This window comes from Schistocerca serialis, chromosome 6 (assembly GCF_023864345.2).
Source record: "Schistocerca serialis cubense isolate TAMUIC-IGC-003099 chromosome 6, iqSchSeri2.2, whole genome shotgun sequence".
Lineage (NCBI taxonomy): Eukaryota > Metazoa > Arthropoda > Insecta > Orthoptera > Acrididae > Schistocerca > Schistocerca serialis.
In genome coordinates, this window is record NC_064643.1 from 641660646 (window position 1) to 641732734 (window position 72089).

A 72089-nucleotide genomic window follows, 5' to 3' on the forward strand; every position below is an offset into this window, starting at 1 on the left:
ACTGTATCTAGATTGAACCTTAGCATTTCTCTTGTTAGATTTTGTAGCTTCCCAATCATGTTCAGACTCGTAGAGCATGATACTTTAGTTGGTTACCCAGTCTGTTTTGTCATGGTCACCTTCTCCTTCGCAGTCTCCTCCAGGAGCTCCGAATAGGAGACAATTTGGGAATCTTTCGCTAATGGAGAGATCATCATGACATTTTTTCTGTTACAGCACACGTTAATGTGTTCTTAATGTAGTGGTTTCCATAGCCTTCTGAATCCTCATGCCGTCGATCATTGACGATTCTTCCTCCTTTTAGGGATAGTTACCCACCACAAGGGCAACAGGCTGCCCTGAACCTCTGTCCGCTTCTCCGCCCTCTATAAGAAGGTCGTTGGCAGAGTGAGGGTGAATTCTTAAGCCGAAAGTCTTCGGCCGCCATTGTCATGAAGTCTTCGTTTGCTACCACAGGTCCCGTGGTGGGGAGTATGTCAGGAAAGTATACAAGCGGAGCAGAGACGAATGACGAAGCTTTTTAGAGACGAAACGGCTGCAAAATTGGTAAATCCACTAATATAAGTGACACTGACAGAGGGCAGAAAGTTACGGACCAGAGCCTGGGAATTAGCGCTTCGGAAACTATGATGTCGGTCAGCTGTTTGAGTTGCTACTGTCCGTGAGCGTCTCCAGAAAGTGCAAGTGTTTCGAAGCACACCGTTCGGCAAACATGGTGGAAAATGGCGCTCCACAGCAGACGATCCCTACGAGTTCTTATGTTGACGCACTAACATCGTCAATTGCGACTGCAACGGGCACAGCATCACCAGGACCGGACCGAGGATCAATGAAAACTTGTTGCCTGATCGAATGAATGAACAGGTGGATCCAACAGCAGGAGGATGGTCGTGTGCGGATACGCCGATACCCCGCTACAAGAAACATGCGCCACACAGTGGGGCCTGTGGTAGCAAACGAGGGATCCATGACAGTCGTGCACAGAGAGCACAATATCACAGACAACCTGCATCCTATCATTCTTATAGTCTTACCTGAAGACGATATTATCTTCCAGTGGGATTATTGTCCGTTTTATAAGGCCAGAACAGTGCTACAATGACTTGAGGGTCATGACAACTAACTCTCGTTGGTGTCTGGGTCACCAAATTGGCCTGATCTGAACCCGTTGGAAAAATCTCTGGGCTGCTGTCAACCCCTGCTCCGCGCCAACAAATCCCGGCCCGTAATCCACGGAACTTGCGTGACTTGTGCGTAGATATCTGGTACTACATACCTCCGACAACTTAACAACAGTTTGTCGAATCGGGGCTAAGCAGACTTGCTGCTCTTCTGAGTTCCAGATTTGGACTACCTTGCTATTAAACAAGTTTTGTGTTATAGGTATGCGTTTACACCGAAATAAATATTAGATTTATGAGGCCTTAGCTAATTTTTCACGACTGCGTCGTCGCATTGCGCGGGCGTCTGTTTTTGCGAGGAGGAGGGGGAAACAATGCCTCGAGCTATGCACATTCCTACGTATTGTGGAGGTTGTAGCAGCTGGCTCGTGACCTGCGAATCGGAAGACGCGTTGTGGAAACTATGGAAATACTTGTCGTTATCGATTGAGGATCGAGTGAGACATAACATGTGGAATGTATGGTTGATAACAGCAGTTCTTGATATTCACTGGAATAAGGGATACAGCTAGTAAAAGAATGAAAGTGTAGGAAAATTCTGGCAATGAATGTAGGTCGAAATTCCTAACAGACGGAAAGAAAACTTTTTAAACTTTGGACAACACCTTTTGAAACCTGTCTCGTGTAGTTTTCCATAAATCACATAGTTTCAAAACAGATTCCAGTTATATTGAGCATTACAAAAGGAAGGAATGAAACGAAGTGCTTTAGAGTAACATTGGTCCCATCACATGTCAATAATTTAACTTATACTCTTAGTTAAATTTCATTGACACGAAGAGGACACGATTACCTGTGAGTAAGATGGGCTATTATTCACTTTGACTCGCAGAAAAATGTCAGCGTGGTGCAATGTCTTCCAGTGTATCCTTAATATAGCCAAAGTTCTGTTGCCTTTTACAATAAATAAAGCGCAGTAATTTTTTATACACGACTATCGAATCACATCTGGAGACAGTCATGCTACGGAATTGAGAGAAACAATATGTCAAGATCTGAAATGGAAGGATCTCGACAGTTCAGCTGTGCCTAAGGCAAATTAATTGATAGGTTATTGTGGATTGCGGTAAAGACATGTTAGCACCTGCATTAGAATAGTGTTAATGTGTGTGTATTCATATTACGTCGGAATCATTACGGGTATGGGCCATACTGAAACACAGGCTCCACTACCGTAAAAATATATCGCACAATTCAAACACACAGACCTCCAAGAAAGACATTAAATGCCTTTCAGTGTCGTACTTATACATCCGTATATACTTACAAATTTCCAAGACGTGGCAAAATATATACTCATCTCCCACTTTGACTGTGATTACTGACTGACTTATATCTTAATTTAATTTTAAAATTGACACTATAGAACTCTCTTACTATTCACTTAAAGAGTTCCAATCGCTTTGAAGGGTTTTAAGTAATTCATGTTCAGTACTTGTGTTGTTGTTGTTGGTGGTGGTGGTGGTGTTGGTAATGGTGCTGGCGGTGTTATCATTGTGGTCTTCAGCCTGACGACTGATCTGATGGAGTTCTCCACGCTGTATTCTGTGCAAGTCTTCTCATCTCCGAATAACTGCGTCAACCTGCATGCATTTGCCACTATGCTGATGAGTCATTGATGTTTCAAAATGTGTTCTACCAACCGATCCTTTCATTTGGTCAAGTTATGCCACAAATTTCTTTTCTCCCTAATTCTGTTCAGTACTTCCTCATTAATTACGCGATCCACTCATCTAATTGTCAGCATTCGTCTGTAGCACCACATTACAACGGCTTGTGTTCCCTACTTGTCTGAACCGTTTGTTGCTCAAGTTTTAGTTCCGCACAAGGCTACTCTCCAAACAAATGCCTTCAGAAAAGCTTTAGTAACACTTAAATTTATATTCGCTGTAAGCAAATTACTCTTCTTCAGAAGACCTTTTCTTGCTATTACCGTCCCGGCGGAGGTTCGAGCCCTCCCTCGGGCATGGGTGTGTGTGTTTGTCCTTAGTGTACTTTAGGTTAAGCAGTGTGTAAGATTAGGGACTGATGACCTTAGCAGTTAAGTCCTGTAAGATTTCACACACATTTGAACATTTTTCTTGCGATTTCCAGTCTACATTTTGTATCCTCTCTACTTCGGCCAACATCAGCTTTTTTACTACCCAAATAGCAAAATTCATCTACTACTTCTAGTGCGAAATTTACTCATCTATTCCCTCAGCATATTTAATTCGACTACATTTCGTTACAATTGCTTTTCTTTCGTTGATGTTCATGGTATAACATCTTCTCAACACGCTGTCCGTTTCGTTCAAGTCCTCTTGCAGTTGCTAATTTTGATTTAAGCCATTTTCAAGAGTGCAATAAAAAGTATTTCAAGCATCATAACCATAGCATTTTTTCGGAGCTGTCTGTGTACAACTTGGAACAACCACGTATAAATGGAGCCGACCGCTGTGGCCGAGCGGTTCTAGCCGCTTCAGTCTGGAACCGCGCTGCTGTTATGGTCACAGATTCGAATCCTGCCTCGGGCGTGGATGTGTGTGGTGTCCTTAGATTAGTTAGGTTTTAGTAGTTCTAAGTCTAGGGGACTGATGACCTCAGACGTTAAGTCCCATAGTGCTTAGAGCCATTTGCATATTTTTTTTTTTTTTTTTTTTGTATAAATGGAACAAAACATCACATCATCAAGATGAGACTGTAATGTCGTATAAGCGACAACAATAAAAATGAATAATAGTGAAAGACGGTTATTACCCGTAAAATATCTAATCTCACGAAATTCCCCACAGTACTAGTTCTCAGTCCAGCGTTCAAACATCGCGCCTAGGAACTAGTACTACTGGGCATTTCGTGGGAGTAAATTTATTGATTAGTGGCCAAACGTAATGGGGAGGTACTTGGTGTGATATGGGTCGTCGACTGGTGAAGCCTATGCGGTGTATTTGTCTCCGCACATTCCTAGTAGGGAAGAGTTCCTGCCCGCGCGGATTCAAATCCTCTGCGAACAGACTCCATTAGATAATTCATCACCTCATATGAGTCTGTAGAGGCAACATAGCGTCCGTTCGTGAAACACTTGTAGTCATTCAGGGTGGCAGCTTCAGCGTACGGAAACACGATCTCTGTGATACGGATATACAGGACGTTTCAAAATATTTATATAAAACGTCTAGAGGTGGTAGATTACGTCATGTAGAAGAACTTTTGTTAGAGACGAAATTGTAGCTGACGATTCCCTGCGACGTAAGGCTTCTTTGTAGCCGGTTATGCCCCTGGGAGACAGCAGGATGTAGGCACTCCGCAGCATGCGTATGTCATGTGTTTTGCCCATAATCCAGTCATCTGCTCCATGTGAAAGGCGATAGACTGAGCAAAATGTAAGTTCCTGATTCGCTTCTAGAGTGTCTTTCTCCGCTTACAGGCACTCATTCACGAGGCTTTCTCGGTGAAAATCATTCTCTCAAATTACTGGAGTAAGTAGTATGCGGACGCTTCATATATGATGAGTAGACCTTGATGATTCGGCGGTATCTCGCCGTCCCAAGGCAGTAAATTCGATAAAAATATCCCTAGTGTCACCGGAAAGCGATCTATCACCACTAGACGTATGTTAATAAAACGTTGAAATACCTTCTGCCGGCCGGTGTGGCCGAGCGGTTCTAGGCGCTTCAGTCTAGAATCGCGCGACCGCTATGGTCGCAGCTTCGAATCCTGCCTCGGGCATGGATGTATCTGATGTCCTCAAGTTAGTTAGGTTTAAGTAGTTCTAAGTTCTAGGGGACTGATGACCTCAGATGTTAAGACCCGTAGTGCTCAGAGCCATTTGAGCCATTTTTTGAAACACTTTCTAGTTTTGGACCTTGGAAAGCCAATTGTTGTGTAACCTCAAACATTCTATCCCCACATGTCTTGCGTCAATTATAGTAGCACGTTCAAGGTCGATTAATTCGCGGCGTGCTGCAGTTTTGCAAGATACCTGTGTGTAACAGACTACGCAGATATCGTATCGACAATCCAGTCATATTGCGCATCTAGCTATAAAGTTCTGGCGACATACGCGGAACATCTTGAAATGGGACAACCATACTCGTGACTTACGACAACTCATTTTATTTATTTTAGTTACTAATGATCGCCATACGTCGTTCCATTTCAGATGATTCCATGTTTACTATCTACGTTGTATGTTCACTAGGACGATGTGTCACAAAAAATACCGTCACTAAGCTGTTTACTATACGTTTTTCTGTCCACTTGAAAATTATTTAAAACAGAAATCGGTTGATCGTGTATAAATAAATCTGCGTTTGTAAATAAATCCAGCGCTGGTTCAAAATGGGTCAAATGGCTCTGAGCACTATGCGACTTAATTTCTGAGGTCATCAGTCGCCTAGAACTTAGAACCAATTAAACCTAACTAACCTAAGGACATCATACACATCCATGGCCGAGGCAGGATTTGAACCTGCGACCGTAGTGGTTGCTCGGTTCCAGACTGCAGCGCCTAGAACCGCACGGCCACTCCGGCCGGCCTCCAGCGCTGGTGGGAGATGAATATGATGTTACAAAAATTGCTATGGAGCCCAGTATACAGAAACTTGTTTCAGTCCGTGGCTTACAGTCCAGAAAATAAGGCTACTCTTTAGCACTATGCATGTAACACCCCTGATACAGTTAAGATAGTACGAGACAAATAACAGTTTATACAGTTCCGCATATGCAGATACATACTCATTCTTGGTACATTCCAGTTAGAGGACACCTTAGTAAATGAAACAGTAAGAAGTTGCTTATGCCGTTCACTTTACAGTGATGTGAAGAATATGCACAGTGCAATCGTCGTGAATCACGGATATTTAAAAAGAAAGAAGAAAGATATTTAGAACGTTTTGAAATGTGACTATGGAGAAGAATGCGTACTGTGAAGTGGATTGTCAGACTTAAGAATGAAGAAGTAGTGAGGAAAATAGAGGAAGCAAGAAAATTATTAGAAGTGATCAGAAAGAGAAAACTTGCCCGGATAGCTGTGCGTGTTAAAGCGCCGCCTGCGGGAAGGTGAGGTGCGCTGGCGCTGGATCGATTCCGCCCTGCGGGTTAACAATGAGGGCCGGTGTGCCGGCCAGCCTGGATGTGGCTTTTAGGCTGTTTCCCACATCCTACAAGGTGAATACCGGACTCATATCTAAGTCCCGCCTCAGTTACACGATTGACAAACAATAAGAAAACTTTCGCTCGCTTTCATATGAGTAACACTACACGCATACAGTTGGGAATACACATATTACTTACTCCCTGTGGAGGTAATGGAGTTGTGACAGGAAGAAGATCCAGTGACCCCTTCAACTAATCCCTAGATAACGATGTCGGCTCTTCAACGATGTGGGTAAAGGTACAAGAAAAACAAAAAGAAGAGCAGAAACAGAAGAAAAAATTTTGACTGAGACAGACACTGTGTAGGAACTGTCTGCAACAAAGAACTATACTCGTAGTTTGATAAGCAGGATGAATAAGAGGCAGAGGTAGGAAGAGAATTGGAACGGCGAACGACGTTACAAACGAATGAATGTACAAACGGATGAAGGAATATGCTCAGAACAGAACACGATGGAAAACCCGTCATATGAGGGGCATTCAAAAAGAAACGAGCTGGAGGCATAATGAAAGAAACCAGTATATGTATGTTAGAAGTATTGACCCTGGGTGTTGGGACACTTGCCAACTGTGACACAAGGCGGTGAATGGATGTTTCATAAGATTCTGCTATGTTAACCAATTCAGCACGTACAGCTAGACGTCGTCGTCCGAGGTGAATCGTTTGATGTTCTTCTTTGACCGAGATGGCCCCCTTCTGATTCACTTCCTGCAACACGGGACAACAGTGAAAGCCCAGCGTTACTCGCAACCTTGACCGCCCTTGGCCAAGCGATCAATTCATATCGACCAGGCAATCTCACTCGTGGGGTCATTCAGCTCCACGACAACGCAAAGCCTCACACGGCCAACACAGTCGCGGCACTTCTCCAGAAATTCAAATGTGAGGTTCTCGGCCACCTTCCATACAGTCCGGACCTCTCTCCCTGTGATAACGCCGATTTTGGTCTCCTTAAAAACGCTCTGAGAGGGAAACGATTCACCTCGGACGACGACGTCTAGCTGTACGTGCGGAACTGGTTAACATCGCAGCCCCGGGGATTTTACGAGACAGCCATTCACCGCCTAAGCGGTTAAAGGCGCTACAGTCTGGAACCGCAGGTTCGAATCCTGCCTCTGGCTTGGATGTGTGTGATGTCCTTAGGTTAGTTAGGTTTAAGTAGTTCTAAGTTCTAGGGGACTGATGACCTTAGAAGTTAAGTGCCATAGTGCTCAGAGCCATTTGAACCATTCACCGCCTTGTGTCACCGTAGGACAAGTGTCTCAACAGCCTGGGTCAGTACTTCTAACATACAGGCACTGGTTTCTGCAAATATGCCTGCAGCTCGTTTCTGTTTTGAACGCCCCTTATAACACAGGTAATCTGAAGAAGAAGGAGAATTCTCTTTAATACGTGTATTTATAAATAGGTGTGGGGCACTAAGCATTGGCGAGTATGTGTCTGGCACCGAGAACAGAACGTGAAGTTTGCAGAGAGCCAGAGGCGAACAGTATCATGCAGTCAGTATGCGGTTAGCATCACAATGTAAACTTCCCTGAGCCGGTTCGTCTTCAGCAGTTAAAATATGAAAATGGATTGTGAGCTCGCTACAGTCATTTTGTCATCTGTTACTTATTGCATAGTAGGTAAAGTCTAAAATTAATACGTTGCCATTCTTTAAAAAAACTTTCGTTGAACCACACTTCAATTAGATAAAGTGCTTATCTGCGATTTATTAATTGTCTGAACTCATGAATACAAGTTTAATCATCGAAACGTTACGAAGCGACGATACATATTACAATAAATACAGTGTTACGTAGTTATTTAACAACTGTTCACCAAATCCAACAAACGGAGGAGGATGATCACAGACTTCGGAGGTGTAATTACAGATCAGTAACGCTTCGAAAATCAAACCCTGCGAGGCCGCTCGCTGGTGACACTATCGAATATAGCAAAGACGTAGCGCCAGAGGCCTGAAACGAAATGGAACAAAGTCTGATCAGCACTGACGCTTCCTGCAACAGCTGGGCGTTGACACTCAACATAAATAAATGCAACGTATTGAGTACAGTAAGCGGAAATATTTATTTCATTATACAGTTGTCGATCAATCAGTGGAAACGTTAATAAATGGGTTCAAGTAAACTTCTTGACAAATCTATTGTTACACGACGACATAAAATTAACTACAGGAAAGCGGATAAAAAGCAGATATTCAATGGTGAAGCCGTAAGGAAACGTAATTCATTAACTAAAGAGGTAATTTACGAAATTCCCGTTCCACCGATTCAGCATTTCAGTTTGCGATTTGTATCAGGCATTGAGCATCACAAAATCGTCATAACAGGAAATATCAGAAACTTGCGAGCTCATCTGGTGCCTACCAAGGGTCACACTTGCTGCGCACCATTTGCGAATGGCTGAAGAAAGCAGGGAAATGCTTTCGACTAATTTCGTAAAGAAAGTGTCAGACTATCAAAGTTCTATATCCGATCTCTAGTGGCTTGTGTGATTCTTCATTCACTTGGTTATTTGTTTCCATTCTTCCATGACTTTGTAATGCAAAAGATGTCCAATTGAAGCGTGGTTCTGAGTCCACATTAAGCTGTATATCTCTGTTTTATTGGCTGGACAAGTGATTTCAAAGGTTGCAATGGCATACCGCCACCAATAGGTGTGTTATGTCCCGTGTAGCGAGATGACAGTGCCCACGAAAATCCCTCTGAATGAGCGTGGAGAACCTCGACACAGTGCGCTCGAGACAGCCGAGAGTGTCAACCTTACTGGCGAGCAGAGAGTTCAAAGGCACGATCAGTGGCAAACACGGAAACTGTAAGAGGTCGACGGCACGCGAAATTTAACGTTTATGTACAGCGAGCGTAGGCTGAGAACTGGTACACAAAATCCAGGTTCGTGCTAGCACGTGACTAACTTCGGAGTCCGTGTAACACAACCAGTGTATGTGACAACCACTGCGCTTACGGTGGAGTCTCGGATCATTCTGACTCTCGACTGCGAACAACTCCTCGTGTGATATACATGAGCCTGGTGGGGATATCAGAAGGACAATGCTCTTCAGAGCACCGTAGAGTTCATACCAACTTTCGGGTTGATAACTGCTAAACCGCTAAGTATATTTGACAACAATCCGTGAAGTGGCTTGAGGACAAAAGATATGAGAGTTCTTGTCGAAGACTGTGAGTGATGCTTAGCATGCAAAAACACATTCCTCCCCAGAACTAACGTTGAAAGGAGTCTAGTCCACTTTCCACTCCATTATGTCAGACGTTGTTACAGTACGCTCGATGGATTTCCACGTCACTGAGCTATATGGCAAATATATCATTGGACGCCGCGCGGTGTACTCACATCTTTGACTTAAAAATTTGACTGTGGTTCAGAGATCTTTGGCAGCGTGTTTCTGGCCACGTACGGATAGGAAAGACGGGGCACTTTACATCTTGGTCTAGTCGAAAATGGTTGGTGGGGTATCTCCTGTAATGCAGAGCCGCAGGGCACAAGACAGTTTCAAATATCACCTACGTAACAATTTTACTTTGTTTATTTAACAATTTTACAGCAAGGAATTTAATCTGACGCGTCGTTTCGTTACAACATTAAGGTAACTCTACTGTATGAACTCCAAAGAGGCAGCCCGTAACCGACTTCTTCGACCAAACTCATTCGAGAGGAATATCTCGCACAACTCTCTGGGCTAGGAGGCAGCTGGGCGGGAGACAGATACTAAACTGTATGAAATAAACTGAGCTGACGAAAGTCATACGATAGTGATATGTACATACACAGGGTGTTCAAAAAGTCTCTCCGCAGTTCCCTGTGATTGTTAGACGCGCGTGCCGTATGATTGTTCGCCTGCCTGGGTTACTTCCCTTCAAGTGGACTCTCCCAACATTCCACTGTTTCGTTTATCTCAGCCAGTGAAAGTAGTATCGTTGGTGCGTGTCGTTATGTGTTGACGTGAACGTTTAAGTTTAGTTTCTTTGTTCGTTTGTTTCGTTTTTGTCACTGTTAAAATGCTAACCATTGAAGAACGTGTGCTTTTAGTCGAACAAGTGTTCAAAGCTGGCGGTAAACACACAGTTTCAGTTGGTCAAACATTTAATTCAGTTTTCCCGGAGACAACATTCTCACATCGCGATACCGTGCGAGATTTTACTAACAAGTTTCGAAGTACGGGTTCCGTGACAGATGCTCCGAGAACTGGCCCGTCCTACCGTTTTGTCTGAAGATAAACTACTCGATATTTACGATAAAATGTCCATGAGTCCGAACAAGACAGTAATAAAACTCGTCCAGGCAATCGATGTTATTCTCTGCCTCGTGATGACTGGTTGTTGTGTGATGTCCTTAGGTTAGTTAGGTTTAAGTAGTTCTAAGTTCTAGGGGACTGATGACCATAGATGTTAAGTCCCATAGTGCTCAGAGCCATTTTTTAAAATCGATGTTAGTGTCGGAACGGCCCACACAGCTGTAAGGAAAAAATTAAAACTTTTCCGATACAAAGTGACAGTCGTGCAAGAACTGAAAAATACTTATCATGGTAAGAGACTGCATTATTGTCAATGGTTCAAAAGTTTCGTTCAACAAAATGGGAGGGATATTCTTAATGAAACGTGGTTTCATTTGTTGGGGTACATGAACTCGCAATATTTTCGTATGTGGAGTACTGCAAATCCATTGTGTATTCATGAGGAACCATTTCATTCTGTGAAAATAGGAGTTTGGATTGCAATTTCTAGACGTCGGATTTTGGGTCCCATATTTTTCAACGAAACAATAAACGCACAACGGTACTGCAGCGACATTCTGTACCCATTCATAGGAGAGCTTGTGTTAAGTGAAATACAGAACGGTTATTTTCAAGAAGATGGTGCAACCGCCCATATAGCTCGCGTGTCAGTGTCACTGCTTGCTGATATTTTTGGTGATCGCATAATTTCGCAGGGACTTTGGCCTGCACGATCGCCTGACCTAACACCACCTGATCTTTTCTTCTGCGGTGCAGCGAAAGCAACTGTTTATAAAAACCGTCCAAAATCCATCGATGAATTGAAAACTGCAATATCCACTTTCAGTGCTTCTGTTAAAGAAGAAATGTTACAGCTTGTGTTTGGAAACATGATTAGACGAATTTAATTGTGTATTGAACAACAGGGGGAACACTTTAAGCATTTGATGTGAAAATCTGTAAATAAAAATGAATATTCACTAAATTAATAACTTGTATTTCACTGAGTTTCATTTCGGTATTCTCACTGCGGCATACGGCAAGCGCGGCTAACAATCATACGACACTGAAGAGAGACTTTTTGAACACCCCGTACAATGACGTTGGTATCGTGTACACAGGGTCTAAAGCGGCAGTGCATTGACGGAGCTGTCATTTTTACTCAGGTGATTTGTTTGAAAATGTTTCCGAAGTGGTCATGGCCTTTCGTCGGGAATTGACAGACTTCGAACGCGGAATGGTAGTAGGAGTGGACTCATGGGACATCCCATTTCTGAAACCGTTAGGGAACACTGAATACCGATGTGGCACCATGTCTTCTCTAGAGATGTCCTGGTACTGCGTACAGCACCGTGATGGGCATATCACTGCATGGAGACTCTGAGAACGAACGTTGCCGGATTGCATTCGTCATCGGCGTATGGCGCCGGGACGGAACGTGATGGTATAGTTGACACCAGACTTGATGAGGCCAATGACAGTGCCCTAAATTCGAGGTCTCTGTGTTCATATCATTCGGCATGTAGCGTTTTCTTACGGACAGTAAGGGGACCACACTCTAACCACGGAATACACCTGCACAGCTTGACACTACTCCCTCAGAACTTAACTGCTGGCTTTACCAATGACGGCGGGTAACGTTATCCATGTATTGACCAAGTCCAAACCCGTCCATTGGGTTGCCACAAGGTTTAGCGTGAGTCATCATTCCAAATCACTCGTTCCCAATCACCCACTGCTCAGTGACGTCGCCATTTACACCACCTCAAGCATCGCTTAGCGCTGCCTACAGAAAAATGAGGCTTGCGAGGAGCTGATCGAGCACTGTACCCCCTTCTCCGTAACTCCGCACGCACAGGTGGACTTGTGACAGCACTTAGGAAGTCACGGGTGATTACTTTCGCTGGCTTCAAGTGATTTTATGTAACCACCATCCGCAGTGGTCGGCGGTTCATGTACGTCAGTACTTCAGGTCTGCCGGGACTTGCCTTAACTGTGGTTATTCCTTTGAGTTTGCACTTCACATTCACATCACCAATAGTAGACTTGGGAAGCTTAAAACAAGTCGAAATGTCCCTGATGGCTTTGTTACTCAGGTGACAATGAGCTGTCCTGACCGACGCGTACTGCTATTACTACTTGTCTACTGACAGTCCTTGGTTAGCGATATGCACCTACACAATGGCGGTAGTGTTGCGCACAAAAGGCGTTAAAGGGCTGTCCATTGACGGAGCTGTCCTTTGTACTCACGTGATTCGCGCGAAAAAGTTTCCGACGTGATTACTCTAGGACGCATGAAGGGGATTGACGGGCTTTGAACGCGGAATTGTAGTTCGAGCTAGACACATGGGACATACCAGATCGAAAATCGTTAGGCACATCAATAGGCCGAGATGGAGAGCGTCAAGACAGTTCCAAGAATACCATATTTCAGGCAATTCCTCTCACCACAGATGACAACGCAGTGGCCGACGACATTCAGTTAACGACCGAGAGCACAGGTGTTTGCGCAGAGTTGTCAGTGTTAACAGACAAACAGCACTGCATGAAATAACCACAGAAATCAATGTGGAGCGTACGGCTAACGTCTCCGTTAGGACAGTATTAAGAAATTTGGCTTCAATGAGCTGTGGCAGCAAACGACAGACTCAAGTAGCTTTGCTAACAGCAGGACATCGCCTGTAGCGCCTCTCCTTGGCTCGTGGCCACATCCGTTGGACGCTAGACGACACTGGGAAACCGTGGCTTGGTCAGATGAATCCCGACTGCAGTTGGTAAGAGATGATTGTACAGTTCGAGTATGGCGTGGACACCACGAATTCATGGAGCCTAGTTCTCAACAAATGGAGCGGATCGAGTGGTCCAACTGAACCGATCATTGACAGGGGAGCCGGCCGGGGGGCCGAGCGGTTCTAGGCGCTACAATCTGGAACCGTGCGACCGCTACGGTCGCAGGTTCGAATCCTGCCTCGGTCATGGACGTGTGTGATGTACTTAGGTTAGTTAGGTTTAAGTAGTTCTAAGTTCTAGGGGACTGATGACCTCAGTAGTTAAGTTCAAATCGTTCAAATTGCTCTGAGCACTATGGGACTTTACTTCTGAGGTCATCAGTTCCCTAGAACTTAGAACTACTTAAACCTAACAAACCTAAGGACATTACAAACATCCATGGCCGAGGTAGGATTCAAACCTGCGACCGTAGAGGTTGGGCGGTTCCAGACTGCAGCGCCTAGAACCGCTCGGCCACCCCTGCCAGCAGAAGTTAAGTCCCATACTGCTCAGAGCCATTTGAACCATTTTGAGGCCACTGGGAGACCACTTGCAGTCATTCATGGGCATCAAGTTCCCAAAAAAAAAAACGAATTTCTGTGGATGACAATGCGCCATGTCATTAGGATACAATTGTTTTTGATTGGTTTGAAGAAGGTTCTGGACGGTTCGAGAGTCCGACATGAATGCTATCGAAGATTTATGTTCGTGCCCAAAATCGTGCATCAGCAAGGCTTTTGCAGTTATGGAAGGTTATAGAGGCAGCGCCCGCATCTCGTGGTCGTGCGGTAGCGTTCTCGCTTCCCACGCCCGGGTTCCCGGGTTCGATTCCCGGCGGGGTCAGGGATTTTATCTGCCTCGTGATGGCTGGGTGTTGTGTGCTGTCCTTAGGTTAGTTAGGTTTAAGTAGTTCTAAGTTCTAGGGGACTGATGACCATAGATGTTAAGTCCCATAGTGCTCAGAGCCATTTGAACCATTTTATAGAGGCAGCATGGGTCACTATTTCTGCAAGAGACGTCCGACGACTTGTTGCGTCCGTGCCACGTCGAGTTACTGCACCACGCCTAGGGAAAGGACATCCACTGCGACATTGGAGGGTACCACATGACTTCTGTCATCTCAGAGGTCAACCTCTAGTGACATCTAGTGGTCATTTCCACATCCCACCGTGGTGTCCGCTTATTTTTGATCAAATAGAGTAGGTAAATAACCTCAAATGTGGTCTTACGTCGTGAAAACGAGAAAAGATTTTTAGGAGAAGGAATCTGACGGCTGCAAAAAGTGATGAGGTGGGAGCGGAGGCGTGCGATTGCGCGTCTTAAATTCGTCGTCGTGCCGACTGGTAGCACGGGCCGCCCTACCACGCGTGGAGTCGTGCAGGCGTAACTGGCCATTGAACGACGCAGAAAGGGCCTCGTTGCAACAGCAAAGCTTCGCGCACGAGTGCAGCGGCCAGTGCTGTGACCGGTGGCCGGCACACACACACACACACACACACACACACACACACACGGCTCACTGGGTCAATCTCAACTAATGGCGGGTAATTGCCGGTACACAGCTGTACCCGTACCGCCTGGGCGCTACCAGCGGTTCGCCGCTCCTTATTTAGGTTAATTGGAATTTCATTAATCCGCTTTCTTGCCGCTGCTCTCCGCGAGTCCTCACAGACCTATAAATTACGCCGCGACGTGGATTGATTAAAAGTGCGGCGAGCTGGCGAGGCGCCTCTTTTTCCGCGCCGGACATTCCTGCGGTATGAAATGTGGAGACCCGCGCGCAGCTGAGCCGCGCCGTGCCCTTCCCTTCGCCGCGCGCACAATGACGACCGGGGGCGCAGCATCCGGGTCCGCGGCTCGGCGCTGCTTTCGCAATGCCCCACACTGCCGCCGCGACCACTGGCGGTGCTGCGCCGCTGTGCCCGCATCGCTTCCGATCCGAGGTCGCCGGCCGGGGCGAGCGGGAACAGCGGCAAGTGTCGACTATACGTGTTGTTGTTGTTGTTGTTGTGGTCTTCAGTCCTGAGACTGGTTTGATGCAGCTCTCCATGCTACTCTATCCTGTGCAAGCTTCTTCATCTCCCAGTACCTACTGCAACCTACATCCTTCTGAATCTGCTTAGTGTATAGATCTCTTGGTCTCCCCCTACGATTTTTACCCTCCACGCTGCCCTCCAATGCTAAATTTGTGATCCCTTGATGCCTCAAAACATGTCCTACCAACCGATCCCTTCTTCTAGTCAAGTTGTGCCACAAACTCCTCTTCTCCCCAATCCTATTCAATACCTCCTCATTAGTTACGTGATCTACCCACCTTATCTTCAGCATTCTTCTGTAGCACCACATTTCGAAAGCTTCTATTCTCCAGTAAAGCTGCATGTCCTCGGGAGAAATTACGGCTGTAGTTTCCCCTTGCTTTCAGCCGTTCGCAGTACCAGCACAGCAAGGTCGTTTTGGTTAATGTTACAAGGCCAGATCAGTCAATCATCCAGACTGTTGCCCCTGCAACTACTGAAAAGGCTGCTGCCCCTCTTCAGGAACCACATGTTTGTCTGGCCTCTCAACAGATACCCCTCCGTTGTGGTTGCACCTACTGTAAGTCCATCAATATCGCTGAGGCACGCAAGCCTCCCCACCAACGGCAAGGTCCATGGTTCATGGGTGGGGGGGGGGGGGGGGGACTATACGTGAGCGACTGAAAAGTGTACTGGGCTGAAGAAGCGAAGTTCGAAAATGGAATGGACGAACTGTCCCCAAATTTGCCTCCAGAGACTTTGGGAAACCGTGGGAACCTCAAATCGGCATGAACAAGCGAAGATTTAAACCTTCGCCATGCCTACAATCGTGTGCATATAAGATGGAGGCTGCGTGATGCTTTCTGCGCGGAGGGACGGAGAATACTTTGCAGGAACACAGTAATATCAGAAATTCAGTCCGCCTTCATACAAAATACCTTGTTATTAGTTTATTTCTTTATTATTCAAAAATGGTTCAAATGGCTCTGAGCACTATGGGACTTAACTGCTGAGGTCATCAGTCCCCTAGAACTTAGAACTACTTAAACCTAGCTAACCTAAGGACATCACACATATCCATGCCCGAGGCAGGTTCAAATAGTTCAAATGGCTCTGAGCACTATGCGACTTAACTTCTGAGGTCATCAGTCGCCTAGATCTTAAAACTAATTAAACCTAACTAACCTAAGGACATCACACACATCCATGCGCGAGCCAGGATTCGAAGCTGCGACCGTAGCGGTCGCTCAGTTCCAGACTGTAGCGCCTAGAACCGCATGGCCACTCCGGCTGGCACCCGAGGGAGGATTCGAACCTGCTACCGTAGAGGTCGCGCGGCTCCAGTCTGTAGCGCCTAGAACCGCTCGGTCACTCCGGCCGGCCCCTTATTATTCCAAACTATTTTCGGCGACGAGTATCACCATCATGAGTGGGGCTTTTTAATCTGAAAACATGCAGAAAATAGCACGGCTATACAAACACAGTAAAACACTATTACATTTTTACAATCCGTCTTTTGAAATATAGTTTTCTATTGATACTTTCACACTACCTTATGTTAGCTGACATACGAAGTTCACCTTTTGGTATTTGTTTACTAACAGCCGCTCACATGGTTGCAGATGGCAACAGAAAAAAAGAGCACAGAAAATATGTCACAAACAGCGCCAATAATTGCTTAAAACATGCTGTAACATACAATAAATAAGGTAGTATGAAAGTATCAACAGAAAACTATATTTCAAAAGACGAATTGTAAAAATGTAATAATGTTTTACTGTGTTTGTATAACCATGCAATTTTCTGCATGTTTTAGATTAAAAAACCCCACTCATGATGGTGATACTTGTCAACGAAAACAGCTTGGAATAATAAAGAAATAAACGAATATCAAGATGTTTTGCATCAAGGCGGACTCAGTTTCTGATATTACTGTTTTTCTATGCGAATACGGACCAATGGGAGAGTTCCAAGGTAATATTATTATTAATACTTTGCAGCATCGGCAGTATGTACCCTGTCTTTGTTCAACGCTTCACACCGCAGCTATTGCGTGCGCAGGACCCGTTGCTCCCGAAACCAGGTAGGTCAGCAGGTTAATACAACCCACTGTATTCGAACTAGCCCAATCGCCAGCAGGTAATATCCCCGAGAACTCCCAGCAGTTTGAGGGCTCTTGTGTCAGTCTATGGCAGATCATTTTGCAGAGCACATGTCCACCGACACGCTTGCAGTTTCGGTAAGAAGAATCAGACGAAAAAATATTGCTTCTGGGAGGTAACACCTTTTGGTTTCGAAAATTGTTGAAAAGTGGAGTAGTGCGATTGACTTACAACATTACAGAATGCAGAAGATTTATTTAAACAGTTTCTACTGAGGAGCTGGATGTTGTGGAGATTCAAGAAGACCAAAATCACGTGGAACTACCTTGTACGAAAATTCAAGGGCAAAAATTAAATCGGAATCTGAAGAGAAAAGCCGCAGAAGATATTTGCGAAGTACCATCAAATATGATTTAAAATTTGTTAAAAGGACAAGATACGCCAGAAATATCAATCAGAGTGTCGCTGGTTTTTGTACATTTATTTACAAAGGTAGGCGGAAAATTCTGCCAAAATTGTCAACAAGTGTTGAAGAGCTTCATGGCTGGTTCAAATGGCTCTGAGCACTATGGGACTTAACGTCTGAGGTCATCAGTCCCCTAGAACTACTTAAACCTAACTAACCTAAGGACATCACACACATCCATGCCCGAGGCAGGATTCGAACCTGCGACCGGAGCAGTCGCCCGGTTCCGGACTGTAGTGCCTAGAGGTTCATGACGTTATCAACACGCTAAATGTGGACTGCAGATGGGACAAATTTATTGCTAGAAATTAATTTTATGAAACAAGCTGTAACTTTATTTTGAATCTGAAAACTTTAAAATACCTACTTAGTGTGACACAATATACGTTAATGGAACATTCGGGTGTTGCATACAGTTTTTTGTCAGCTGTTTACTGTACTCGGGCTTGGACATAATATTCCAATGGCGTTTTCTTTATTGAACGACAAGGAAACTTCGTTGTATCAAGGTCTCTTTCGAACGGTTGCCGATCAGTGTAATGTTATAGGTCTAAAATATTCACCGTCAACAAAATAATCAGACTTTGGAGATAGCATAATTAAAGCTGCGAGTGAAGTCTGGCTGATATAAGAATGCAAGGATGCAAATTTCATTTAACCTAGAGCTGTTCTGTATTACGAACACTGGGACCTGCACGTGACTGGTACACAAGAAATAAAATTGGAAGGTTTCTGTCTGTTATATTTGACAAAAAGTTTTGGATGGCGCTGAGTCACAGTCTGTATAGTCTTCCAATGACAGATTCATGTAGTGACCTCAAGAGTAAAAGTAGATAAATTGAAGTCCATACAGGGAATAAATTGGACAAACACTCCAAGAATTCTTTAAATATTTGTATAGTTCAATAATCAATAAGATACACAAACTACGACTATTGTTAATAATGACATTCTCGTCATACCGCCCTGTGAATGGTACGCTTAAGGAACTGAATGTGTAAAGAAGGGACACTTTGTAGACGTAGTTTGGCTATTCCTATATATCTCAGTTTATTGATGAGGTAGATAATTGTTTTCCTAGTATAAATAGTGCATTTGACTTCCAATCAAAAAGCTTGATATCATCAAAGAAAACAATGGGGTTGGGATGTAGTTGTGTTTTACCGGAAATGGTTAACGCTGGAATCCAAGCGATGCATAAGAAGGTTTAAAAATTATGTTCAAAGTGTTTTCAGATTAAGAAAAATGGCCTGACTTTGAACAAAGCTATAAATTTTCTACTACAACAGGAAAACTCACTGCAGTGTACCAGATATTAACTAAAATTATCCAGAAACTTTGTAAAAAATCTGATTTTATTCAGGAAAAGGAAAAATTTGATCTTTGAAGTGGATACTGCGCAACTGATGATCTGCATAGAGTGAACTAAATTATCAAAGAGAGCAACGAGTACCAGTTAAGACTATGTCTGGGATTAAAATATTTTGCGAAAAGTTTTGAGTAAGAAGCAAGTAAACCAGCGAGTGTAGAGAGAGTTTCGATTAAACGCGTGCTTGTATGATGAATAAAGTGTTCATATAAGTACTATAGCTTCTTTCAAATTTTGGGATGTCGAGAATTGAGAAAGGAGTCAGGCAAGGCGATTACGTATCAATGGTTGTTTTAGACCCTTAAAGAAAAACGGATTAACAGAACTTACCTGGACCGCATCTGCTTTCCTGGTTTCATTCCACTATTTGTTTCTAATGTAGATCTACATCAACAAGGAAAAAAAGTAAGTAACTGAGTAATTTTGAATGGAGGGGTCAAAATCAATTATTATACGACAGAAATCGAAAATAAAAGAGTAGATTTTTGTTCAGCTTTTGTGTTTACGGCAGATGGTTGTTCAAGATTTGGGTAACTGTCATTTTTTGCAAACATGCTACTAACAAGATATTTTCTGTCATGCTTTTCTTTAAATTCTGCAAACAGTTTTGGAAGACGGCAACGACGGAATGGAAAGAGTGCACCTAAGACATAATTCGGTACTTTCGGTAAACTAAATAGGAATTTCACAACTGATGCCTCTGAAACATAAAGTTTACAGTCACTGTGTTGTTTTGACTTACGGTAGTGAGGCCTGGATTTTTAGTGGAGTAATCATTCAACAGCTGTGCGTTGCTCGGTCAGCATTGGAGAGAGCCAATAGAACCGTGCCCGGAAACAAACACTTGTCGAGATCTGGGCTGCTTTACTTGTGTTTATAAAGGTCAATCCTAACTGGTATAGACTATCATTCTGATGAGGCTCACAGCTCATTTCTTACTGCTTGAGTTTGTCTCTGTGCTTTGTCTTCACCACTGACAACTCTCTGCTATTTCTGCCATTCCGTATGTAGTTGTTCTAGGTTGTTGTAGCATTAGAACAGGATCACTCATTCCATGGAGTGTGAACGAAGTGAATCGTCAGAAGGGTTCCTACTATTCCAAGTGGAAAATAGCTGATGCGTTATTCTGCCATGTGTTACGCCGCTATGAAAATAATGGAAACTTTATGAAGTAGTAAGGCACAGGCGCAGCAAAAGTGGTACACCGCCACAGTCAGAGCCACTGTCAGGGAGACAAAATGCTGTAAACCACTGACAGCTAATCAAGGCCAAAAGGAGGAAGTAAACGCCCGGGTGGGGCCTTTATTGGCTGTTCAGGGAGTTTCAAGAAGGATTTTGTTCATTAAAAGGACCTTCAGTGGAAGCAGGAGAAAGAATTACTGACAGGGGAAACTCTTCTAATAGTGTGGAAAAGTGGTACGTAAATGGCACCCGGAGGCAGTCTTGACAGTAGCAAGTGAGCGAAGCAGCGAGAGAATTAGCTTGTGAGTCTCACAGTCGGATCTGCGATCATCACCAGGAAGCAGCTGAGTCTTTGGAAACAATCACTGCAAAGTGACAATTTGATAATGCTGCAGTAAACTATGAGAAGATGGCGAACGTCCGACGGAGGCACTGATTGTTCGATACATATCCAGACACTGCTCTTATATTGGGTTCTTTATTTGTTTAGTAAAGGACAACCTCTGTGGAGTTTGTCTTTAGAAGTAGCAAAGAGTTCAAATGGTTCAAATGGCTCTGAGCACTATGGGACTCAACATCTTAGGTCATAAGTCCCCTAGAACTCAGAACTACTTAAACCTAACTAACCTAAGGACATCAGACACACCCATGCCCGAGGCAGGATTCGAACCTGCAACCGTAGCAGTCCCGCGGTTCCGGACTGCAGCGCCAGAACCGCTAGACCACCGCGGCCGGCGTAGCAAAGAGTAATAGTATCTCTGTGCAACAGAATATACAAAGGAACAAGTGCCACCTTACGCATGTATCCTAGTGTGTAGCTCCATGAGTTCCATTCAGGAGTACTTGTTAGTTTGCTGTGTATACAAAGGAACGAGCACTATCTCGCACTCATCTCTTATCTCGATTCGAGTATTTGGTGATAAAGGTAGTACTCATGAACGGGGAGTTGCTAGAGTGGTAGAGTGTAATCGTCGAAGAATGAAGAGCCATTGTAAGACACTCCCCAGAATAAGTTTGAATTACTCAAATTTAAAATATTCTTCCGTTTGATTTTTGAGTGTGTGCATCCTTAATCACTTCTGCAAACTTCTCCTCTCCGTTCCAACATCACCTCATCCAAGTATCCTAGGAGACCTTCTCCTTCTCACTTCATTAAAGGTAAATTAGCAGATCTCAGTCCACAGTGTAGTTAACATCCTGACTGCCACGCAGACCACACCTTCCTACAAGGCTGGTGGGACGTGACAGTACTGCGAATGTACTCTAAAGCAGAACGCTCAACTTCCACAGTTGCAATTTATTTACTGACGAGGCAAAATTGTAACAGTAGTAGACAATAAATTATTGGCATAAAAACGTGTGGGTTGTTGCAAATCATCCAGCGATCGTGGAAGCAATGCATCAGGTTCAATGTGTGGACAGGAACTGTGGGCAGCAGACGCCTAGGCCATACAGTTTGACGTACAATATAACAGGTGTTCTTTACCACCAGATTACACCAGCAAAATTGCGCGCACTATTGAAGAACTTAACCGTTACACAAAAACGACGATTGTAATTTATGCACGACAGGGCGTTTCCTACACGTTGTGCGTCGGTAAATAGTACAAACGGTTAATGAGCCACGGATAGGTCGAAGATTTCCAGACGAAAGGCCTCCTCGTTCACGAAGGCTTAATGTTTTACGCTTTAGGCTATGGCGAGATTTGAATCCATTGGTATACGCCACATCTTTTGACAACGTGCACACGTTACAGAGCATTTTCCGATATATATGACCAAATCCGAGGCCGGTGGTGAGATGGCATGAGTTTTGATTCTGTGTAGAGGAGATTTGAAGGATGTGTGAGAAGGCATGCTAACAACATTCAGCACTTTTGTAGTGTCAACAGACAGATGGCAGTCATACGACGGAATGACACAATTCTCAATACATACTTCTTTTGGACATGTGTTTGTTGGAATTTGTTTTAAGGTTTGACAAGTGCTGCCACCTATAAGAGTATTAGTTTTTTTTATCACCTTGTATGCAGAAGAGAAGTTTTGTGCAACCATTCTTTGTCCAAGTGCAGATGTAGTTTTGGACAAATGCTACGGCGTTTGTGTGTTGATCCTGACCTAAAACATTTGTTTTTATTGCAACCGCCAGCATTTATATACTGTAACTGGAGATACTGGCAGGTTTCGGGATAGCTTATATAATGGTAAAACAGAGATTTAGGAACCTGGTTTTAAATTGTAAGACATTTCCAGGGGCAGATGTGTACTCTGACCACAATCTGTTGGTTATGAACTGTAGACTAAAACTGAAGAAACTACAAAAAGGAAGGAATTTAAGAAGTTGGGATCTGGATAAACTGAAAGAACCATAGGCTGAACAGAGTTTCAAAGAGAGCGTTAGGGAACGATTGCCAAGAACAGGGGAAAGAGATACAGTAGAAGAAGAATGGGTAGCTTTGAGAGATGAAATAGTGAAGACCGCACAGAAACAAGTTAGTAAAAAGACGAGGACTAGTAAAAACACTTTGGCAACAGAAGACATATTGAATTTAACTGATGAAATGAGAAATCATAAAAATTAAGTAAATGAAGCAGGCAAAAAGGAATACAAGAGTCTCAAAAATTAGGTCGACCGGAAGTGCAAAATGACTAAGCAGGGATGGCTAGAGGACAAATGTAAGGATGTAGAAGTATATATAACTATGGGTAAGATTGGTGCCGCCTACAGGAATAATAAAGATACCTTTCGAGAAAAGAGAACCACATGTACGAATATCAATAGCTCTGACGGAAAACCTGTCCTAAGCATAAAAGGGAAAGCAGAAAGGGGAAGGAGTTTATAAGAGGTCTGTACAAGGGCAATGTACTTGAGGGTAATAGTACGGAAATGGAAGACGTCGTAGATGATGATGAGATGGGAGATATGATGCTGCGTGAAGAATATGACAGAGCACTGTATGACCTAAGTCGAAACAAGGCCCCGGGAGTAGACAACATTTCGTTAGAACTACTGTTAGCCTTGGGAAAGCCAACCATGACAAAACTCTGCCATCTGATGAGCAAGATGTATGAGACAGCGAAATACCCTCAGACTTCAAGAAGAATATAATAATTCCAACTCCAAAGAAAGCAGGTGTTGACAGGTGTGAAAATTATCGAACTATCAGTTTAATAAGTCACTACTGCCAAATAATAACTCGAATTCTGTACAGAAGAATGGAAAAACTGCTTGAAGCCGACCTTGGGGAAGATCAGTTTGAATTCCGTAGGAATGTTGGAACACGTGAGGCAACACTGACCCTACGATTTATCTTGGAATGTAGGTTAAGGAAAGGCAAACCTACGATTCTAGCATTCGTAGACTTACAGCAAGCTTTTGACAGTGTTGCTCGGAATACTCTCTTTCAAATTCTGAAGGTGGCAGGGATAAAATACGGGGAGCGAAAGGCTATTTACAATTTGTACAGAAGCCAGATGGTACTTATAAGAGTCGAGGGGCATTACAGCAAAGCAATGGTTGGGAAGGGAGTGAGACAGGGAATTAAAGTCCACGGAGAAGAAATAGATACTTTGAGGTTTGCTGATGGCATTGTAATTCCGTCGGAGACACCAAAGGACTTGGAAGAGCAGTTGAACGGAATAGAAATTGTCTTGAAAGGATGATAAAAGGTGGACAGCAACAAGAGTAAAACGATGATAATGGAATCAAATCGAATTAAATCAGGTGATGCTGAGGGAATTTGAGTAGGAAATCAGACACTTAAGGTAGTAGATGGGTTTTGGTATTTGGGGAGCAAAAGAAGTGATGATGGTCGAAGTAGAGAGGATATAAAATGTAGTCTGGCAGTGGCATGGGAAGCGCTTCTGAAGAAGAGAAATTTGTTAACATCGAGTATAGATTTAAGTGTCAGGAAGTCTTTCTTGAAAGTATTTGTATGAAGTGTAGACGTGTATGGAAGTGAAACATGGACGACAAATAATTTAGACAATAAGAGAACAGAGGCTTTCGAAATGTAAGGAAGAATGCTGAAGATTAGATGGATAGGTCACGTAACTAACGAGGAGGTACTGAATAGAATTGGGAAGAAGAGGAATGTGTGGTACAACTTGACTAGAAAAAGGAATCGGTTAGTGGGACACGTTCTGAGCCATAAAGGGATCACCAATTTAGTACTGCAGGGTAGCGTGAAGAGTAAAAATCGTAGAAGGAGACCAAGAGATGAATACACTAAGTAGATGCAGAAGGATGTACGTTGCAGTAGGTACTTGGAGATGAAGAGGCTTGCACAGGGTAGGGTAGCATGGAGGTGCATCAAACCAGTCTCTGGACTGCAGACCACAACAACGAGGGGCAATCAAACGCAGACCATGTACTGAGCATAGCGATGACGTTGGTGACACTGGTAGGTGTGCATATAGAAGTGCTCTCTGCTGGGAATCAAGAAGGAACAGTGAGAAAGTTCACCATTGTGCCATTTGGCTGTTAGACGTGCTCCACCTGAAGTCAGCGAGTCGTCTTTAAGTCGAACTTCACTGCAGAGGCCGGGAAAGAGGAAAGCAATGACTGAGGAAAGTGTGTCACGAAATGAAACTTATTCGCGAAATTCATTCATTCAGTCTATGGCTAACATAGTATTTCATGTGCACTAGTATCTGCGTGGAATAAACTACTTCGAGAAGGGAGGGTGTCATTGACAGCAGTCGGCCAGGACAGTTTCAATGTGTCTTTATCCATTTTGTCATTGCTGCAGTGGGTCCTGCCGTCAGAAGTGACGGACGGCGGATGGTGGAAGACATTCGGCTCATGTTTGGCTTAGTCACGGTATAGTTCACGGCATCAAGACACTGCAGCTGAAGTTCCGGAAGACGTGTGTACAGTGAGTTCCCTGTAGCCTGAAGGGGGGCAGAAGTTGAACAAAATGTTGACATCACTGCAGCACCTAGAATGGTACAACGACGAACAGTATCGTTTTCCTGTCCCACATTGTCGCAGGAGATGAAACGTAGGGTCATTTTTTTAAGCCGGACAGCAAGCGTCGGAGGCAACTCATGGTTCACCCCCAACCGCAAAAATCCAAAGCCGCGCACACCAGGTGCGGCAACGTTGGGATTACATTTTTCTTCGACTGCATCTGTCCGCACTGCTCACTCACTTCTGGAACACAGCGCCACAATTAACTCACAGCGGTACGTGGAGACTTCGCAAAAACTGATGTGTGTCATCAAGTCCAAATGCCCAGGAATGTTGACGGACAGCATCATCGCGTTGCCAACGGTGTTTCGACTACGCTGCAGACGCTTCGCTGGGTGCCCTTACACATCGTCTATACAGTCCCGCTCCCTCCCCATGCGATTCCGAGGTTTTTGTAGTACTGTAGAAAGACATTCGCGGCGTTGGTTTCCTCCGGACGAAGAGGTACACGCCTGGGTGCGATCATTGTTCCATAAGCAACAGAAAACGTTTTACGATGAAGACATTCATCGTCTCGTCTCACAATGGGATACATGTACTAACAGATATGGCGATTCCTATTAAAATAATAAACAGTTTAGTTACATTTTTTCCGCGTGTCTCGTTTGCTTTGACTGTGCCTTATAGTAAATTTCATACTTTCCTCCAGATGCCTGCAAAATCCGGTACCGCCACTGCCAGGAAGCATTAGTTGTAATTCGTAGAGTGCTTAAGAAAGGATATGGCGGCACAAATGTTTCCGTGGAATCGATGGTGCGAGTCAGTGAATTGGCTTACGAGCCGTACGCATTGCCTTGCTACGTTAGGTCACGCCTGGCTGAGCACAGTGCCGTTTGCTGGGGCGTTGGTTCGGGTCGCCAGGCGATAGCCTCAGCTAATGGCGTCGTAAACAGCGACACATGGCCACGGGAATCCCCCCGTGTGTCTGCTGGAGGCGGGGGGCGTCGCGAGATAAACACGCCGCAGTGGACGTCTCCGCATTAAGTACCTGCTTCCCTCCTAAATACCGCAGCTCGGTCGGCGCATTTACCCTGGTGGCCGTGTACCCATCAGAGCTCATCCTGGTTCTCCTACGTATTCTGGGAATTATAAATCACCGCGAATCCTACTACTAACACAAGGTGCTTTCATTTTTTTTCTTCTTTTTTTATGTATGTGGTGTCTATTCATTTGGACATGTCCGAAAGAATAGACACCATTTTGATCCAGCAGCCGCTATGGATTAAGACACAAAGGAATTACAGACATTTACTGCAAATGGGTATTGACTGAAATCAATGGGAAAAGTTGAAAATTTGTACCGAACCGGGCTTCGAACACGGGTCTCCCGCTTACTAGGCAGGAGCTCTCACCACTATGCCATCCGGACGCAGTGGTCATCGCAACTACGCCGACTACCCTGGCACGCCTTCCGTCAGACCCAAATTCGCAACTTACCCACACACTATTAAAATAGTGGCCCTTGCCCATTATTTCGCCGATTCCCTCAAGAATTCGAGCCTGGCGTGTGCAAATGCCGCGTCTAATGAGGATACTGGGCAAGGGGCACTACATCAGCAATGTGTGGATAAGTTTAGAATTTGGGCCTGGCGGAAGGCCTACTAGTATAGTCCGTGCAGTTGCAGTAACAACTGTGTCCGGATGGCTTAGGGGTCGGAGCATAGTAAGCAGAACACCTGGGTTCGAATTCCAGTCCGACGTAAATTTTCAAATTTTCCCACTGCTTTCAGTCAATGCCCATCTGCAGCCAGTGTCCGTATTTCTGAGTGTCTTTTTTATTTGCCTCTAATGACATTCGTTTCCACTTTATTGCTGCATCCCGTGTGCAAAAAAAATTTACTTTGAAATTTTAAAGCACACTTGAGAAAATGAACTCGAATCGCTAAGAGGAAATACAGGAAATCCAGTTTGAGCATCTTAAAGTAAACGATAGCATTGCAGAACAGGTAGTTCAGAATTTCGATTTACCAATATTTGTTTTAGTTGCAGGCTAACCGTAATTGTTTCCAAGAGTTTTCGGTCATAAAAATACACTGAAGAGACAAAGGACGAGCACGCAGAAGTGCCGCAACACGACGTGGCATGGACTCGACTAATGTCTGGAGTACTGCTGGAGGGAACTGACACCAAGAATCCTGCAGGGCTGCCCATAAATCCGTAAGAATACGAGGGCCGGTGATCTCTTCCGAACAGCACGTTGCAAGGAATCCCAGATATGCTCAATAATGTTCATCTCTGGGGAGTTTGGTGCCCAGTGGAAGTGTTTCAACTCAGCAGAGTTTCCCTGAAGCCATTCTGTAGCAAATCGGATGTGTGGGGTGTCGCACTGTCCCGCTAGAATTGCCCAAGTCCGTCGGAATCTACAGTGTACATGAATGCAAGCAGGTGATGAGGCAGCATGCTTACGTACGTGTCACCTGCCAGAGTCGCACGTAGACGTATCAGGGGTCCCGTACCACCCCATCTGCACACGCCTCACACCACTATAGAGCCTCCACCAGCTTGAACAGTCCCCTGCTGACATGCAGCGTCCATGGATTCATGAGGTTGTCTCCATACCTGTTCACGTCTATCCGCTCGATGCAATTTGAAACGAGATTCGTTCGACCTGGCAACACGTTTCCAGTCATCAACTGTCCAGTGTCGGTGTTGACGGGCCCAGACGAGGCGTAAAGCTTGCTGTTGTTCAGTCATCAAGGGCACACGAGTGGCCCTCGGCTCCGGTACCCCATGTCGATGTTGTTTCGTTGAATAGTTCGCAACCTGACAGACGATGGCCCAGCACTGAAATCTGCAGCAATTTGCGGAAGAGTTGCACTTCTGTCACGTTGAACGTTTCTCTTCAGTCGTCGTTAGTCCCGTTTCGCAGGATCATTTCCAGGCTGCTGCGATGTCGGAGATTTTATGTTTTACCAGGTTCCTGACATTCACGGAACACTCGTGAAACGATCGTACGCCAGAATTCCCACTTCATCGCTACCTCGGAGACGCCGTGCCCCATTGCTCGTGCGCCGACTATAACACCACGATCAAACTCACTTCAATCTTGGTAACCTGCCGTTGTAGCAGCAGTAACCGATCTAACAACTGCGCCAGACACTTTTTGTCTTATATGGGCGTTGCCGACCGCAGCGCCGTATTCTGCGTATTCACATATCTCTGTATTTGAATACGCATGCCTATACAAGTTTCTTTGGCGCTTCAGTGTAGAATGAATGCAAGGAAATCGCTATTGAATATTTGAAATAAGTAATGACCATTAATTCCATTTTCTCGCTCATTGGTTTAAGTGTTATTCATTTTCACAACGGCCATGTACATAGCCAACATTATTTATCTGTACTTTTTCGCCCATCGTAGAAATATTTGTAGTCATTGTAAATTTCGCTAATCGTTCATTTTATCTACATGTCCTGTATATTTGTGCATGCAACTATTAACGTTTTGTCCGACTGGTTTGCTATTCACTTCTGCAGTAATTCTTTAATTATTTTTAAGACTATTTTGGTGCTGTCTTTAATTTTTTTCTCACATGATATCCTGCGAACCATGGATGAAGGGCAAAGGCCTATCTCCATAGTCGTAGATTTCCCAAACCCATCTCACACGGTCCGTCACTGCAGACTATCAACGAAGTGCCTAGCATGTGTAATAGGTTCCCAAATATCTGGGTGGCTCGAAGACTTCCTAAGTAATAGAACCCAGTGTATTGTCCATGAGGTCAGGTGTTTATCAGAGACAAGGATAACGTCAGGAGTGACACAGGGAAGCGTGACAGGAGGGCTATTATTCGATGTACTCATAGATGATATGACGGACAGGGTGAGCAGAATTGTATGGCTGTTAGCCGATGATGCTGTGGTGTAGGGGAAGATGTCGTTGATAGACCGAAGGGGGGTATAAGATAACTGGCACAAAATTTCTAGTTATTGTGAATGTCAGGTAGCTTTAAATGCAGAAAAATATAAATGTGTGTGAAGTCCGAAGGGACCAAACTGCTGAGGTCATCGGTCCCTAGACTTACACACTACTGAAACTAACTTATGCTAAGAACAACACACACACCCATGCCCGAGGGAGGACTCGAACCTCCGGTGGAAGGGGCCGCGGAATGTATGGCGCCTCAAACCACGCGGCCAATCCGCACGACTAGAAAAATATAAATTAATGCAAATGTATAGGAGAAAACAATCCATTAATGTTTGAGTACATCACCAGTTGTGTGCTGCTTGACACAACCGTATTAGTTAAATACGTAGGCGTAACGTAGCAAAGCGATGTGAAATGGAACGAACATGTAAGGACAGTGATGGGGAAGGTGAGTCGTCGACTTCGGTTTATTGGGAGTATTTTAGGAAAGTGTGATTCGCCTGTAAAGGAGACCGATCCCAAACTCGTCGGATTACAGGAACGAAGCAGTTCAGAGGCGCTCTGCTCGAGTTGTTACCGTTGGTTCATTCAGCATGCGAGTATTACGAAGATGCTTCGTGAGCTGAAATGGGTATCTCTGGAGGGAAGACGACGTTCTTTTCGAGAAACACTATTGAGGAAATTTATATAACCGGCATTTGAAGTTGACTGGGGAACGATACTACTGCAGCCAACGTACATATCGCCCGAGGACCACGAAGATAAGACAAATTATTGCTCACATGCAGGCATATAGATAGTCTTTTTGCCCTCGCTTTGTTTTCGAGTGGCACAAGAAAGGAAATGACTGGAAGTGGTACAAGGTTCCTTCCGCAATGGACCGTAGGGTGACCCCTGGGGTGGCTGCAAAGTCGTTGACTGTTCCTCGCAAATATTGCGCGTAAAAGTTAATTCCGTCACAGGGAATATTCTATATCTCTAGATGTATGGAAGAGTTCACTGATCCGTAAGTAGGAAAATGAAGGCGTGCGAGTTAATGTAAAGTATCTAAATAACGTTCACATTGGTGACGACGTTGTAGTATTAACTGCACTGAAGTAATCGCAAAACTTAATAGAGAAATTAAAATTCAGGTAAACAGGTAAACATGTTTATTTTAGTTGATAAGCTTTTCCGGTCTATAACTTGGACCATCTTCATGCCATAAGCACCATGAGGGCGCCTGGTAGCAGTGAACGGAGCAAGATCAATAAACATCTGTTGCTGTCAAGACTGTTTTAGTGAATTTTAATATCTTACACCGATCGATATTCACTCACCATTGAAAGCATGGCTTCTAAAAGTTTAATAGAGAAAGTTCCAAAATAAACTCGAAATGCATTTATTACAAGACTAAAACAATGTATGATTAACACATGTAAAATAAGAGAGCACCAATCATCTACATTAACAATGGAGCCTTAGAACCAGCTCACGATGTAACAGTGAAAAGTGGCCTATTGAGCCTTTGATAAGGTAATCAGAGTTTCCAGATTGATGATACCGATGTGACAAGGATGATTTACAATCAATGTGCACTAGCTTCTGTCGTATACGTCAGTGCGAAATGGACTTTTCATCAGAAAACCATTCAAAAACTGTTGTCTATTTAATAAGTAACGGGGAAGTATGTGGCAATTAGTAGGAGGACAAGAAAACAAACTAAGGAATCAGAAAAGGAACGAGAGTGGAAGACAAAATTATGACCGGAACGAGTGTAAAACGGAGGTGTAGTGAATGTCAAATTTATTATAGATTAAGCAAGAAAGTTCTTTGGTGGAGTCCAAGAGATAACAGATGAAGGAGACGACGAACTAATAGAAAAGTGTATGGCTGGTGAGAGTAATGACGACGAAGTGTTGGAACCTCCCTTCCGCTCGTGGAGCACCCACGCAGAAATGCGCTTCGGCAAACTCGGCTGTGTACGGTGATGAATGAAACAGCTAAGCACATGTGAAATAAATGAAAAAATGCCATAGGACGGATTTTTTAAATCTCTTCGATTAGTGGAACACTGTGCAATGTCCAGTTTCACCGTAGAAACGCTGGTTTGTTTCTGTAGTATGTTTTTAATGCAGCATTGTTTAAGCGAGTTTATTCGCAGCACAAATGTCAGTGTTATGTAGACAGTGGTTTTGTTTCTGGTCAAATGCATACTTACCACGATAGGAAGAAACTGTAGATGCTTGTAACAAATATAAAAACAGTCATCTCACTCGAACACACACACACACACACACACACACACACACACACACACACACACACACACATATACATATATATATATATATATATATATATATATATATATATATATATATATATATATATATATATATATATATATACAACGGGACTTAAAAAATAAGTTACATATCACAATGGCAGGCCAAGTAACATTTATTGAATACTTCAGTACACATAAAATTACACCAATATATGACACTAGTTCTCAATATCGTCGCCAAGTCTCTGTAAGCAACGGTCAGAAAGTTCCTCCAATCATTCAGTTTCTCGACGCATTCCTTGGTCACAGAGTCATTCAACAACCGCTGTTTGAACGTCTTCACTGTTGGAAAAAATCCGGCCGAAGTGGCCGAGCGGTTCTAGACGCTACAGTCTGGCACTGCGCGACCGCTACGGTCGCAGGTTCGAATCCTGCCTCGGGCATGGATGTTTGTGAAGTCCTTAGGTTAGTGAGGTTTAAGTAGTTCTAAGTTCTAGGGGACTGATGACTTCAGATGTTACGTTCCATAGTGCTCAGAGCCATTTTTTTTGTTGGAAAAAATGTTTGCCAAACCAGTTTTCGTTTAGCTTGCCAAAAAGACGCTTCTCACTGATTAGATTTAGATTAGATTCAGTTTTAGTTCCATAGACCAAAAAATGAAATACTTCCCCTGGGTGTGGAACAAGTCAGAAAATATAATATAAAAAACATAAAACATCTGAATATAATACACACTACCCTTATCATTTGTCAGGAAATTGTCAAAACAGGTGAATAAATTACAATAAACTGCTAATATTTACAGAATTAATACACTGTCAGAATTAAACATAGTTATGTACTTTTAATACATTCATAGTACATAAAATAACTGATTTTGACTGCTACTGCCAAGTGCTCTCTAAAGTGAAATCTAACACTTATTTTTACTTAAGCTGGTCGAACAGAAACTTAGAGATGTATTATTTGCAACAAATTTCATTAGTGAATAAATACATTGCAGTTGTTAGAATACAAAGTTCCTTGAACAGGTTTCTACATGATGTTGTTGAATGTGCACCACAAATTAGTCTTATTACATGCTTTTGCAAGCTACAAACTTTTGCCCAGAATATGACCCCATATGAAATAATAGAACGAAAGTAAGCAAAGTATGAGAGTTGTTTTACATTTATATCTTCTACATCTGACATCATTATCACTGCAAAAGCAAATTTGTTAGGCGCCTCAGCAATTCTGTGGTATGCTCTTCCCAACTGTATTTAATATCTAGTAATAATTACAGAAATTTTACACTGTCAACCTGTTCTATCTGCGTGTCTTCATATGTTAAACACATGCTGGAAGGAAATGTCTTTCTGAACTCCATACTGTGAGTTCAAAGTTAAATGAGAGTGAATTTGCTTTAAACCATACATTAACATCAGTGAAAATTTGACTATCAGTCCTCTCTAATACTGTCCTTGACTTGCTGCTTACTGCAATGTTTGTATCACCTGCAAACAAAACAAACTTAGCATATGGCAATGTGACACACGGGCGGTCATTAATGTACACAAGAAAATGCAACGGACCCGAGTTGGAACCTTGAGGAACACCACATGTAATTAATTTCCAGTCACATGAAGACTGATTGCTTATTTCACAGATATTTCGCAACGAAACGCTTTGTTTCCTGTTAGTTAGATAAGACTCAAAACATTTGGCAGCACTGCCAGTGACACCATAATATTCTAATTTACTTAAGAGAATGCCGTGAAAGATCTGAATTTCTGCATCGACGCCACCCACGCCTCAAATTCGCTACGGCTGGACACGATATTGGATTTTGTCCATATGTTGTCAGAATTTCACGGTAAACCTGCTTGCAGTTTAAATGGTTTTCCTGCAAGAATAGTAGTGACTCGTCTACTTCAAATCTGGAGTTCGTTTCCAGTTGCGCGCCACTCCACTTCCACGTTGTGAGGCACCTGTTATCTGTGTCGCAGAACAGCGCCTGCAGGAATCCCGGGCCATGTACTCACTTCTGACGATGGAACACTATTCCGCGACGGCTTTAGCATTTGACGACATGTGTAACTTTTTTTCTGCAGTCGCTAAATACGCGCGATGTTTCCGTAGGAATTTGGAAAAATGTAACAGGAAATAGAGAATGCTCCACTGAACAATCTGAGGTAGGGAACGTCGTGTCGGAGAAGCCAGCTTAAGGAAATACGAAAGTAAACTTGTCTACCTCTTCGTCTAGCATTACTGTTTTCCATATTATTTACAGCTAACATGCGTACAAGTTTCCGCGTACTGTGCTGTTTATTTACATATACATTCTTTATTTCCTTCAAGGAAACAAGAAGGACGAGCCTGATTACTAGGAAGTCTATCTGACCGTGTGAATGGCCACCTGTACTTAAGGTTCGTGCAAAGAGCTCTACCTGAGTTGTTGGGGAACGTATCCTTGGCTGCTCGTTTTATTTGTTCATGAGATCCAGAAAATATTAGATTCAGGCTCCCAGGTAGATGCTATTTTTCTTGACTTCTGGAAGGTGTTCGATACAGTTCCGCACTGTCGCCTGATATACAAAGTAAGAGCCTACGGAATATCAGACCAGCTGTGTGGCTGGATTGAAGAGCTTTTAGCAAACAGAACACAGCATGTTGTTATCAATGGAGAGACGTCTACAGACGTTAAAGTAACCTCTGGCGTGCCACAGGGGAGTGTTATGGGACCATTGCTTTTCACAATATATATAAATGACCTAGTAGATAGTGTCGGAAGTTCCATGCGGCTTTTCGCGGATGATGCTGTAGTATACAGAGAAGTTGCAGCATTAGAAAATTGTAGCAAAATGCAGGAAGATCTGCAGCGGATAGGCACTTGGTGCAGGGAGTGGCAACTGACCCTTAACATAGACAAATGTAATGTATTGCGAATACATAGAAAGAAGGATCCTTTATTGTATGATTATAAGATAGCGGAACAAACACTGGTAGCAGTTACTTCTGTAAAATATCTGGGAGTATGCGTGCGGAACGATTTGAAGTGGAATGATCATATAAAATTAATTGTTGGTAAGGCGGGTGCCAAGTTGAGATTCATTGGGAGAGTCCTTAGGAAATGTAGTCCATCAACAAGGAGGTGGGTTGCAAAACACTCGTTCGACCAATACTTGAGTATTGCTCATCAGTGTGGGATCCGTACCAGATCGGGTTGACGGAAGCGATAGAGAAGATCCAAAGAAGAGCGGCGCGTTTCGTCACAGGGTTATTTGGTAACCGTGATAGCGTTACGGAGATGTTTAACAAACTCAAGTGGCAGACTCTGCAAGAGAGGCGCTCTGTATCGCGGTGTAGCTTGCTCGCCAGGTTTCGAGAGGGTGCGTTTCTGGATGAGGTATCGAATATATTGCTTCCCCCTACTTATACCTCACGAGGAGATCACGAATGTAAAATTAGAGAGATTAGAGCGCGCACGGAGGCTTTCAGACAGTCGTTCTTCCCGCGAAGCATACGCGACTGGAACAGGAAAGGGAGGTAATGACGGTGGCACGTAAAGTGCCGTCCGCCACACACCGTTGGGTGGCTTGCGGAGTATAAATGTAGATGTAGATGTAGAGGATATGGATATAACGTGACGGTGCCTCGCCTCGCTTCAGTGTGGATGTCCGCAACCATCTCAGTGCTGTGTTTCCTGGTCGCTGGATTGGAATGTGAGGTTCTATTCCATGGCCTGACAGGTCGGATGATCTGAATACCCTTGACTATCTCCTATGGGGATATTTAAAGTCACTTGTGTTTGTGGCTCCAGTGGACAAGGAGATGGAATTAGCTGCCAGAATTGTAGCTGCGTGTGATGTGATTCTAAACACACCAGGGATATTTGTCAGGGTGCGTTAGAATCTTCTTCGTCGATGTCAACCTTGCATGGAGGTTGATGGCCGTCAGTTTCAGCATATTTTGTAAGACACAGTACAAAAATATCAATGATGGTATTTGCTGTTAACTGTAACTTATGTAAATAAAAAGTACACAGCAACGTGGTTTTATTTATCTTATCTCCTTAAACTTGCTTCCCTACCTCAAATTGTTCTGTGGAGCATCCTCTACTTCCTATTGAATTTATGCACGCTGTTACGGGGACCTCCTGTATATGAATATAAATAAATATTTATACCGTACCCAGTCACCCCAAAAAGTTTCTAGGCTGAATCAGCGAAAAATAGAGAGAAGTTAATGTGGTGCTTGTGGTGGTTCAAGTGTTCTGCATGGTCTCCTCCCACTTGAGCACAGAATGTCCATACAACCATGCGAAACTGTCAGAAAAGTGCTTCTTTGGCATGTTCGTCGCACTAACTCGGTTATGTCGTCAACGCGTTGGCACTTAATGTAAATTTCTGCGATTTAGCGTCTTGTGGTAGGTTCATATTCATAGCACCATGTGCTGTCTCCTGTTTTGATTTTTTATAGAAAAGAACTGCCCACGCTTTGCACTTCAATCAAGTTGTAGCCTGTGTCCATGCATCGTTGTTCTTTTTCGGGAGTCAAGACGTGTGTCGCTAAATTTTGTGCACAATTTTCTATTAAACTTCCGAAGAACGGTTAAACACATGATTTCGAGACATTGCTCCATTGCTATTTGTGACACAAGAACGTTGGTACGCTACGGCCACACGTCCACTATTTAACGCCGCCTGCTCATAACCGCCTGCTCGAACGCATGTCATTTGTGCACAGTCGTTAGTTCGTGGTTCCACTGTACTTAATGCGCTGACGTCGCTTAGGCGCTATCAACAAAATCTGCCTCGAGAGTTTTTGGAGTTGACGGTGTATAGTTTGATCCTCCTAAGACCCATGAGATGCGTTTTCTCTCGTATTTCGGCAGATGTTTCCAATTTAGTGTTTGCAACGTGTAGCCGGAGTCAGCCCAAAGAAATACTGTTCATCACGTGTTTCATCCGATGCCAAGTGTTGACGGAAACTGTCGGTTTGTTTCCTGATAGAAACAAAATCATTTTTAAGGCGGAGTCTTACGTGGCTATTCGATAGAGCTGACCTATCTGCCGCATGAGCATAAAACTCCGCTGTAAAAATCATTTTATCCATGTCGGAAAATAAACGACGCCCCGTGTCGACGCTGGGCGTCGCATGAAAGACGTGATGAGCAGTATTTCTTTGGGCTGACTCTAGCTACATGTTGCAAACACTCAACTGGCAATAGCTGCCGAAATACCACAGAAATTGCGCATGACGACTGTTGGGAGAGACATCCATCATGCACACTATTCAAAAAAATTAGGGGAACACGTGTATAAATGGCCAGTACGCTAAATCTGTTTTGATACAGACGTTAGCCGGCCGGAGTGGCTGTGCGGTTCTAGACGCTACAGTCTGGAGCAGAGCAACCGCTACGGTCGCAGGTTCGAATCCTGCCTCGGGCATGGATGTGTGTGTGATGTCCTTAGGTTAGTTAGGTTTAACTAGTTCTAAGTTCTAGGCGACTGATGACCTCAGAAGTAAAGTCGCATAGTGCTCAGAGCCATTTGAACCATTTTTGATACAGACGTTACCTGTGGTGTTATTGCACAGCTTCGGATCTCCGCTTTCAATGTAGGAAACAACTAAAACATAGCTCCTCTATTAGCTGTGTTGAGCATTATAGCATCAGCTGGCACCTCAGAGGGAAGTGAGTACGTGTCCCAATGTTTTCCAGTGAGGTACAGTTATGGCAGTTGTCATTCGTTATATTCATCCATGCACATGCAATGCGACATCTTAAAGCAGTGCAGGTTTGATCCAAAAAGGGTGGATTTCCGGTGCTGCTGCTGCAGATACCAATGCCTCTGCGTGTGTAATCCATAGGTTGTGGACACGCTACAGGGAAACGGGTCAGTACACAACTTGTCCAACTCGCACAAGGTCGCCGACATATGACCCCACGTGAAGACCGATATCTGGCCAACGCAGCGTTTGCGGAGTCGCACGGATACTATCAGAGCACTGCAAGACGGTCACAGAAGGGCCACTGGAGCCGCTGTGTCCGTTCAGACTGTAATGAACACGTTACGAGAAAGAACTGGAAAACTCAGCCGCCCTGTAGAGTACCCCCCTGACAAGACTACTTCTTCCTCCTCGATTTCAATTCTGGCTTCTTCATATCAAGTGGCAACTTCGTCACTGGTGAAAAGTGTTAGAAAAATCCAGATATCTTATGACGCAAGGTGGTGGCTGTGTTCGAATGCGGAGATTCTTGGTGGGCGCTGCCTTCAAATGTTGTCCAGGAAATAGACAAATTTCCAATAATCTATGATTTTGTGTGGGGACATCAGTGTTGACAGCCATACGGATCTTGTCGTTGTCCATGCTAGCCTTACTGCGCGGCAATACGTCTGACAGTCACTTTTGGTCCATGTGGTGGCTACTAAGTACGTAGGTGGCCCCGAATTCCTTCTAATGCCGCAGAGGGCGTCACCAGGGATGTTTTGCGAAGTCTGGACACTGACGTAAGGGAATGGCCGGCGGTGAGTCCCGACGTAAAACGTACCATGCATGTATGGGTCATGGTTGACAAACGTGTTCGTGGTCCTCCTGTTCCACCACAGACTCACCAAGAACTGTCATGGGTTATCACTGAAGAACAACTGCCACAGGGTCACACAGACATACACTATGTGATCAAAAGTATCCGGACTCTTGGCTGAAAATGTCTTACCAGTTCGCAGCGCACTCCATTGGTACTGCAGGAATTCAATATGACGCTTGCCCACGCTTAGCCTTGATGGCAGCTTCCACTCTCGCAGGCATACGTTCAGTCAGGTGCTGGAAGGTTTCTTGGGGAATGGCAGCCCATTCTTCACGGAGTGCTGCACTGAGGACGGGTATCGTTGTCGGTCGGTGAGGTCTGGGACGAAGTAGGGGTTTCAAAACATCCCAAAAATGTTCTATAGGATTCAGGTCAGCACTCTGTGCAGGCCATTCCATTACAGGGATGTTATCGTCGTATAACCACTTCGCCACAGACCGTACATTATGAACAGGTGCTCGATCGTGTTGAAAGATGTAATTGCCATCGCCGAATTGCTCTTCAACAGTGGGAAGCAAGAAGGCGATTAAAACATCAATCTAGGCCTGAGCCGCGATAGTGCCACGCAAAACAAGGGCTGAAACCCCCCTCGATGAAAAACACGACCACACCATAACCCGAATTTTACTGTTGGCACTATACACACTGGCAGACGACGTTGACTCGACATTCGCCATACCCACACCCTGCCATCGGATAGCCACATTGTGTACCGTGATTCGTCACTCCAGACAACGTTTTTCCACTGTTCAATCGTCCAGTGTTTATGCTCCTTGCACCAATCGAGGCGTCGTTTGGCATTTACTGGCCTCTGATATGTGGCTTATGAGCAGCCACTCGACAGTGAAATCCAAGTTTTCTCATCTCCCGCCTAACTGTCATAATACTTGCAGTGGATCCTGATGCAGTTTGGAATTCCCGTGTGATGGTCTGGATAGATGTCTACCTATTACACATTACGACCCCCTTCAACTGTCGGCGATCTCCGTCAGTCAAAGACGAGTTCGGCCTATACGCTTTTGTGTTGTACGTGTTCCTTCGCGTTTCCACTTCACTATCACATCGGAAACAGTGGACCTAAGAATGTTTAGGAGTGTGGAAATCTCGCGTACAGACATCTGACACAAGTGACACGCTATCACCTGACCACGTTCGAAGTCCGTGAGTTCCGCGGAGCGTCCCTTCTGCTTTCTCACGATGTCTAATGACTACTGAACTCGCTGCTTTGGAGTACCTGGCAATAGGTGGAAGCACAATGCACCTAATATGGAAATCGTATTTTTCGGTGGTGTCCGGATACTTTTGATCACATAGTGTATATGGAACATGCCAGGCATACATGGAGCATGCCATAGGTGTCACGCAGTGATAAACGCTTACGGAGGGCATACACCTTATAGAAGCTGTCAAAGTCTCTCGAAAAACACCCAGGACGACGGATCAATGATTTCTTTCAACTTCGTTTTTGATCTCTGTCGGGCATGGCACTTCTTTTAATGTAAGTGATGTAGGATGTACTAATGTTTTGCTATGTGGTTTATTTGTGACAGATAAAGGTATAATTTAGTAATGTACTCAGGCCGCAGCGATTTTTCATTGGAGTGTGATGATGAGGTCTTCCCGTACTCCTTGACAGAGCGTAGGGGACGATCGGGACAGCTGCACCGCTGTACTAGGCAAGGTCCTAGCGGAGGTGGTTTGCCATTGCCTTCCTCCCTCCGTAATGGGGATGAATGATGATGATGAAGACGACACAACAACACCCTGTCATCTCGAGGCAGGAAAATTTCCTGACCCCGCCGTTAATCGAACTGGTTTACGCCGCGCGCGAGCTGCGGACAGTGGAGTGTAGCAGATGCCCAAACCCATGTTCTCCTAATTCTTTAAAGCAGTGTATATTAAGGTCATATGGACAACAGAGTGACACGGACTGCTGTGGATGCTGGGAGACAGCAGCTTTGGCGTGGTCTGCAACAGTCATGAGTTCCGTACTCCTTAAGTCATTGTTGAATTTGTGGTCTCTATGATTGTTGGCTGGTTGCTGATAATACAGCCTTGTTCGCTGTTGGTGTCACTTTCGTACCTACAGTATAAATTAGACAGTGTGACTGAGGGTTAGTTGCTATAATGTTTTCTTTTTTTTAATTTTGTAGAGGCTTTACGTATGTAGAATATTATTAAAAATGGCGCATGAAATTTGTGGAACGGTGTAGAGATGTCACAAAATCAGCGAACGACAGTTTAAGCAACGCTGGAGTAGGATCAGGAATGGAAGAGTCTGAACAGATCTCTGGAGGTACTTTGGACTGTCAGTCGGTCACTAGCTTGGACAATGGTACTGTATCGCCGCCATATGCAGCGTTGTCAAAATCGGTGAACGGCTGTCTAGCAACTGAGCAATGAATGAAAGAATCTAATGCAGAAAGGCCGCAAGATAGCCATTGCGTATAGTGTGTGCTAGGCGGAGACAATCTGCGGCACTACCACACTGGATCACAGTCTGTCAGGTAGTGCGTGGCCACGTGTGCTGCCGGGACAGATGCCGCCGGATGTTCAGCAGGGGCGAGACCGGCGGGGCGGCGCCGTTGTGCCCCGGGCCAGTGTGACGGCCGCTTCGTCACGGCAGGCGCCGCCCACGTCGTGAGTGGGCGGGCCCCGTCTACGGCCGCGTCACGTCTGTCCGCGGTCCGGGCGGCGCGACACGCCGCGCTTACCCCACACAGGTTTCATAATGATTCGCCGCGCTGCGTAACTGTCGCAACTCTCGCTTAGCTCAGCCGTGCGTAGCAGTCGTTTCGTGGGACAACCGTCAGCATTTCCGAGCCTTCACGACAATATATCTTATTTCACCGCACTTGAAGTATAGTTTGACTCATCCGCGATTAGTTAGCTAATTAAGCTGTTTTGAACGACGAGCGTCGTTTAATAAGTACGTTTTTTGTCTGGCAGTTTAGGTTGAAAAATTACTGCATTTATTGTGGGACGTCGTGGAATATTCCCGCGTCATCTCCTGTAGTTTCATGAAGTTCCGACAGGTGGCGGCGCTACACGTCGCCCTCAAAAGGTGTCTGTAACGGAGGTGCATTCCACGCAGAGACATCTCACTGAGATTCTTTTGGCAGAAAACCAGAGCGTGGCAGATATTCATAGGTGCTGCTAGAATATCTACGGAGACCTGGCAGTGAACAAAAGCACCGTCTGTCGTTGGGCGAACGTCTGTCCTGACCGCAACAAGGTCGCGCAAACCTGCCCGGTCGCACGCAGCTGGGGCTCCTGCAATGTTGGAACGCGCGGACACTCTCACTTGAGGTGATCGAGGGATCAGAATCAGACATCTCGCTGCATAACTGGACGTCTATTTTGATAGTGATGATTCACTCGTCCACCAGTTGGAGTACTACCAGTAGTCTCAGTAAAGTGACATAAAGCCGCAGCATTGAACGGAGACTATGTTGAAAAATAGGGTTTTGCAGCCAAAAGATTATAAAATAATATGGCGTATTTATTCTGAATAAAACCAACCTACTTTCACACAAAAATGTGTTGCATTTCTTATTGTACGCCTCTCGCATTTAAAGTCTGCATCCAGGACGACTAAATTAGTTGTGGTTGATGCTAGAGCTGTGAGCGTTTTGGAAAGATAAAAAATTCACCTCTCCGTTCATAAATCGTGAATTTGTTTAAGACACACGATTTGTTTCAAGCTATCATCATCCATCTTCAGGAACGTAACATCTGTATATGTTCATCTTCTCTACTTTGCGATTTCGACAGCTCCTACTACACATACATAATACAGTTGGAAGGCGATACAGGCTCTACTTCCAGTAATAGAGAGTTGAGACATAGGAAATTTACATCGTATAACAGAGTTCCTGTGTGTAAAGTGGCAATACAAGCCGTACCCACTTTCCCAAAGTGTGTCGTTGTAAGCGATGATTTGTATTGCTGATAATAGCACTAAGTTTCTATTTAGTCTTGAATCGAAATATTACTTTTAGGCTAGTTTCAAAGCTTCAGAGAAGGGAGCGTCATTCTCCTTGTTAATTTTGTGACTTGCTTATTCATTTATTCATTGTATGTACTGAGCCGTCCGCAGTGACCGAGCGGTTCTAGGCGCTACAGTCTCGAACCGCGCGACTGCTACGGTCGCAGGTTCGAATCTTGTTCTAAGTTCTAGGGGACTGATGACCTCAGAAGTTAAGTCCGATAGTGCTCAGAGCCATTTGTATGTACTGAAGAAATGTAACGCGACATTTCGCAACTCGACACACAAAGAAAAGCTGTGTGGATGACGTGGACAACAATGTGCCAACTTCTAGAACGTCCTTGCGGAACCGCTACATAGAAAATGATGGGATACAAGTTTTGGAAAATAGACTCGAACGAAAAAGAGGACTAGCGTCGCGGACAGCAGACAGGAAAATACCGGGTGGTTATAAATAAAGTGCAGATATTCACAGAAGTCCAATGCAGGCTTTAATTATGATAGCGAGAGTTGGTTGATATTCTAATGCGTTAATGTGAAATCGACTTACGCCGAATAAAATGTTTGTTCCACTTTTGGCCACCAAGTACAAATCTGGCGCTTTGAATGCAGGAAACACGTACAGAAATGTTTCCACGTGTAATGGATTAGGAACGGGACGTGGGCAGAAAACGTCAGACAAGTGAGAAAGACATAATGCTGATTTTATTATTAACCACCGTTTACACAGTTTTTTCAGTATGAGCGTCGGAGACGTCGACGGGATGCTGTATCCGTAAAAGGTAGTGAGCACCAGTTTCTCGAAGCAGTTCCGGTGGAATCTGAGCAGCGTTTTCCTGTATAATGGCCTTGAGACCAGGTAGAGACCGGAAGTATCCCTAGTGAAAGCGTTCTTTCAGATATCCGTTCTCTTGGAGATAACACGGTCGAGGAAGGTTGCATTAAGCAGTTCTTTCAGTGGCTGAGCGACATGGCATGGTGCCTCATCTTGCACGAAAACAGTGTATTTTCCACACAGATACCCTCTTCCGAAGCAGGAACCATATGCTGCACAAGGAAGTCTCGATAACGTCCAGACCCCACGGTACACCTGACAGGCCCTCTGGGTGTACCCTCTTCAAAGAAGAACGGACCGAGATTAAAGCTGCTTTTGAATCCACACCACACGGTCATATACAGCGAGTGCAATGGCTCTTCGTGCACAAGAAGTGGTTCAACATTATAACAATAACCGGCAGTTCTGTGTATTCACTGCACTCTCTGGTGTAAAATGGGCCTCGTCACTTCATGGAATATTGCTCAGCCACGTGTCAGAAACCGAAGAGCAAATTTCAGTTGCTGCATAGTCTGGTTCTTGTACCGGTACCAATAGAAAATAGACCGCAATACTTTGCGTACTGTTGACCATGGGACACCCAATTCTTGTGACACTGCACGAACCACTAGTACTGCTCGGGGCACGTACTGTATGGCCAGTTACGGTAACAGTAACCTCATCGATACCTTCCACCGCGATAGGACGCCTTCGTCTTTCAGGTGCCACGCCATGCTCGCTCGAGTTTACCAGTTTCATTATCATCTTCTCTGAATCATTTAATGACACAGAGTCTCTCATCAGACCTTCAGTCGGAGATACTCTCTCAATACAGAGCTGTAATTGTTGCCGTTTACATAAAACAGTTCCGCTAATAGCGCACCATATCTATTCTCGTCAGCTATACACGTTATAGCTTGTCCAATGACAGCGTGAATATCATACCGTCATACAAACTGTGTACAGCCCCACATTTGTACCTGGTAGCCAAAAGTGGAGCTATTGTTTTCCAGCGTTAACCGATTTGGTTCAAATGGTTCAAATGGCTGTGACCACTATGGGACTTAACAGCTGAGGTCATCAGTCTCCTAGTACTTCGAATTACTTAAACCTAATTAACTTAAGGACATCACACACATCCATGTCCGAGGCAGTATTCGAATCTGCGACCGTAGCGGTCTCGCTGTTCCAGACTGACGCGCCTAGAACCGCACGGCCACACCGGTCGGCACTTCACCGATTTCCCATTAACGCAATAGCGTATCTACCACGTTTTGCTGTCATACGATAATTACAACCCACTGTGGATTTCCTTGAGTAGCTGTGTTTAAATTATAACCAACCGGTAAATACGCGGAGAATAAAGGAATGAGGGATCATTCTAGTGAGGATACGGCCACAAATATAACTGCACTGACTTCGACAACGGCAAATTGTTATGGCTAGGCGCTTGACTAGATGCTAGGCATCTCGCAAAAGGTGGAGCTGGTCGTCTGTTCGCGTGCTGCTGTAATGGGCATCTAGGGAAAGTGGTTCAAGGACGGTGAAATCACTTGTCAGCGACAGTGTTGTGGACGTCCACGCCTCATCACAGGAAGTGCACATCAGAGGCTTGACACCACTTTGTAAAGCAGGACAGCGGCGACATTTGACAAATCCGGCGACCCAGTACACAGCATTCAAGACACACTGTAGCACATGGGGCTCTGCGTGTTCCATTACTGAACAAACGACATCGTCAATTACAATTGCAGTTGACACACGACCATCCAGATTGGACTGTGGATCAACGGGGACGTGTCGCCTGGTTTGATGACTCACTTTTCTTGTTACACCAGCTCGATGGTCGTATCGGGTCCTCGAAATATGCATTGTGCTATGGACACAGGGTGGTGGGAGCAGCATTATGCCATCGGGGACATTTTGGCATCCGAGCAAGCTGTTCGAGTAATCGAAGGCACCGTGACAGTTGTGCACTGTGTGAAAATTAGTGTGGATAATCAGCCTCCCTTCAAGCTCGATGTCTTCCCTGAAGGTGATAGTGTCATCCATCAGCATAACTGTCCATGTTATGAGGCCAGAATCGTGCTGCTGTGGTTTGATTAGCTCAATAGGGAACCATATTGATGTTTTGGCAACCAGGTTCACTTGATCTGAACCAGATAGAACAGATCTGTGTCGCTACTGGCACTAGTTCCGCTCTCAAACACCATGGGCCATAATTTACGAGCATTGCGAAACCTGTGTGTAAATATCTGGGTGCCACATAACTCGGGAAACCTATCAACGACTTGCCGAATCCATGCCAAGCAGAATCGCTGCTGTACTACGTTCGAAAGATAAACTAACATGCTGTTACACAGACGGTAATGGTGTTTTGGTCATTTGTGTCGACCGTGTCTTTAAAATGTATGGCCAAAGAAACCTCTCCACTAACAGTCCTATCTCTATCAAAATCCCTATCCCATAACTACTCCTATCCGATACTTACCAGGAGCAGTCACAACACCATCCCCATACATGGACGTGAAAGAGGAGCTAACCAGTGTAGCTACCACATTTCTCTCAAAATCTCAACAAACGCTTACTGTAGTAGTTTTAGATGCAGGGTGTCACTCTTATCGAAATTATATGGCATGCTGTCCAGTGCCACCCCAGAATTCACGATTTGTGTTCTCCTTATATACTGAACTTATCGAATATCTGTCTCCATGAACTGAGGTAGTTTTGCATGACATGAAAATGGAAACGAGCGTATGGCAAAGGTTGGCCGGAATGCCCCATCAGGGGAAGTTCCGTCGCTAAGTGCAAGTCTTATTTCAGTCGACGCCATATTGGGCGACTTGCGCGCCGGTGATGATGAGGACAACACAACACCCAGTCCACGAGCGGAGAAAATCTCCAACCCGGCCGGGAATCGAACCCGGGCCCACTGCACGGGAGACAAGCACTTTACCACCCAGCTAAGCAGGCGGACTTTGAATGACAAATTTTGTCCATCTAACTTCTAGGAGGGTGGTAATCATGTGCTGTGTAATTGCATAAACACCTTTGAAGAACACGTTTTTTCTAAAGTGTTACTAAATCCTATAAAACCAGTGTTCATATACTATAATGTTCTTCAGTAAATTATCTGCTGTAGACAGCAGCTTACCACCAGGTTTTATTCACAATAACGATGTCAAAGAGCTCGTCTCAATAATTTCGACTCTGTCGACGGAGGTAAACAGATATTCAGGTTACGACGGAGGAAAAGCAGAAGTTAAATAATACACTTAGAAAGCGAGCACAGTGGTGACGCTAATACAGGAAAGTGTACTAGGGTGGCTAGGGGAAAGCTGAACAAGTGGCGGAGGGCAGAATGCATAACAGAGTGAAAGGCGATAACGTGAAGCGGCCTATCGGAGGCTCCAAGGCTGACTCTACGACCCGGGAACTGGATCGCAGGTCGAGGATGGTCAAGGTAGCTGTGGGGAGGTCACACGTGAGAAAATGGCGTGGGAGCAGGAACATTCAGAGGAGAACGCAGGGAAGGAAATCCTCACTAACATCATCTACACCTCAAGGATGGTAAGTATCTCGTCTTCGCTGTGTAGCTTTGCGTCTTTTTGTAAATGTTTATATGGGTGTGAAAGCAAGTTCTGGCACTCCCTGCTTTGACTAGCCGCTATGCCGTGCACCGACAGCCGGGACAGAGCCCAGATTTCTAGGCAGTGTGTGGTGGAGTGCGGACGTGCGGAGCCGCTGATGCTGCCCAGGCCGTTAAGGACCCCTTTGGCTCTGTTCTAATGGGAAAAAAGGAAGATCAGAGTTTAACTTCCTGGAGCCAGCGCAGTCCTTAGAGATGGAGCAAGAGCTCGGATAACGAAAGGACGGGGAAGGAAATAAGCCATGTTCTTTCAAGGAAATCATCCCGACATTCACCTGGAGCTGTTTAGGCAAATCATGGGAAACCCAGATCAGGATGGCCTGACGCGCATGTGAACAGTTGTCGTCCAGAATGCGAGCCCAGTGGAGAAAGCTGTTTGCCAGCGTCTAGCTTCCCCCAAACCATCTCTCATCCGTCACAAAAACAACACAAATTCGACGCTTCACGCCACACACGGGCACTCGTAAACACTTTTACATTTCGAAAAGTTTAAGAAAAGTTAAAAAATTTCATAGAGCAAAAGTGTCCAGTCCGTAGACATAAAGAAAACATTCCAAATTAAAAAACCGACTCTAGCCAAATATATTATTTACATTTGAGCTCAGCCACTGAGTAGTCTGCATTTGTATTCGATCATAGTGCAGTCTTTCTTGGGCCTAACGGCTTAAATTTCTGTCATGGGCTGTATCTTTCAAAATTTATATATATATATATATATATATATATATATATATATATATTTTTTTTTTTTTTTTTTTTTTTTGAAGGTAGTACTACCTACGTCGATACAGCAAGCAGCCGTGTGCTCTGAAATACAGACTGCTTTCATCCACATCCCTAACATTTAATCGTCATTCAAGGTCTAGTATCGTTTGATGTATTCATTTCTGAAGAGTGCTTCACCATCTCAAAATACTCAGTGTAGGGATCCTGTGATGTCAGTACGCATCGTTCAAAAACTTGTTCAAATGGCTCGAAGCACTTTGAGACTTAACATCTGAGGTCATCAGTCCCCTACACTTAGAACTACTTAAACCTAACTAACCTCGGGAGATCACACACATCCATACCCGAGGCAGGATTCGAACCTGCGACTGTAGCAGCAGCGCGGTTGCGGACTGAAGCGCTTAGAACCGCTCGGCCACAGTGGCCGGCTGTACTCACCGTAAGGCAGGTAAAACAGGCCGTCCCAAACACATCCTGAATGAATAAATGTATCATGGTCAGGTTTTTCCAAGCTGTAACAGACAACACGGCGAATTCCCTGACGTTCTGAAGTAATTTTTGTCGTTTATAGTTGCCAAATCACGACATCGACTTACTTTTTTGTGTAATGGAACTACGTACTTCTTCTGTCACATTTGATACGAGCTAAGAGAACTTCAACGACCTAACATGTATGTGACTTGATGAAATAATATCCAGATAACAGCACCCCAGACCACCGTCTCACCGCGAGGAGAAGAAGTTCCACAGACTTCTGCCCTATTACACCAAATACTTGCAGATACGTAACTTTTTCCCTGCGTGCTTCAAGCCCTTCAGTATGTGTTTTGCTGATGTATCAATTAGATAACTTGGTCGTAAGGCTATTGAGACATTCGCAATGTATACGACAGTCAGAAAAGCGCATATCGTCTGTGGCGAATGTCGGCAAACTACTAGAGTAGCGGTGCGGTTGTATGCTGAAGAACTTCCAGATCATACTAAGCTGTCCCCATCTGTCTTTGCAAACATTATAAAAAAGTTCTAGAAACAAATGTGTGGTAAATAACATACTAATTTTCATTTTAAACCAACAGCGTCACTATTTATACAGTTGCTGACAGGGCCGCGAAATGTTTAAAATATTTAAAAAACAACATATGGTTGAAAAAGAGGAGCAGCCGATGAAACAAATGAAATTAGCATTGTAGTAACAGTAACACAAAATGTAAATAGCACTAAGATGCATCTAGGAAGTAATAGAGAGATCAACCAAACGACTGTTCTGCGAACGCTACATTCCATCGCATTTCATCCTCTTCACATTCCGCTGCATCCACAGCTTCATGACAATGACTTCCAAAATTGATTACCGTTCTCCGAACGTTATCTACGAAAAGTGCTAAGCGATGCGGCGTATCTACGCAAAATTATGTTTAAGGAAGAATCATCGTTTAAAAATCATCGGCAAGTCGATCTGCGCAATATGCACTAACCTACGCTGACTCAAGGAACTGGATAAAAACATCGCTCTTCATCCATCAATGTTTGGTGAGTGTTTTTCAAGACCCACATCGTTGGTCCCCTTTTTATCGATGGGGATCTCAGTTAACTCAAGTATCTCGAGTTGCTAAGATGTGCTGCTTCCGGAGTTACTCGAAGAGATCCCACTGGACGTGGCAGACAGTGTGGCACCAGTGTGACGGATGACAGTCCCATTTCGCAGATGTAGGGACAGACCCTCTTAATAAAACATTTGGAGAGCACTGCAACGGTAGTTCAGGAAACGCAGCCGGCCGGAATGGCCGTGCGGTTCTAGGCGCTACAGTCTGGAGCCGAGTGACCGCTACGCTCGCAGGTTCTAATCCTGCCTCGGGCATGAATGTGTGTGATGTCCTTAGGTAAGTTAGATTTAATTAGTTCTAGGTTCTAGGTGACTGATGAACTCAGAAGTTAAGTCGCATAGTTCTCAGAGCCATTTGAACCATTTGAACCAGGAAATGCAAATTTGTCCACACACTCACCAAAGCTAACACTACGATACTTTTATCTGTGGCGGAAATTAAAACAAGAGGTCTCTTAGGAAACATCGACGGTTTCTGAAGGCATGAAATGCCTTATAACACGGGCCTGTGCTACCGTTAACTCCAGATGAAACTCATTGCGCAGTATTGTTTTTCCAGAATCTATTTGTAACGTGTGGAAAAGCTCAAGGTCAACATTTTGAGCACTTGGTATGACAGTCGTGATAATAAGCACACGACTCATACCTGAGATACGTGTTTCCTTTGATTTGGTATTGTATGGAAGACATTTCTGTAACCTTTTCTGCTGACGGTGGAGAGGTGATTTGCGGCGCTGTTACCTTGATACTTTTTGATCAAGTCCCATACGCGTTTTGTCGTTGAAGTTCTCTTAGAAGCTATTTCCAAATCCCACAGAAAAGTGTGTGTAGTTCTATTATGAAAAAGAACAGAAAGGTGTTTCCGTAATTCGGCGAGTATAAACGACAAAAATTACTTGCAAACGTCAGGAAATTAACCGTATGGTCCGTTATAACTTTTCGAAAACCGCACATCGAAATACTTGTTCATTCTCCGTATATTTAGGGTGGCCTGTATCAGCTGCCGCACCCTTATATTTTAACGCAAGTGTTTGAGAGACTTTGTATCTTCTCGACTTTGTATCTTCACTGATGTGTGAAATGATGGCATGAGGCATTACATGGTCAGTCTCCCTCTCAGATCGGAGAGGACACCCTGCGGCGACTCCAGCAATAGCGTATCAGCTACAGCAAACGCCTGTGGGGAGCAAGATGGGCGCCTCTGCTCTCCTCACAAGAGCCGACGTGTTATATTAGGCTGCAGCGTAATCTAGCAAGCGATGAGGAAACGTAATTACTGTTCGAAACCCAATGACTGCTTCGGAGATGAACACCGCGCTGATTGGCAGCCGACTGTATTTTCTCCTCGCTTCGCTACCTGTCCAAGTAATGAAAGTGAGTGGAGGCAGAACACGCAAATGCATAGGCTCCATTTACATCTGCCGCCAGCAGCACCTTACGTGAGCTATTATTAACGACGTATTGATGCGGATGTCAGCCGAGAGTAATCCATGGGAATTATCCTGCACAAATCAAGGCCTCCTCCGGCCCTGACAGCAATTTTGAGACGGGAAGCGCAAACACACGCTCTCTCGTGTGGCTGAGTGCTGCCCGCGTCCGCCAGTGCCGCTGACCACTGGCATCGCCTACTCGATGACGTCAGCAGGTGGATGGTATTTGACCACAAGGTTCTCATTTGTGTAACTACTCAGCTATCGGCCTCTACGGAGATTTCAATCGTGAGCCACCTGGCGGAATTTTTGGAGAGAGTGCAGTGAAAGGAGACGATGAATAGGCGTTCCTGAGTAAATTTGTGATCTTGTGCAGCGGTCAAGCTGAGAGAGTTGCGAAGGTGTTTTGCTTGGCAGAAAATCTGCAAATTATACTTTTTTACGTCTTTTGTTGTACACCCGTGAAACAGGAAAGTAGTGAATGTTTCCACAACGTATGTTCATCGCAGTACCAACATGACATATTCCGACAAACAATTCCCGAAATCTGGCAGCTCACTTTCATCGAAGAACTGTCCAGTTATCAGTTAATTATTCTTCCTCTAAATGATTTGATCGTAGAGACACAGTGTAAATCCCGACTGGATTGCGAAAGAAACAGGCTGCTTCTTTTTCGAAAGAATCATCCCAACATATGATTCAAACAACTGAGGTACGTAACCGAATATCAAAATCTCGAAAGCCGAACGAATATCTAAAGCCTGTACCACCTTCTTAGGTTCGTACACATTTCAGCACGGAAGCTAGTGTGTCACTTCTGAAGGCAAATCAGCTGAAAGGCAAAACAAGTTATCCATACGATAACAATGCATATAATCGAAATGATACAATCTTGCGCTCTTTCCATCCCGACTTCCTCTTTTCTTTTCATGTTGATTAATAGCTCCATAGGTCACAGAAAATACAAGCCATTTCACTCTACGATCTCGATTACTTTCTCCTCATTAATATCCTATTGGAAAGTTGTCTTGGTATACTGAACTTTGTCCTTTATGCACATCGTTTAAAAGAAATGTGAATAATTTTACTGAATCATCATATGAAGATATGCGTGAGGAAACTACAAAATAAAGCTTTCAGAGTGAAACTATACAGCGAAAAGTGAGTGAAGAAGATAATAAAACGATGTAATGACGGAAGAGAGAAAAAGAATAACAAGTAAAGAGGAATGACGAAAACTAAAATAATGTTGAAATTGGGACAAAAAATAATGACTGGTTCACTCCTGGACAAGTAGAAGACGCCTATAATAAACTGAGAGGTAATCCACCTCTCTGACAACGGGGGAAACCCTGTCTTGAATGTAACGTGGACTTGGATCAGAAGCCGGTTACAGGTGTGTCTCTCTTTAACACATACGGCCAAAACGGAGTAGGAGAGAGAGGAAGATTTTGAGCTATGCATAGCTCCAACCAAGACGTTGAGTTCATCAAATCTTGTACTGAACTTAAGGAATCATGATACGTGTTTGATACACTAAGAGTGGTGTTGTGGCTACCAGTGGCTAAGGAAAAGAAGAAGAACACAGAGGATGTGAAAAAGGCATCTGTTACCCGGTCTCGTGCACCATAAACGAGCATATCAAGAGCTAACAAGATCAAACAACTGAACGATAGACACGTGTGCAATGCAAGAATTCGTGACTAGCTCCGATCTTCTGTAATTATCACCACTTGTGCCACGTTGAGCTACATCACAGCAGTAGATACTCGGCAAGACTAATGAATGAATTAGTTTTAGTTTAATGTCACGTGTAATTTTGTAAATTACGCATTTGCACGAGTGACTAATTTTATTCACATTGTGCCAGTATGTTTTGCACAGTTCAGACTCTCATCCACGTTTATTTTGTGATCTGTTAATGTGTTTTGGTTGTGTAGCAAACAACAAATGCCGTAAACAGTTAGTGTCAATTTAATTAAAAGTATCTATGTGCCTTATTGTTCTAATACATATTACTCTGGGTCGTTAAACACTCCAGCTTCTGGAATTTCTAAAACTACAATTTGTTTCTAATTGTACAAAGCTTGAGGTAATGTTGTAAAGTTGGCTGAAGTCCCTAAGCAGAATATTTTTAAATGATCAATCAATACTATTTTGTCCATGATGGTTTCAGAATACGACGATTGTTCTCGTAGATAACGCAGAACAAAAAACTGAGTCAGCCACACTTCTTCAACCAATGATTGATTTCACCCAACTATTTTCGGACTTGAGTCCATTGTTAGACGTCACCGCGGATTTTTTTTACAATAGGAGAAAATGTGAAATTCGGACAAGAAATTCTAGCTGCTCTCTGACCACGGGCTCAGGCTCGAAAACTAGTTGCGCGAATTGAATCATTCGTTCAAGAAATGTAGCTGGTTCCAGTTTTTTCTTCAATGATATTTAATAACCAATAGACCGAAAGAAAAATTTCAGGCAACACATGCACACTGAATGAGTAGTAAATGTGAGGCTGTTGCTCGTGCACGGAAATAATTTTCAAAAATTCCCACCAACGTTTCTGGCTCTAACTTGATCAACAATACACAATCGTCTGTAATATTACTATTGTACATAGTAATATATATATGTCTTTAGGCATTTCATGTTCAGTGTGGATGCATCCTCGCCCGAACTCTTCCTGGAAATATGCTAAATGCTGCGAGCAATAAGGATGCTAGACAGGGGGCTCTATGCAAGTAGTGTGCGACAAGTTGGATGTTACGGATGGCGGGATGCGTGCTCGGACAGTCGAAACGTTTAAGACGATCGCTCGCGTAAAGTGGGAAGTCTGGGTTAAGAGTCCTGGCGTGGCACAAATTTTCACTTGTCACCATTGAATTATTTCACTGAGCTGATGCGGCTGACGTGGGAATTTACCATTCATCAAGTCTGTAATGCGTCTACAACGGAGTACAATTTTTAACATATCATGACCGATTTTGGTGCACTCTTTGTTACAGAAAATTGCAAATGTGCACTAATATACATAAAGCAGGAAGGAGTTCTGGAAAACCGAATGTATCCATAAACAACAATTTCGCATGAGGTGACACCCTAATTGGAAGAAATTTATCGCCGTTAATGGAGATTTATAAGGGACAGCCACAGATAGCTGTGCGGCGTTCTTCACAAAGAACTGGAGAGCAGCCTTTGAGAAATAGTGTTGGACTGTGTGGTAGAATATTCATCAGTAGGGACCCGTACACCTGCTGCTGACATGGAAATTTCAGGAATACTATGCGTATGTAGGAATTCAGCGTTTAGCGACCATAGACACTTGTGCTTTCGACTGTGTCAATTACTTAAAAACGGACAAGCTTTCGGTCCATATACAGCCGTGCTAGCGTCTCTGACGTCACAGTTGCGCAGTCCAGCTCCGTATGAGGTAACGTTTTGGTTGAAAGACTTCCGGTGGCCGGGTACCAAGCTGCTCTTAGCTACAGACTGCCGTCCTTTTTTAATGTAGCTGTCAGAAATTTATACATCCATCGCTTCTTTTATAACGCCATCGCAAGAAACATTTGCCCGTTTAACAATATATGTACCATCGAGTGCAATTCGGTGTCCATTCTGCTGAGTATGTTCTGCTACCGCTGATTTCTCAGGACACCATAGACAGAAACACGGTCTGGCCAACACAAAACTGTTGACACCCACACGATATTTTGTATATTACTGGCGTTCTGAGGTCTACATCATCTTCCACAGCCCTCATGAGTTGTGGAACGTTTGCTGGAGGCTTGAACAGTGAATTGATTTATTGATTTTATGACTCATTAAGAAGCGGATAGTGTCTCTTCTTGGTGAGAACGGCAAAACTGCAAGCTCCTTAGTGTCCCCCTCGGGTGGCTTTCCGCTTATGAGTATTCGTTGAACAAGTCTTCCAAATTTGACTGTTGTTGCAGGCGTTTTCTTCATCTTTTACCGCAAATGGTTCATTACTTTCGCAGGTTTCCAGCTTCTGAAAGGCTTCCGCTCGATGCACCAAGGTCCTCAGAAGAGAATGTTTCTATGCTGATTGCTGGTAGCTGTGCAGATACCGGGCCGTTAGGGTAAGTTTCGGTAAGCACTGTGGTTGTGATATCCATTTGGCTTTCGGCTGAAGAGGACGTCAAGGGACAGCAAGGTATTGTCCGTCTCTATCGAGAAGTTGGGGTGTCATAGACGTTGTCGATTTTGTTGAAGAACTATCCCAACTTATCACATCTATGAGGCCAGAAAATGCATGTGTCGTCGAAGTAACCGTAGAAACAAGCGCCGGCCGGTGTGGACGAGCGGTTCTAGACGCTTCAGTCTGGAACCGCGCGACCGCTACGGTAGCAGGTTCGAATCCTGCCTCGGGCATGGTTGTGTGTGATGTCCTTAGGTTAGTTAGGTTTAAGTAGTTCTACGTTCTAGGGGACTGATGACCTCAGATGTTAAGTCCCATAGTGCTCAGAGCCATTTGAACCATTTTTTTAGAAACAAGCAGGCTTTGCAGGAGATATTTCCCGAGTCATCTGCATAAAGTACGCCATAAACAGGTTGGCTACTAAGGAACCTAATGGGCTTCTCATCACAGCGCCCTCGATCTGCTTAAAATATTCTCAATCATACAGAACATGACATCAGAGTATGCTTAACACTTTCGCTGCGGCTGACGCTTATAAGCGTCACAACAAGCCACGAGTCACTACGGCTGATGCTTATAAGTGTCCGCGCTCACTGTCGTATTACTCAGTCTAGTTGCAGCGCCTAAGCTAGTATCAAAGCGTGTAAACTTTTGTTTTGTATGGTCATTTACCGAACGTATATTGTTCGTAATGGTGGTTAATGTACCGACACCTGGACCTTCCAATGTGAAAAGGAGCAGGAAAAGTGGTAAATTGTCAGAGGAAGCCGGCAGGTGTGGCCGAGCGGTTCTAGGCGCTTCAGTCTGGAACCGCGCGACCGCTACGGTTGCAGGTTCGAGTCCCGCCTCGGGCATGGATGTGTGTGATGTCCTTAGGTTAGTTAGATTTAAGTAGTTCTAAGTTCTAGGGGACTGATGACCTCAGATATTAAGTCCCATAGTGCTCAGAGCCATTTGAACCATTTTGACAGAGGAACAGCTACTTAGTGTACTAAACGATAGTGATTTTCTGTGTAGTGAGGACGAGCCATACCACGGAGATTGTCATTTAGAGGCTGCAGAAGAATTGCAGAGTGATGATAGCGTGGAAGCACAGTTTTAGAATCTGTTTCGTGACAGTTCCGCTACTAAATTGACGACCTCTATCAGAGTCAATCTTAAAAATGCGCATTTGAAGTAAATATAATTTCAAATGAATCCAGTTTCCTTTTCCCTTTTTTTCCTTCATAAGAATTTGCGTTTTGGAATCCAAATTTTTCCTGAATGTGGTGGATTTGTTGCTTCTTTGAACTGTATTTTTTGTTACATTATCAACAAATCACGAACATTTGAATGACGCCTGTGACCCCTATAGGTGTCAGACAGCAAACAGACTTTAACACATGACCACGATACAGGCGAAGCTTATTTGAAGTAATGTAACTAAGGTGTCATCATTAAGTCAGTACAGAACATGTTCCTACAGATCTTACAAGGTCTTGACGTCAGCCTATAGCTCAGGTGTGCTTAGGAGCGTCGGCTCCGAGCGGGACCTGCCGTTTCAGTGTTACCGGCCCGCACCCGTCCATTGCCGGGCCGCACTGGAGAGCTGCGCGTCTGCACCGATGCCGCAGCGAAAGTGTTAAATACCTGATGGGGCACCTGTATCGTAAACAATGTTTGGAAGTAAGGGGGCAGACTGATTCTGAACACATAGTTCTGTCCTGTCAATGTGTAACTTAGTAATGGATTACTTAGTAATGCAAAATTTTAATTCTGATTGTTTATATCAATAAAATTTTACATGTTAAGCTTACGACATCGTTACGTCAACTTGCTCATTTTGCGATCCTCTGCCATCTGTAAACACATCAAAACTTTCGACAGTTGATACAAGTTTATTTAAGAGTTAATGAATGGTATGAGGATATCAGCCAATCAGTTGCAGGTATAAATGTTTGTTAACAACCCTTGACCATGGTTTCAACAACTGTAAAATTGTCTTCTGAACAAGTATAGGGCCTACTGAGGAAATTTTTTTCACATCGTAGTTAAAAAAGAATTACCAAGCTTTAAAGGATGTACAAAACCCCTGGATTAAAAACAGAATAAATAAAAAATTACTTACACGTAAAGTCAAATATTGGCGAAGACAAATTTCTGAGCAAGGCAGCTTATGTAAAGTAATATCTTATACATGACCATTAGCAAAACCAAATAAAATGTGTTAAAAAACACCGCATGGGAATTTTTTGTTTATTATAATTTTTATCCAGTAGTTTTTCACATCCTTTTTATGTACATTCATCACACCTTGATAATTCCTTTTAAATAAAATGTGAAAAAAATGTCCTCTATAGCTCCATGTACTTTTGGAGAATACAATTTTACAATTGTTGAAACTCTGGTTGTTAATAAAAGTTTATATCTGCAACTGCCTGGCTGATTTTCTTAAAACATTCAATTACATTCGCCTTTCATGAACAGCCGGTATGTTCGAAATTTTAATTGTGAATTGTTTATGTCAATAAAATTCTTGAAGTTCGGCCTGCGACATCGTTAGTTCAGCTTAATTTTATGATCCTCTGCCATCCATACAACTTTGCATCTAACAGTTCTGAACAACTTTTGCACATACGCAGCGTATTCGATAGAACAGGTGTGAAGAAGCTGCATTCGAGCGCTGTCGGGAGTTGGGACTGCTTCCTCGTGAGTTGCCGTCCGATCGGCTGTGGCGGCGGAGGTATCGCGTCCGAGATAGTGGTGTGTCGGATCAGAAGTCCCCAGTCGGCGAGAGGCTGGAGGCAGAAGATTGCTGCGGCAATGGGGCCGAGGACGGCCCGCCTCTGCAAGGACGGCACGTACAGCCGCGGGCGCCTGCGGCGGACGGCCGCCGGCAACCCCCACCCTGTGGCGGAGTCGGCAGAAAACTGCACCCGTCAGAAACCGAACCACAGGCAGCCGGCGCAGTGGCGAACTGGCACTGCTGTTGCCACGGCGGATGGAACTGTGCTGTGTGGCACGTGACGGGTGTAATATATCTTGACGGGTGTAACATATTTGATACAAAACTTCGCCGGGGCAGGTATCAGTCTCTTCATTACATGTCACAGTGCGGTATCGATAAGTTCATTTAATATTTGTGTGCAAAAGTTTCGACAGGTACTTATAGATTTACACTACTGGCCATTAAAATTCCTGCACCGAGAAGAAATGCAGATGATAAAAGAGTATTCATTGGACAAATATATTATACTAGAACTGACATGTGATTACATTTTCACGCAATTTGGGTGCATATATTCTGAGAAATCAGTAACCAGAACAACCACCTCTGGCCGTAATAACGGCCTTGATACGCCTGGGCATTGAGTCAAACAGAGCTTGGATGGCGTGTACAAGTACAGCTGCCCACGCAGCTTCAACACGATACCACAGTTCATCAAGAGCAGTGACTGGCGTATTGTGACGAGCCAGTTGCTCGGACACCATTGACCAGACGTTTCCAATTGGTGAGAGGTCTGGAGAATGTGCTGGCCAGGGCAGCAGTCGAACACTTTCTGTATCCATAAAGGCCCGTACAGGACCTGCAACATGCGGTCGTGCATTATCCTGCTGAAATGTTCGGTTTCGCAGGGATCGAATGAAGGGTAGAGCCACGGATCTTAACACATCTGAAATGTAACATCCACTGTTTCAAGTGCCGTCAATGCGAAGAAGAGGTGACCGAGACGTGTAACCAGTGGCACTCCATACCATCACGCCGGGTAATACGCAAGTATGGCGAAGACGAATACACGCTTCCAATGTGCGTTCACCGCGATGTCGCCAAACACGGATGCGACCATCGTGATGCAGTAAACAGAACCTGGATTCATCCGAAAAAATGACTTTTTGCTATACCTGCACCCAGGTTCGTCGTTGAGTACACCATCCCAGGCGCTACTGTCTGTGACGCAGCGTCAAGGGTAACCGCAGCCATGGTCACCGAGCTGATAGTCCATGCTGCTGCAAACGTCGTCGAACTGTTCGTGAAGATGGTTGTTGTCTTGCAAACGTCCCCATCTGTTGACTCAGGGATCGAGACGTGGCTGCACGGTCTGTTACAGCCATGCGGATAAGATGCCCGTCATATCGACTGCTGGTGATACGAGGCCGTTGGGATCCAGCACGGCGTTCTGTATTACCCTCCTGAATCCACCGATTCCATACTCTGCTAACAGTCATTGGATATCGACCAACGCGAGCAGCAATGTCGCGATACGATAAACCGCAATCGTGATAGGCTACAATCAGACCTTTATCAAAGTCGGAAACGTGATGGTACGCATTTCTCCTCCTTACACGAGGCATCACAACAACGTTTCACCGTGCAACGCCGGTCAACCTGTTGGAAACTTTCCTCATGTCAGCATGTTGAAGGTGCAGCCGCCGACGCCAACCATGCGTGAATGCTCTGAAAAGCTAATCATTTGCACATCACAGCATCTTCTTTCTCTCGGTTCAATTTCTCGTCCGTAGCACGTCATCTTCGTGGTGTAGCAATTGTAATGGCCATTAGTGTATTTTTTAAGTTTGATTAGATAAAGATTATGCGTATGATGCAGCTGTTAATATTGTTTGTGGTTACAGTGTAAAAATAAAATGTTTCAAAATGATAATTTCATTTGAATAAAGTTAATGGTTATAAATCCACGTTATTGTGACAATATTAGGCAAAACTTAAATGAAAATTATTATTGTTTGTCAATTCAGAAAAATCGTATACCACTATCTTAGTATGTACGTTATTTCTCCGACGTATCGAGTGTTTGGCGGGATTGCTTGTAACGTAATTGTATCACAGAAAGTGATAAGGAAAGTTGTGGCAGAGCACGCAGAGTACAAGGATGAGCTAGAATGCAGTTACATAATATATGATGTCATTTCACCAAGAACTTAAGAATAAATGGAAGGATTCTTCAGAATGGGAAGTTGCAAACTTATTTAAAGATACTGCAAGAACGGAATGAATAAAGTGCAACCCTTCCACAAATTGCTGCAGATTTCAAAGCTGAGACATCAACAAGTGTCAGCGTGCGAACTATTCAACGAAACATTATCGATATGAGCTTTCGGAACCGAAGTCCCACTCGCGTACCCTTGACTGCACGTCCCAAAGTTTTACGCCTCGGCTGGGGCCGACATTGGACTGTTAACGACTGGAAACATGTTGCCTGGTCGGACGAGTCTCGTTTCAAACTATATCGAGTGGTTGGACGTGTTCGGGTATGGAGACAACCACACGATTTCTTAGAACCTGCATGTCAGCAAGAGACTGTTTAAGCTAGTGGAGGCTCTTTAATGGTGTGGGGCGTGTGCAGTTGGAGTGATATGAGACCCCTGATACATCTAGATACGACTCTGATAGGTGACACGTTTGTAAGCATCCTGTCTGATCACCTGCAACCATTCGTGCCCATTGTGCATTCCGAATGACTTGGGCAATTCCAGCAGAACAATGCGACACTCCACACGTCCAGAATTGCTACAAAGTGGCTCCAGGTACACTCTTCTGAGTTTAAACGCTTCCGCTGGCCACCAAACTGCCCAGAGATTAACATTATTGAGCATATATGGGATGCCCTGCAATGGTGCTGTTCAGAAGAGACATCTACCCCCTCGTACTCTTACGGATTTATGGACAACCCTGCAGGATTCACGGTGTCAATTCCCTCCAGCACTACTTCAGACATTAGTCGACTCCATTCCACGTCGTGCTCATGGGGTCCTACACGATATTAGGCAGGTGTACTAGTTTCTTTGGATTTTCAGTGTATGTACATACTGAAGTGTTGTAGTGCTAGTGTTCATCTGTTGCTATCATCCATGATCAGATGGCATTCAGGAGTCCTGGCTTCACCTCTTGTACTTTGAATCTGTAGGCAGTAACAGTGCTGAGTTTAGAGGTGAACAATGTTCGCAGCATTCAGTCTCGGGTATAGCTATGTCCCGCCAACGAGTACGTGCTTCTGTTGAACAGGTTCTGCCATTTGAACGGAGTCGCATTGTGGACCTGCGGGAAGTTGGACGAACGCATCGGCTGACTGCTGCACATGACGGGCTAAATGTATGGGTGGTGTGTCGCTGCTTTCAACAGTGGTCTGAAAAACATTCCCGCACCTAGGGATCAGTTCTGGACGTCCGCATATTACAGACGCAAGTCAAGATGCACATACCGCACGAGCAGTGGTGGCCGGCCAAACATCATCCAGGGACAAAATCCGCCACATATTGCACCTGCAGTGTCATCACGGGGCATTGAAAATCGCCTGCTTGCAGCAGGATTAAGACCACGTGTGCCTCTGCCCAGGCTATTACTGACACCGACACAGCCAAGCCAAGGACGGCTGCTCTGGTAATGTGAAAGAGTTTGCTGAAAAGTAAAATAGTGCTCTGTTGTCTTTGCTGATGACGGTAGGTTCAGTCTGTATGTGAATGATGGACGTACGCGCCTATGGCGTAGACTTTGTGAGCTGGTAATTCCAGAGTGCAAACATCCACGACACAGAGGTCCCATTCCAGGCTAGATGGTGTACAGGGCCACGAGTTACAACTCGCCGTCACACCTGGTGTTTCTGCAGGGTAAAGTAACAAGAGGCTGCCACTGCCATTTCTTTGCACCTGGGAACTCTGTTCTCCGGGCCACTTTTAAACGAGTCGATACTCAGCATGGAGGGAGATTTTTGTTGTCACATGTCATATTCATATCCTCGATGTCAGTTCTGTGAATCATCGAGACCACCTTGAGTTGATAGCTTCTCAGTTATTTGTCCCAACAATACTTGAACCTATTATCATGTTCGATTATCGTTAAACCTGTGGCAACCCATTCAGTTTCTACTGTTCACTTGCTGCTGTACAGGCACTGTGTTTTCCAAAATTAGAATTATTTCAGAGCCGTAATTACTGTTTTCTTGTGTTCCGGAATTATACTTCAGCTCCAGTGATTACTGCATCATTACCATACAAGCACTTTTCTTTTGTCTACTTCTGCAATATTCTCGACGTTCGGTCTTGGAGAATGTAGAGCCCCGTTGTGTCTGGACGTGTTCTCCACCGTCAGTCACTATGCTTTACGTACACTTAGGTTGCTTATAAGTAGAATTTAAGCCGTACTGCGAGTAACAATACGTATTTTGGCAACCACGGTAAAATGAATCACTTAAACCCGACTGAACCGTGACTTTCTTTTCCCAAAGTCCTAAGTCGACCGGGACTGCATGCAGGTTCCTACTCCGAATTCAAGAAGCGAACTGTTGAGTCGTCTTAATGGAAACCTACGAAGATATTACAGATTAGTGGATTAATTTAAAAGGAATGCCGCAATGATAGGCGAATTGAGCTCCATCTGCTCTGTATGTAAACAAGCCTAGCAAGTGCTATCAGGCGCCAAGCGAAACGTTTTCTGTCTGATGTGTATTCCGTGAGGAAACCGGCGATTAGTCTCCAGCTGCTGATTTACCGTAGTTCCACGGTAAGGGGTCCGCTCTCCACTATAAGTAGTTAGTAGCTAGTTCGTAAATCTGCACGTTAACTTGATTCGACTCTCAATCTGTCATGTATCACCCTCAAGGATCTTTCGTTACTGAATTTCAGTTGACGGTGTCCAGATACTACCATAATTTCACTGATAACGGCAAAGAAATTCATGTGGAGTGTTCCGCTTCGATTCCCGATGGATACCCACGATTTCCTGCTGCAGCGTAGTCTTGGGTTACACTTTTTTTCTTGAAAATGGTTACAAAGCCAAAACTGCCCATTAGTGAAAAAAATCACTAAAAGGGTATTTTGATCCAAGTTACAACAGCCATTGTGGAAGATTATTGTCATTCAAGACATGTCAAACAGTGAGGTCCTCGCCAGGGTCCTGGTGAAAGTGAATTGCCACCGCTGGCTATTGGCCGTAGCCGAGTTTTTGAAATGCGTAATTAGCTCTGCTGATTGACCAATGATCTTCTTTCGTTTTCTCCTTCTGATTTCACTACTGCCCTTACCTTTAGTTGTTATCTTGTTGCCTAGGTATTTTCTTATGCGTTCTCCCATTCAAGACACTTTTGCTTATATACGAATACTAAAACTAATGTTTTGGTTTTTATTTTGTTTAATTGTAGACTGTAGTCCCTTCCTAATATCGTTTTCCGCTTCGTCTAGTACGTATTCCAGTTGTACCTCATTGTCTGCTCCTACTTCCGTCATCTGCATCACGTCTATTGTCTCTCTCTCTCTCTCTCTCTCTCTCTCTCCTGTTGCAACTTTATTCCTGCTGTCTCACAGTACTGACTGATGTTTGTGTCAATAGCAGGCATACTCTACTTGCACATATCCTTGTTTATGAAAGTTGCTCATGCCGTCCAAATTTTTCTGAGCAGTTTCCTCTTCATAGAATGCGAGAAAATTCCACTGTCATTGTATTTTAGTTCTATTTCTCCCTTCGTACCAAGCCCTTTGTGTGGTCAAGCACCCGTCTCATCATATATTTCATTTCAGATTCCATAAGCTTTTGTTTCGTTTAGTGATAGATGCTGTGAAAGAAAAGAACAACGCTGGATAAAACTGATTAACAAGTTTTTGTATTTCGTTATTTTATCCATTGCGAATGAGACGATTCTGGGATTTTTCTGGAATGCAGGCTGTATTCAGATGACACCAGTCAATCGTATTTATCGTGTGACCGTTTTCAACTCACGGAAATTTGGAAATTTGTGGTAAGGTCTTATGGGACCAAACTGAAGAGGTCATCGGTCCCTAAGCTTACACACTACTTAATCTAACTTGAACTAACTTACGCTAAGGACAACAAACACACCCAACACACAGAACTCGAACCTCCGACTGGGGTAGCCACGCGGAGAGTGACAAATCGCCTCAGAACGCTCGGCTACCCCGTGCGGTTTCAACTCATGAACTAAGACCAGGCAGACTTCATCATACCATCACTGGTAGAACGCCCAAAAGTCTCCTTAATTTCGACAATCCCGAATAGTGTACTTATAGATTTATTGTTGATGCAGTAATTATACTGCCCAGAAGGTAAAACAGTTTAATGGAGTCCGTATACATCCACGAACCATGGGGCCTTGCAGTTAGTGGGATGGCTTGCGTGCCTTAGAGATACAGATAGTTGTACCGAAGATGCAAGCACAACGGAGGTCAAACAAACGTGTGGCGCCTGAAAGGGGCAGCAGCCTTTTCAGTAGTTGCAGTGACAACAATCTGGATGCTTGACTGTTCTGGCCTTGTAACACAAGCAAAGCAGCCCTGCTGTGCTGGTACTGCGAACGGCTGAAAGCAAGGGGAAACGAGAGCCGTAATTTTTCCCGATGGCATGCAACTCTACTGTATGCTTAAACGATGGTGGCGTACTCTTGGGTAAAATATTCCGGAGGTAGCATAGTTCCCCATTTGGATTTCCCGGAGGGGCTACTCAGGAGGATGCCCTCATCATGAGAAACATAACTGGCATTTTACGGATCAGAGCGTGAAATGTTTCATCCCTTAACGGGGCAGGTCGGTTACAAAAAAAGAAAATGGGTAGGTTGAAGTTAGGTATATTGCGGATTAGTCAAGCTTAGTGGCAGGAGTAACAGAACTTCTGGGCAGGTGAATACAAGATTATGCATAAAAAATCAAATAGGAATCATGCTCGTGTGGGTTTAATAATGAATTAGAAAATAGGAATGTGGATAAGCAACTACTAACAACACAGTGAACGCATAACCATAACCAAGTTAAGCACGAAACCCATACGTACCACTGTAGTACATGTATATATGCCAACTTGCTCCGCAGATGAAGAGGTTGAAGAAATGTGTGACGAAATAAAAGAAGTTATCCAGATAGTTAAAGGAGGCGAAAATTTAATTGTGTTGGGGGACTGGAATTTGATAGTAGGAAATGGAAGAAAAGGAAAAGTTTTAGGTGAATGTGGACTCGGGGAAAGGAATGAAAGAGGAAGCCGACTGGTAAAATTTTGCACAGAGTATGATTTAATCATCGATAACAGTTGATTTAAGAAACATAAATTAAAGTTGTATATTTGGAAGAGACATGGAAATAATGAAAAATTTCAGATTGATTATATAATCGTTAGGCAGAGATTTAAGATTCAGATTTTAAATTGTAAGGCATTTCCAGGGGTAGATGTAGACTCTGACCACAATTTATTGGTTATGAACTATAGGTTCAAAATGGCTCTGAGTACTATGGGACTTAACATCTGTGGTCATCAGTCCCCTAGAACTTAGAACTACTTAAACCTAACTAACCTAAGGACATAACACACATCCATGCCCGAGGCAGGATTCGAACCTGCGACCGTAGCGGTCACGCGGTTCGAGACTGAAGCGCCTAGAACCGCACGGCCACACCGGCCGGCGAACTATAGGTTAAACTGAAGAAACTGCATAAAGGTTGTTCAGGGTTTCAGAGGGAGCATTAGACAACAAATGACTAAAACAGTAGAAAACGAATGGGTAGATTCAAGGGATGAAATAGTGAAGGCAGCAGAGGATGAAACAGGTGTAAAGACAAGGCCTTTAATGCCTTTGAAGATAAACACTGATTTGTCCTGTCGCTAATTTTGCCTAAATATATCTGCTATTAAGTTGTGGCACTTGGGGCGACTGTAATTTAGTTCTTACGGTGTAGCGTGGTTATCTGATTGTCTTTAGTAATACGTTTGATTTGTTACATTTCCACATCTGTAACCACTTTCTATGCCCAGGCTCCCAACCGTTGCAGTACTCAAGGGGCGGTAGCGAGATTGTACAGTAACGTCCAAAGGCCTTCTCACCACCTCTTTTTTGGTCATGATGTATATTTATTTATACTCCATATGTCATTTCTTTCTTTTCAGATGGCGGACACAAGAACGTACGGTGTGGAAGAAAGTGTTTTGGCAAGAGCATGGGGGTCAAGAACGTGCTCACACCAGAAAGCCATGAGAGATGTGCAGCGGGATGTTGCAGCACGATTGCATAAATAAGCGATACTGCGACAGCAACAAATACTTTTCAAAACCGGATCCATTTTGGATGGAAAGAGAACAGATCGACCATCAACAAGCATCAAATATGTCCAGCAGTGGGGGATTCCGTGACCAGATCTACGCTAAAATTATTGTGGAAAAGATCTGCTGGGCTTGAAATCCCAAAACGACTAAGCTGCCGCACATGAAAAAAGATCTAGATTTAAAATCCTTTATGCCAAAATTCGTAAATCAGTTGAGTGATGAGGACGTGTGGCGAAAACGTGAAGCTTGCACAAGATTACTCGAAGTGTTTATGACGCTCCCACAGTGGGGCAAAGATTTTTTCTCAGACTATTCTGCAGTTTATCCATCTTGTAGGAATAGGGGTATTCTTTTCTGTAGCAAGGAAAACCAACGTTATCACGAACAGTTAGAGGAAAATTCCCCACATGTTATGGCCTGGGCTGTAATGTCCAGTAGGCACCTAATAGGGCCCTATTTAATTGATAGCGCTGTAACTCAACATTCTTACTTACAAATGTTGCGTGAATTATTTTTGAGCTCCAGAGGGTGAACATTCTTGGTGACAGTTGACTTCAAAATTGGAGCTCCCGTCCACTACGCACTCCGTGTTCGAGATTTCTTGGTTGAACTGTTACCCCAGAGGTGGAGAGAGAGAGAAAGATGACCAGTGCATCTGCTAGCGTCGATCGAGTGGCCTCTATGGAGCCCGGATCTGATATCATGCGACAGTTCCCTGTGAGGAATAATTAGCAGTGTGTCCAGAAACAACGGTACCAGACAATTCACAAATTGAAGCAAGCTGCTAGGGAGGCTTTCAGAGAAGTCATACTACCTAAGCATCGGATATTTTCACACAGGATCTGGTGCCACGTTTTTTTCTGCCGTGATAATGATGGAGACCGTACTCATGTTCTGGATCGATAAAAATTCTGGTATGACACGTTAGAAATAAATACACACCGAGATCAAAAGAGAGGAGAGCGCCAAGACTTTAGAACCAGACTGTAGAACACCTAAAGGACTGATTCGACCCTCTTAACACTTATATATTTTCATTAATCCAGTCTCGAAACGTTTTGGACTGACGGAGTATAACGGCTTCCATTATCAGAACATACTGTGACCGGCTGGAACCATGATGGGACCAGTAACACGGGCAAGAGTCTCTTGATTAAATGGTTTAGTACAGTTCACGCAAAATCTCTGAAAAACCTGGCTCATCACCTCTATTCGTAGCCACGCTCAAGGCACGAAAGAAACCAGCCGTCCCGCTCTCGAGAGAAGAACTCGCTCTGGCGCTCCCGTGGCGGTGGTGAGGCCGTCAACTACGGCAGCAAGTGACAGAGGCCCCAGTATCGGCGGCAGCGCCATACTGCTGGATGACTGGCCACGCCCGGTCGCACTACATCTACATCTACATTTATACTCCGCAAGCCACCCAACGGTGTGTGGCGGAGGGCACTTTAGGTGTCACTGTCATTACCTCCCTTTACTGTTCCAGTCGCGTATGGTTCGCGGGAAGAACGACTGCCGGAAAGCCTCCGTGCGCGCTCGAATCTCTCTAATTTTACATTCGTGATCTCCTCGTGAGGTATAAGTAGGGGGAAGCAATATATTCGATACCTCATCCAGAAACGCACCCTCTCTAAACCTGGACAGCAAGCTACACCGCGATGCAGAGCGCCTCTATTGCAGAGTCTGCCACTTGAGTTTGCTAAACATCTCCGTAACGCTATCATCCTTACCAGATAACTCTGTGACGAAACGCGCCGCTCTTCTTTGGATTTGTCTATCTCCTCTGTCAACCCGACATGGTACGGATCCCACATTGATGAACAATACTCAACTATTGGTGGAACGAGTGTTTTGTAAGCCACCTCCTTTGTTGATGGACTACATTTTCTAAGGACTCTTCCAATGAATCTCAACCTGGCACCTGCCTTACCAACAATTACTTTTATATGATCATTCCACTTCAGATCGTTCCGTACGCATACTCCCAGATATTTTACAGAAGTAACTGCTACCAGTGTTTGTTCCGCTATCATATAATCATACAATAAAGGATCCTCCTTTCTATGTATTCGCAACACATTCCATTTGTCTATGTTGAGGGTAAGTTGCCACTCCCTGCACCAAGTGCCTATCCGCTGCAGATCTTCCTGCATTTCGCTGCAATTTTCTAATGCTGCAACTTCTCTGCATACTTCAGCATCATCCGCGAAAAGCCGCATGGAACTTCCGACACTATCTACTAGGTCATTTATCTATATTGTGAAAAGCAATGGTCCCATAACACTCCCCTGTGGCACGCCAGAGGTTACTTTAACGTCTGTAGACGTCTCTCCATTGAGAACAGTATGCTGTGTTCTGTTTGCTAAAAACTCTTCAATCCAGCCACACAGCTGGTCTGATATTCCGTGGGCTCTTACTTTGTTTATCAGGCGACAGTGCAGAACAGTATCGAACGCCTTCCGGAAGTTAAGGAAAATGGCATCTACCTGGGAGCCTGTATCTAATATTTTCTGGGTCTCATAAACAAATAAAACGAGTTGCGTCTCACACGATCGCTGTTTCCGGAATCCATGTTGATTCCTACAGAGTATATTCTGGGTTTCCAGAAATGATATGATACAAGAGCAAAAAACACGTTCTTAAATTCTACAACAGATCGACGTCAGAGATATAGGTCTGTAGTTTTACGCATCTGCTCGACCACCCTTCTTGAAGACTGGGACTACCTGTGCTCGTTTCCAATCATTTGGAACCCTCCGTTCCTCTAGAGACTTGCAGTACACGGCTGCTAGAAGGGGGGCAAGTTCTTTCGCGTACTCTGTGTAGAATCGGATTGGTATCCCGTCATGTCCAGTGGACTTTCCTGTGTTGAATGATTTCAGTTGCTTTTCTATTACTTGGACACTCATTTCAATGTCAGCCATTTTTTCGTTCGTGCGAGGATTTAGAGAATGAACTGCAGTGCGGTCTTCCTCTGTGAAACAGCTTTGGAAACAGGTGTTTAGTATTTCAGCTTTACGCGTGTCATCCTCTGTTACAACGCCATTATCATCCCAGAGTGTCTGGATATGTTGTTTCGATCCGCTTACTGATTTAACGTAAGACCAGAAATTCCTAGGATTTTCTGTCAAGTCGGTACACAGAGTTTTTCTTTCGAATTCACTGGACGCTTCACGCGTAGCCCTCCTTACGGTAAACCGAGCGAGGTGGCGAAGTGGTTAGACACTGGACTCGCATTCGGGAGGACGACGGTTCAATGCCGCGTCCAGCCATCCTGATTTAGGTTTTCCGTGATTTCCCTAAATCACTCCAGGCAAATGCCGGGATGGTTCCTTTGAAAGGGCACGGCCGACTTCCTTCCCCTTCTTTGCCTAATCCAATGAGACCGATGACCTCGCTGTCTGGTCTCCTTCCCCAAACAACCCAACCAACCTTACGCTAACTTTCACATCGTTTAGCTTCTGTTTGTCTGAGAGGTTTTGGCTGCGTTTAAACTTGCAGTGAAGCTCTCTTTGCTTTCACAGTTGTTTCTTAACTTTGTTGTTGAACTACGGTGGGTTTCTCCCGTCCCTCACAGTTTTACTCGGCACGTACCTGTCTAAAACGCATTTTACGATTGCCTTGAACTTTTTCCATAAACACTCAACATTGTCAGTGTCGGAAAAGAAATTTTCGTTTTGATCTGTTAGGTAGTCGGAAATCTGCCTTCTATTACTTTTGCTAAACAGATAAACCTTCCTCCCTTTTTTTATATTCCTATTTACTTCCATATTCAGGGATGCTGCAACGGCCTTATGATCACCGATTCCATGTTCTGCGCTTACAGGGTCGAAAACATCAGGTCTGTTTGTTATCAGTAGGTCCAAGATGTTACCTCCACGAGTCGGTTCTCTGTTTAATTGGTCGAGGTAATTTTCGGATAGTGTACTCAGTATAATGTCACTCGATGCTCTGTCCCTACCACCCGTCCTAAACATCTGAGTGTCCCAGTCTGTATCTGGTAAACTGAAATCTCCACCTAGGACTATAACATGCTGAGAAAATTTATGTGAAATGTATTCCGTGCTGAAGCCGCAGCGAGACGCCGCCGGTGCGTCGCGGCCGCCGGCGCTCGCCGCATCTGCGATTCCTGCCGGCTGCGGCTGCGGTGCAGCCGAGGCGCGCCGGCGCAAAAACTGCGAAGCGAGGCGAGGCGAAGCGTCCCGCAGCTCGGAAGACGCGGCCGCCGGCCGGCCTGCCAGCTGGTGGCCGCCGGCGAACGCTCGCCGGCTGTGCAGCGGAAGCGGCCGTCGCGAAACCTCGCTCCGGCATTAAGTCTGACGCTACCTCCACATCCGTGCTCCGCCCTGTCTGGCGGAGACTATCTCTTTATATCGTCATATCGTTGTGGACACTTCTTACCTGGACACGGAAAATATCCCACGCACTTAAACAGCGTGAGTCTGAGAAATATACACTATGTTATCAAATGTATCCGGACACCTGGCTGAAAATACTTTACAAGATCGTCCCGCCCTCGATCGGTTATGCTGGAAATCAATATGGCGTTGGGCCACTCTTAGCCTTGATGACAGCTTCCACCCTCGCTGGCATACGTTCGGTGAAGTGCTGGGAGGTTTCTTGGGGAATTGCAGCCCATTCTTCACGGAGTGCTGCACAGAGTAGAGGTATCGATGTCGGTCGGTGAGGCCTGGCACGAAGTCGGCGTTCCAAAACATTCCAAAAAGTGTTCTATAGGATTCAGGTCAGCACTCTTTGCAGGCCAGTCCATTAGCGCGATGTTATTGTCGTGTAACCACTCCGCCGCAGGCCGTGCTCTATGAACAGGTGCTCGATCGTGAGGAAAGATGCAATCGTCATCCCCGGATTGCTCTTCAACAGTGGGAAGCAAGAAGGTACTTAAAACATCAATGAAGGCTTGCGCTGTGATAGTGCCACGCAAAACAACAAGGGGTGCAAGCTCCCTCCACGAAAACCACGACTACACCATAACACCACTACCTCTGAGTTTTACTGTTGGCACTACACCCGCTGGCAGATGACGTTTACCGGCCATTCGCCATACTCACACCCTGATATTGGATCGCCACGTTGTGTACTGTGATTCGTCCCTCCACCCAACGTTTTTCCAACGTTCGATCGTCCAATGTTTACGCTCCTTACACCAGGCGAGGCGTCGTTTGGGATTTACCGGAATGATGGGTGGCTTATGAGCAGTAGCTCAACCATGAAATCAAAGTTCTCCCACCTCCCGCCTAACTGTCACAGTACTTGCAGTGGATCCTGATGCAAATTGGAATTCTTGTATGATGGTCTGCATAGATGTCTGCCTATTACACATTACGACCGCGTGGCCCCTTCCGCTGGAGTTTCGAGTCTTCCCTCGGGCACGGTGTGTGTGTTGTTCTTAGGATAAGTTAGTTTAATACAGTTTAAGTTGTGTGTAAGTATAGAGACCGATGATCTCAGCAGTTTGCTGCCATAGGAATTCACATACATTTGGACATTAGGACCCTCTTCAACTGTTGGCGGTCTCTGTCAGTCAACAGACGAGGTCAGCCTGCACGCTTTTGTGCTGTACGTGTCCATTTACGTTTCCACTTCACTATCACATCGGGAACAGTGGACCTAGGGATATTTAGGAGTGTGGAAATCTCGCGTACAGACGTATGACACAATTGACACGTTAGAAGTCCGTGAGTTCAGCAGAGCGCCCCATTCTGGTCTCTCACGATGTCTAATGACTCTGATATGGGGTAATGGAGTACCTGGCAGTAAGTGGCAGCACAATGCATCTACTATGAAAAACATATGTTTCTGATGGTGTCCGGATACTTCTGATCACATAGAGTACCTACAGCATGACAATTATTGAACTATATGAAATGAAGTCGTTATAACTTGTGAATGGTTTGCGTTAGAACGTTGAAACTGCCCCGTTGGCCGCGGGGAATGATGGGAATTAGTATGCGCATGCGCACACGCCTTGTTGTTATCGGCCATTTGCACATGAAAATGTCACGATACAACGTGCATGAGCGTACAGCGCTCCTGAAGGCCTACTATGCCGGTAATAACAGCCCAAATGCGGCTTGAAGGAAGTTTGCGACAGAGTTCAAGATGAAGACAACCGGTCCAATGTGCTAACAACCAACAATTTCATTTTCAAGTTTGAGAGAAATGCTAATGTTCCTGATGACAATCTTCTCAACGTTGGTCGTCCAAAAGGGGTGAAAACATCGAGAAGACAAGCGCTGTGTTTGGAACCAGCCCCAGGAAATCGATCAGACGAGCTTCACAAAAGGTGGGAATCAACCAGGAGACACTGCGACAAATTGTTGTTACATCTCTTCCCATACAAAATTCACGCCCATCAACCATTAAGCCCCAAGGCCATAGAACAGCGGCTGCGCTTCTCCAATACTATCGTCCACGGAACTGACGAAAAGAACTTCGATGTGAATATGGTTTGGTTTAGCGATGAAGCTCACTTTCATTTGGATGGGATAGTCAATAAGAAAAATTGGCGCATTTGGGAGATCGCATTTCGT